We start from the raw sequence: 72,089 nt of genomic DNA on the forward strand, positions 1-72,089 counted from the left end.
TGTTAACCTTTCTCAGCTAGTGCTGGCTGACTCACAGTTTTCAAGAGGCAATGCAGAGTGAAAAATGTCAAACTTTCAGGCAAGATAATTCTCTGCAGGTATGGAGGCTATGCAAGACTTTTAAAAAATACTTGCTAAGTGTTATACCGGAAAAAGTTTATATGGAAGAACAAGTTTTCAATACTGATGATATGGACTTGTTTTACAAGGAGGTAGGTAAGAGAACCATATAACGCAAATGACATTTTGAGTGATAAAAATGTTGTGACTAGGGGTTTGCAAGAACCTAATGCTGTATTTTCCCTGGGAGCACTAGTTCAGTATTTGGTAATTCAGTTCAAATACAATGCTCACATTAAATCACAACTACTGCAGATAATGAGAATTGGCTATATTAGTCTGTTTTCTTTTGACTGTCTTTGAAGCAGATGAAGATTTCCTGGGCAAGTGAAGAAAGAGCCAAAACCAACAGAAAATTTGCTTGTGAAACAGAATAATACAGTTGATTTTTAATTATTTTCAGTAATTATGTTCTAAAAAGTCACTGTTAACAATGAATGAACTAGCACTTCTAGAGGAAATACAGTATTGGATTTTTTTCAGACTTGGTTTTTTTATTTTAATGCTTTATATAGAGAGCAGTTTTAGGTTTATAGCAGAAATGAGCAGAAGCTACAGAGATTTTCCATATACTCCTTTCCCAACAGGGGCATAACCTCGACTTTTTCCAGCATCCTCCACCAGAGTGGTACATTTGTTATAATTGATGATACAGAACATTTTCACTGCCTAAAAATCCTCTTTTCTTCAACTATTCATCCCTCCCCCTCTCAACCTCTGGTAAATAGTAATAATTTTATTGACATCTTGGTTGCTTCTAGATTTTTGCAATTTTGAATAAGGGTGCTATAAACATCCATGCACAGGTTTTTGTTGGACTTGCATTTTCAACTGCTTTTGGTGAATACCAAGGAGTACAATTGTTTGATCATATGATAAGAGTATGGTTGTTCCTTTAATATAAGAAGCCACAAAACTCTCTTCCAAAGTGGATCATAATATTTTGCATTCCTATTAATGAATGAGAAATGAATGAGAGCTTCTTTTGCCCCACATTTCTCTGGCATTTGATATTGTCATATTGTCTGGATTTTGGCCATTCTAATAAGGATACAATAGTATCTTATTGTTTTAATTTGCATTTTCCTGGTGATATATGCTGTGGAGTGTGTTTTTATATGCTTGTTTGCCATCTGTATATCTTTTTTGGTAAAATTTTCATTGAGGTCTTTGACCATTTTTTAGCTGAGTTATTTGTTTTATAATTGTTGACTTTTAACAGTTCTTTGTTTATTTTGGATAACAGTTCTTTATCCTATGTGTCTTTTGTAGACATTCTTTCCCAGCCTGTGGCTTGTCCCTTATCACTTTTATTCAGTATTGTACCAAAGTTTCCAAAAAGTGCAATGAGGCAGTAAAAGGAAATAAAAAGTATACAGATTTGAAATGAAAAAGAAAAATATCTTTATCATCAGATAATGTATGTGTGTGTGTGTATACACATACACAGAGAGAGGGATTACCAAAACAATCTACTAGAACTAACGTGTTATTTCAGCAAGGCTATAGGACATAAATGAGATGGCTGGATGGCATCACCGACTCGATGGACATGAGTTTGAGTAAACTCCGGGAGTTGGTGATGGACAGGGAAGCTTGGAGTGCTGCAATTCATGGGGTTGCAAAGAGTCAGACATGACTGAGCGACTGAACTGAACTGAACTGATAGGACATAAGGCCGATATACAAAATAAATTATATTTCTAAATACTACAGCAAATAAAGATTGAACTTGAAAAACAAAAACCATTTATAATAGCAACACAATTATGAAACATGAGACAAAAGTTTTTGAGACATGTACTCTGAGAACCGTAAAGTGTTTTCAAGCAATTTAAAGGAAACCTTAAAAAAATGGACATATGTCATGCCAAAAAATTCAATATTATTAAAATGCCAATTGATTTTTGACAAAAGTGCTAAAAGAAGTCAATGGGGAGACAATTTTTTCAATAAATTGTACTAGAAAAATTGGAGAGCCATATGTAAACAAAAAATAACAAAACTCAGCCATCCTTACTTATCATCACATACATTAAATCAAAATGTATTATAGGTCTAAATATAACAGGCAAAGTTATTGAAACTTTCGAAGAAAATATGAGAAAATTTAGTGATATTGAGTTAGCAAAGATTTCTAAAATAATATTCAAGAAACAAATTATAAAAAGAAATATTGATAATTACACTTTATCAAAATTGAAATATTTTGGTCTTCAAAATACAGCATAAATAAAATGAAAAGCAGTTTATAAGTTGGGAGAAAATATTTGCAAAAGACGTGTATCTGTGCTAGATAAAGAATTTCTTCAGTGTAATAGTAAGACAAATGACCCAACAAAGTAGGCAAAAGATTTGAATATATACTTCATAAAAATATATACACAGAGGAAATAAACATGAAGGAAGGTACTGAACATTTTTACTCATCAGAAAAATGGTAATCCAAACAAAGAGATTGTAATATACAACTAGTGAAGTGAAAGTTGCTCAGTTGTGCCCAACTCTTTGAGACCCCATGGGCTGTATAGTCCATGGAATTCTCCAGGCCAGAATACTGGAGTGGGTAGCCTTTCCCTTCTTCTGGGGGATCTTCCCAACCCAGGGATCAAACCCAGGTCTCCCACATTGCAGGTGGATTCTTCACCAGCTGAGCCACAAGGGAAGCCCAATACACGACTGTTGGAATAGCAAAAATTTCAGAACTGACCATACAAAGTGTTGATGAGGCTATAGAGCAGCTGGACCTCTCATCATGTGGTAGCGAAAATGTAAAACAGAACAAAAACTTTGGAAAACAGTTTGATAGTTTCTTAAAATTTTAAATATACACCTACTATACAACTCAGTCATTGTGCAAGAGAGGTGAAAGCACTGATCCTCACAAATACTTGCACACAAATGTCATAGCATCTTTATTTTTTGCTTGAAGTAGCATAAATGTCTATCAACACGTGAATGGGTAAACAAATATGGTATATCCATACAACAGAATACTATGTAGCAATACAAAGGGGAAACTATTGATGCAAGCAATAGTTGCAAGACCAAATTGATGCAAGACCACACTTACAAATTTCAGAATAATTTATGCTGAATGAAGAGAGGTTTTATCAAGACTATACTGTATGAGTTCTATCCAGAAGAATATATGCTGTATGATTCTATTTATATAGGACTCTAGAAATGTAAATTAATCTATAGTTACAGAAAACAGAGTTGAAATTAACTGGAAATGAGGTGAGATGAAGGACAGATTTCAAAGAAACTTTTGAGGGTGATATGTGTGTTCATTATCTTGATTGCAGTAGTGTTTATGGGTGCATTTGTTGTTTAGTTGCTAAGTCGTGTCCAACTCTTTGCAATCCCATGGACTGTAGCCCACCAGGCTCCTCTGTCCATGGGATTTCTCAGGCAAGAATTCTGGAGTGGGTTGCCATTTCCTTCTCCAGGGGGTATTCCTGGCCCAGGGATCAAACTTGTGTCTCCAGCATTGGCAGGTGGATTCTTTACTGTGGAACCATCAGGGAAGCCCCTTAGGGTATATGCACATGTCAAAACTCATTAACTTGCACTCTTTAAATATGTGCAGTTTATTGTTCCATAATACTTCAATCAAGTTATAAAATAAGAAAAGGGTGACCTTAGTTTTTCCAAAATAGGGTTTGTAGCTTTTGTTTTTTATTGTCTTTGAGGTTTATGGAGAACTTCAAGGAAGAGAAGGTGGATATATCAAGTGTTATTACAGTTTGAATATTTGTGTCCCCCCAAAATTTGTATATTGAAATCCTAATTCCCAAGGTGAGGGTGCTAGGAGGTGGGGATTGGGTGGTGATCAGGTCATAAGGACTGAGACCTCCTGATTGGCATTTGTGGCTGTATAACACCCCACAGAATGCCCTCACCACACAATGAGAATGCACTTGCCTATGACATATAAATCAGGGTCCCACAAGACGCCAAAACTGCTGACACCATTATCTTGAACTTCCCAGCCTTCAGAATTGTGAGAAATGCATACTTGTTGATAAGCCACTCACTCAGGGGTATTTGTGACAATAGCCCAAACAACCTAAGACAGAAGCACGCCCCATTACTAGAACTGAAAGACCCCTGTTTTTGAGATTTCTGGATAAAAATTATCCAAAATCTAAGATAACACTATTTTAAATGATGTAACATTTACTAGTAACTTATTAAAATCATTTTGGTGGAATTTCAGTGAAAAGGTTGTGTTGGGGGCAAATTATAGAAAGTGATCAAGTGTTGAAAAGTCCTTCAGCCATGCTGACAGTAAAGGGGACAGTTGGTGAGATAGGTTTGTTTATTCGTGGTCCATGGGGATGATGGGCTGGAAAGCCAGGAGAAAGGAAAAAGGGGAAACCTGAAAACATCAGTTTTTTGAGAGAAATGAAGGGACAGTATCAAGAGTACTTGTGTAGAAAATTAGCTCTAATTTAAAGAGAAGACTTTCTCTATTGGCTAGGAAAGAAGAGGGAAAGCATAGACATGGATGAGGGACATTTGAATGTTTTTGTGTTGGGAAGGTGAAGGATTTCCATATGAGAGCTTACGCTTTTGCTCTGTGAAAAGGAGACAAGTCATTTGTCCTGTGTGACTTGGAATGTTGGCGAAGTGTGGGGATAGGGGCATCTGAGGTTCGAATCAAATGGAAAAAGTTAAATATCAGTGTGCAGAATTAGAGAAAAAATCACTGTGTAGAGCTGATGGCTCAGATTAGGTTGCATATTATGAGTTTATATTGGGAATTGCTTCTCTAGTAGTCACATTTTTTTCACTAGTGCTCAGCCTGAGTCTGAAGGGCAAGAGTGAGATTGATCCAAGAATATTGTCTTCTCCAGGCAATTTCAGAGAAAGGACAGTGGGGCTGAGATTATTAAAAACATTGTTAAAAAGAGATGGAACATGGAGTGTAATTAGAGTGAGAAAATAAGTGAAAACAGATGAGACTAATAGAAGAAAGTGTGGGAAAATGGAAAGACTAGAGGAAATAAACCCTGAATATTCATTGGAAGGACCAATGCTGAAGCTCCAATACATTGGCCACCTGATGCAAAGAGCCGACTCACTGGAAACGACTCTGATGCTGGGAAAGACTGAGGGCAGGAGGAGAAGGGGGCAACAGGGAATGAGATGGTTGGATGGCATCACTGACTCAATGGATGTGAGTTTGAGCAAATGGGAGATGGTGAAGGACAGGGAAGCCTGGTGTGCTGGAAGTTCATGGGGCTGCAAAGAGTGAGACACGACTTAGCAACCAAACAACAGAGTCTCTCAGGAAGTCAGAGAATGAGGATAAGTGAATTTCAATGAATGGGAAAGCTGAAATATAAAAATCCAGTTTGTGGATTTTTGTGCTTCAGAGATTATCAGTGGCCACAGGGCTCAGGGACAATGTCAGTGAGTGAGCAGAGGAGAGGAAATACACACAATTCAGTTCAGTTCAGTCGCTCAGACGTGTCCAACTCTGCAACCCCATGAATCGCAGGATGTGAGGCCTCCCTGTCCATCACCAACTCCCGGAGTTTACTCAAACTCATGTCCATCAAGTCGGTGATGCCATCCAGTCATCTCATCCTCTGTTGTCCTCTTCTCCTCCTGCCCCCAATCCCTCCCAGCATCAGGGTCTTTTCCAATGAGTCAACTCGTTGCATGAGGTGGCCAAAATATTGGAGTTTCAGCTTCAGTGTCAGTCCTTCCAATGAACACCCAGGACTGATCTCCTTTAGGATGGACTGGTTGGATCTCCTTGCAGTCCAGGGGACTCTCAAGAGTCTTCTACAACACCACAGTCCAAAAGTATCAATTTTTTGGTGCTCAGCTTTCCTCACAGTCCAACTCTCACATCCATACATGACCACTGGAAAAACCATAGCCTTGACTAGACGGACCTTTGTTGGCAAAGTAATGTCTCTGCTTTTTAATATGCTATCTAGGTTGGTCTTAACTTTCCTTCCAAGCAGTAAGTGTCTGTTGATTTCATGGCTGCAATCACCATCTACAGTGATTTTGGAGACCCCAAAAATAAAGTCTGACACTGCTTCCACTGTCTCCCCATCTATTTCCCATGAGGTGATGGGACCAGATGCCATGATCTTAGTTTTCTGAATGTTGAGCTTTAAGCCAACTCTTTCACTCTCCTCTTTCACTTTCATCAAGAGGCTTTTTACTTCCGCTTCACTTTCTGCCATAAGGGTAGTGTCATCTGCATATCTGAGGTTATTGATGTTTCTCCCGGCAATCTTGATTCCAGCTGGTGCTTCTTCCAGCCCAGCGTTTCTCATGATGTACTCTCTATATAAGTTAAATAAGCAGGGTGACAATATACAGCCTTGACGTACTCCTTTTCCTATTTGGAACCAGTCTGTTGTTCCATGTCCAGTTCTAACTGTTGCTTCCTGACCTGCATACAGGTTTCTCAAGAGGCAGGTCAAGTGGTCTGGTATGCCCATCTCTTTCAGAATTTTCCACAGTTTATTGTGATCCACACAGTCAAAGGCTTTGGCATAGTCAATAAAGCAGGAATAGATGTTTTTCTGGAACTCTCTTGCTTTTTCGATGATCCAGTGGATGTTGGCAATTTGAACTCTGGTTCCTCTGCCTTTTCTAAAACCAGCTTGAACATCTGGAAGTTCACAATTCACATATTGCTGAAGCCTGGCTTGGAGAATTTTGAGCATTACTTTACTACCATGTGAAATGAGTACAATTGTGTGGTAGTTTGAGCATTCTTTGGCATTGCCTTTCTTTGGGATTGGAATGAAAACTGACCTTTTCCAATCCTGTGGTCACTGCCGAGCTTTCCAAATTTGCTGACATATTCAGTGCAGCACTTTCACAGCATCATCTTTCAGGATTCGAAATAGCTCAACTGGAATTCCATCACTTCCACTAACTTTGTTTGTAGTGATGATTTTTAAGGCCTACTTGACTTCACATTCCAGGATGTCTGACTCTAGGTGAGTGATCACACCATCGTGATTATCTGGGCAGTTAAGCTGTACATATTGTAACTTTTGTTTTGATCACATTAGTCTGATTCTTTTAAAAGCAGCTTAGTAAATTTATTAATCTTTAGCTTAAATGACTGAATTAAAATTTGCTGAAGCTAAATAACCTTACCAGAGCCTTAAATGTGGAAAGAACAGCTTGAATAATGTTTTTTTTAATTAAACTCAGAGTTTCAGTATGAGAAGAGAGACTAGAAAACAGGGGGAAGAAGGAAAGTTGAAGTAAGGGGACCCAAGAAGACTGACTGGGAAAGGTGTATTTACTAACTAGACTTATTCTTAGGATGGGGTTATTTTATTTGTATAGTAATTTATTTTTCATAAACAGAACACCATCTTCTAAAATCCAAAGCAGAACAAGAGTAGGGATGATGCTAACCCTGAATGTTTCACAGTAGCAATGACAGCCCATGTTTGGTGACTACCTTTGTGCCAGGTAACTGCTCTGTGCTAGATAATTTAAAAGTGTAAGAAATAGAAAAAATATCTGAGGTTAATGAGGGGAATAACACAGCATGCTCACAACATTTATATATATGTGTGTGTGTATATGATACAATATATATTCAAAATAAATGTATAAAATTTAATATTGATACAATATTATTTTCTAACAATGGTTACTTGGATTTTTTTTCAGTTCAGAATCCAACCAAAGATCATGCATTGTGTTTAGTTTCTTATCTCTTTAGTTTCATTTAATCTCAGACTTTTTGTCTTTAACATCATAGACTTTTCTTAGGAATCCAGGCTAGTTGCTTTGTGGAGGGTCCTGAAATTTGGATTCATCATATTTAGGGCCAGATAAAACCTTTTTTTAAGGAATGCTGCATGGATGATGTTGTGTTCTTCCTAGTGCATCATATCAGGGGGCGCATGAAACCAGTCTGTCCTGGTACTGATAATGTCTAGTTTGGTAATATAGTAGAACGGTTTCTATTAGATTACTCCAGTATAAAAGAACTTTTTCCTACTTTGAAATTAATTAGTATTCTGCAGCATAAATCTTGGGTATTATGTGAGAATTCTGTCTCCTCACACTATTTTCAGCCAATTATTTTAGCATCCATTGACTGCCCGAATCAATTATCGGGCTGTGCTGTGCTGTACTTAGTCGCTCAGTCGTGTCCGACTCTTTGCGACCCCATGGGTGCAGCCTGTCAGGCTCTTCTGTCCATGGGGACTCTCCAGGCAAGAATCCTGGAATGGGTTGCCATATCCTCCAGTGGAATCTTCCCAACCCAGGGATCGAACCCAGGTCTCCCGCACTGCCGGCGATTCTTTACCATCTGAGCCACCTTAATACTGGCCACAAAACAGTGATTTTCTAATTCTGTCCTTTTACAATTATTGGTTATCATTTTGCTGGGTTCAGCAGTAAAGAATCTGCCTGCAATGCAGGAGCCACAGGGAATGGGTTTGATCCCTGGGTCAGGAAGATCCCCTGCAGGAGGGCATGGCAACCCACTCCAGTGTCCTTGCCTGGAGAATCCCATGGACAGAGGAGCTTGGTTGGCTGCAGTCCATGGGGCCTGAAAGAGTCAGACACGACTGAGCGACTGAGCACACACGCCTGCATGCCCTGCTCTGTGCCTGGTGAGACCGATCTGCAGGTGCTACATCCCGGGACTTCACTGCCCTCGGGCCTCTTGCTGGGTTTGTCTCATTGGAAACAAAGACAAAAGACCAAAGAGAGGGAGGAGGGTGAGGCTAAGTATTTATTGTTTTGTGCAACATCAATATGGACTTGTCCAATTATCATTAAGTTTCCTGTTTCTATCAGGGTACACTTTCTGCACAGCCTTCTTTTGTCTCCAGGCTCTAGTAACAGCAATCTCTTCTCCTTTAGGTCTAGAGGTTGTAAAAAATTTTATTAATAGCTCAGGTTTTGGCACTAGCCTAGGGTCTTGCACTTTCCCTGGTGATTTCCCCACACCCTGTGCATACATTGTAAATAGCCCCTTTATTAAATGTTCCTCAAATTATCACATTTGAGAGTACCATCTGTTTCTAGCTGTGGTCCTAAGTGATACATATGCTTTGAGCCTTCATTTCTCTCCATCACAGGAATCAAAGTGAAACCAAAAGTAAAGTGAAACCGAAAGTAAAGTGAAAGTGAAGTCGCTCAGTCGTGTCTGACTCTTTGCAACCCATGGACTGTAGCCTACCATGCTCCTCCATCCATAGGATTTTCTAGGCAAGAGTACTGGAGTGGGTTGCTATTTCCTTCTCCAAGGAATCAGAAATCAGAATCAAAGGAATCACAGGAATCAGAGAGGCATCAAATGGCTCTTCAAGCTTTTATGTGATCCCTCCTTATTTTCCCTCATGGTGTTTTCCTAATAAATCCCCTGCACAGCTAATCTTGTCTTGGCATCTGCTTCTTGGAGGACCCAGACAAACACTAGCTCATTAACCTCAAGTGTTCCCCCATGCCTTAGGCCTTAGTTAAGGCTCACAGAAGAATTAAGAGGGGTGAATAACTGGGCATCAGTTTGGTATCTATCTATTGAGATGATTCTATTTTAGCATGTAAACAAAGGTGTATAAATGGTATATATGGCAAAGAGATGGTTGTGTTAGACCTGGGGTTAATACCCATGTGGACAGACACATGATAGCAGCAGGAAATGTTGAAATGGAAATAATGTTGGAAGAAGTTCTAGGTTTTATTCTTTATCATCATACTTCCTTTAATGTTGTTTTGTTTTGTGTTCCTTACTGTTGCTAAAAATAAATATACAGGGAAGGTGTGTGAGTAGCTGAACTAGAGAACTATGAGATGGTCTAGAGAAACTGTACTTGAGTTCATACTAGACTCTATTAGCAGAAAGATATAAAAGGCTTCAAAATCAGTTTTAAATCAGGAGGCTGTCACTTATATGATCTTGGATGAGTTATTTAGCTTGATGGGATTTGCTTCTTTTTTAAATAGGCAGGTAATAAATATATACTTTAAAATGCCATTTTGATGATTCACAACAACTTGTATAAAGCTCTTAACAGTGTGCCTGGAATAAACTGCAGTTATTTGGTTTATTATTCTGTTATCTAAATGTGTGGATGGGAAAAGAGCTCAATCTATTGGTAAGACACTTGGAGTCCCAGTCTCCATGGAGGGTGTCCCCACACTTCACTTAAACATTAACTCTGGGGCCCCAGAGGTGAGCAGCTAAGACTTTTCCCCTAAACTCCAAGCACCCCCATGCTTTCCTGTGTGTTTGCCCACTGAGGGCTCCGCTGTTGTAATTAATAGTGGCAAAGTCTTAATGAGCTCCGCAAGGAGATTTTTACTGACACTTACTTTTTAGATCTTGAAATAGTCTCTATTCCTTCGAGATCAATTAAAAAGTGTTTTTTTTTTCCATCTTTGCCAAGATGCCTGAGGCAACTTTCCAGCTGTATCTTTTTTTTTAATGAGTTCTCTAAGAGGCTCCTGCGCCTTGAGATTCTATAGTGAAGGAACTGAAGTTGCAGGAGTTCTCGGGGAGTAAGGGTATGAAAACTGAGGAACCCTAAAGGTGATTCCCCTGGACAGGCTGAGAGGTGCACACACCTTTTGACTTAGAATCTCTCTAGAATCATTTGCAGTCACTGAGGGAGGGAGGAAGTGAGGGAGAGTTCTTTGGAAGTCTTTAGTAAGTCACTGATAGGCAAGGCTCTTCCAATTCGTTTCATACTTGAGTACAGACTTTGGGCCTCTGTCCTACTGGTGGCGACTGGAAGACCTACAGCACTGACCAGATCTACACTGGGGAGCATAAGCACATACACTCACCCGCCCCATCCCCGGACTCAGGCTACCTCAGGGCTTCCATTAACCTGAGGACTGTGTCAAGTCATCCCCTCATGCCCAAGAATCAGCAAAGACTTAATGTATCTATGTATACATACATATATTATGCCGTATATGTATATGCTTTTGTTGTTCTTGTTCTTTAGTGTCTAAGTCATATCTGACTCTTTGCAACCCCACGAACTGTAGACTGCCAGGCTCCTCTGTCCATGGATTTCCCACGCAAGAATATCGGAGTGGGTTGCCATGTCCTTCTTCAGGCGGTCTTCCTGATCCAGGGACCGAACCTGTGTCTCCTGAATTGGCAGGCAGATTCTGTACCACAGAGCCACCATGGAAGCCCATGTATATGCTTACACATGCACAAAGCAGGTTGGACATTTGATTGAACCAATCAAGCAATTCATGATGAAAACCGTTTAATTTAAACTCATTTGTAGAAGTAAGTTTGGGTGATAAAGCAGGTAATGGAAAGGACTGATATTTTTTGCCGATGTGACCAGTTCTTCTGAGTTCTTTGATCTTGCATTTACACTGGTTTTCATACTTAACCATCCCTCAAGCATACCAATGGAGCAAGATTAGGATTAAGGTAAATAGAAGAAAAACCCAGGATAAATTCAATTTGTTATAGACAGTCCAGGCAGGAGAGACATTGACAAGATATTGCTGATGGAATTTAGTAAAGAAGATATAGACCATTATGTAAAGATGAATAATTTTCCCATTTCTCAAAATACCTCCCCCCAAAATAAGCCAGCAAACAAATAGTAGTCAAAAGAGCTTCTTGAATATGCTAGGGTTAGTTTCTTGTGTAAAAAATTAGATTAATTAAATTCAATTTATTTTAAAGAGAGAGAATTCTTAGGGTGAAGAACTACTTGCTAGAAATATAAAATTTGAAGTGTTAAGTACTCTTTTAGAGCAAGGAAGCTTTATCATACACATGTACCTTTTCTTCGTTCGCAGATACCACTGATATAGCTAATGGAGCAAAAGGTATAATCCACAAGAACAAATAGAACGGTGAAGGAGATATGAGCAAATAAGAGAAATTGTAACATTAATATATATATATATATCTATATAAGAGGTACATGGAGGAATGATAGCTAATATATCAGAGAGGAAGCAACCAAATAAGTATGCGGAAGGGGAAGCCACTAGGCAGGAAAATGTGTTACCTCTCACAGCCCCTGAGAGTCTGGAGACTTGAGGCTGGAGACAATGAAATCACTGCATATTTTATTGTATTTCTGGTTAACATCTTAATAACAGTCTCTTTGGAAGTTTAAATTTTCTATACATGTTGAATAACATTCATACTTGTACAGATCAAGGCAAATGGAAAATGATGTGAAGAAGTATTGTTTGTCTTAAAGCATGATAATGCCTTTTTCTTAGTAACTTTGGATTCATTTACTTGTGTCTATAAATATTAACTTCAGCGTAGCTCTATGCAGAATATTCTTGTACCTAAAAAATAAAGTTAGAATTACTCACAGGATTAAAGTGAATAGTTTGCACCCTGGCATAACATATAACATAGCTCACTGGGTTTTTTTAATTCATATTTTCTGGTTTGTTACTCATCTCTTTTTTTAGCTCTCATTGGGAGATTAACTTCCTCTCACCATCTCTTAAATATTGGTCTTTGGAAAACTGAAGTATAGTTGATTTATAATATTATGTTAGTTTTAGATATACAACATAGTGATCCAATATTTTTATATATTGTACTCCATTTAAAGTTTTTTTTAAAATATTGTCTGCATTTCCTGTGCTGCATAATACATGCTTCGGTTCAGTCAGTCAGTCAGTTCAGTCGCTCAGTCGTGTCCAACTCTTTGCGACTGTGGTGTTGGAGAAGACTCTTGAGAGTCCCTTGGACTGCAAGGAGATCCAACCAGTCCATCCTAAAGGAGATCAGTCCTGGGTGTTCATTGGAAGGACTGACGCGGAAGCTGAAACTCCAATACTTTGGCCACCTCATGTGAAGAGTTGACTCACTGGAAAAGACCCTGATGCTGGGAGGGGTTGGGGGCAGGAGGAGAAGGGGATGACAGAGGATGAGATGGCTGGATGGCATCACCGACTCGATGGGCATGAGTTTGAGTGGACTCCGGGAGTTGGTGATGGACAGGGAGGCCTGGCGTGCTGCGATTCATGGGGTCGCAAAGAGTCGGACACGACTGAGTGACTTAGCAGCAGCAGCAGCAACAGTGTACTGGGATTCCTTTGTCTCTACGTTCTTACCAACACTTCTCATTTGTGACCATTTTGATGATAGCCATTCTGACCAGTATAAGGTAATACCTCATTGTTTTTCTGATTTACATTTCTCTGATGATTGAGCATCTTTTCATGTGCTCATTGGCCATCTGTACATCTTGTTTGGACAAATGTCCATTCAGGTTCTCTCCCCATTTTTAAATTAGGGTTTTTTTTTTGACATTGAGTTGTATCAACCACATAAGTCAGACTCCTGGGATGCATCCAGGCTTCTCTTTTCTCCTCACCACACATCAAAAAGTCACAGTACTGATACCTATGTTTCTTTTACACGTTTCATATACATTATCTCCTGTCTATGTCTATAGCTCCCGCCTTAACTCAGGTACTCCTTACTCTCACATGATAACCCTTCAGGTACCTTTGCTTCATAGTCCCCATTCTTATTCTTTTAAATGGTACTCTACACTTAGCAAAAAGTGTAACCATATATTTAACCACATATTTAGTCATATCATTCTAATTATTTAAAATGAAGTCCAACATCTGACATGTTAGGGAAACTTGTCTGTGAGTCCCCTTTCCAATATTACTGTTTTGCTGTGCCCTCCTCACACCCTCAGGTACAGTCTGGCATGCCATATTCCTCCTACATCTTACTGAAGAGGGTTTAAGCATCTCATTTACCATGAAGCATGTCCCAACTGCCTTTCAGAATCATCTAGCACCATTGTACACTGAGTATACTCCTATCACAGTTCCTTAAATGTTTATTTGCCTGGCTAATTCTGTAGGGAGACTACAAGATCCTTGAAGATCAAGCTAATGTCTCACTAATGTTTGAATCTTCAGTGTCAAGGACAATGGCCACATACAGCAGATACTCAGTAAATATAAATTGAATGAGTGAATTATGAATGGATGACATTTAAATTACTGTGATTCATATGAGTAATCATGGATATTAAGTATTCATGTATGAGTACTATACAGAAATTAGAAACCATCTTGGCAGTATTTTATTTAATTCCCCAGTCTGGAGTAGTCAATTTCTTTTACCTTTTTAAGTTCTTCAACTAGTTTCCTAGCCATGCAAAGCTTCTAAACTTTTCTAATCACTCCTCCAGAGGTTTTAGGACAATTATTCCTTGAGCTTCTTTATTCTACCCATGCAAATGTATGTGCTATGAATCCTTGTTTAGGCAACCAAAAACTATAGGCATATTTCCTTCCGTGTCTTCTTAACAGAGAACCACATTGCTCATATGTTAACAATCTACTGGGCTGGCCCAAAAATTCATTTTATGGAAAAACTTGAATGAACATTTTAGCCAATTCAATACTTCTCTTCAGTAAAGAATTGGCTGTGTTCTTAAAACAGAGTTTTGGCTATTTCTCTCCAAAACTTTGCCCAATAAATAAATGTATATACAAATATACACACTCATACAGACACACATACAAACATTCACACACACACACACACACACACACACACATATATATATATATATATATGTAGGCGTGACACACATAAGAGACAGTAAGAATTTTCAAGAAACCCTCTATTGTTTTATTATGTGACTATAAAGACAACACCTCAGTCCAAGGCATCATTCATCAGAAGGCTCACTGAACTTCCGAGTGTATCTAAGGATGTGAATTAGACATGTGTTGCCCTTCTACCAGATGCCTCTTCAAGGTCAGCTCTACTCTGCTTTCTCTCCTTCCTTTCTCCTAACACCCTATATCACATTTCAGGTACAACCTGTAGAAGACTCAGCCTCTTAGCACAGTGCAGGAAGGTTGGTAGAAGTGTTCTTATCTATTAACACTAACTTAGAGTTATCTTAGGAGGAAAGGAGAAAGAAATGAATGCCAATTTCAAGTTAATTTCTCATTAAGAATGATGTTCTGCTTCCTCCCAGCTCCACTAAATCCATCTGGGGTAAGTCTGAGATCCAGAAACACATCACCATCGAAGTACCTGGGGAGTGTAATTTACAACGTGACCCCGGGAGTTTGTTTGTTCTTACTACTTCATGACTTTCATGTGCATGAATCCATCTGGGTATTAAGTCATCACCTGCCAGCTTCTTTTCTCCTGAACATCCATCCCCAGAGTCCAGAGAAATGGAGACAAAGAGTTAAGCAATTTTTGTTGCCCTGCTAGAGATGGCATCTGTGTTTTGTATGTCCTAGTCCCCTCCCCCTCAGGGACACTCAGGGGACAATCTGGGAGGACTCGGCAGAGATGAGCATAAAGACTGTACTGCTGGTGCTCATAGTGAGCAGAGATCCAGTCCCTGCATCCGCCTGTGTGAAAAAAGCAGGGATAGCGCCTGCAGCTGCAGACCCCCTCATTCAGAGACAGCTGAGGGGAGCCAGAGCCTCAGTTCGGATCTTCAAAATCTCTCCTGGCCTCTGTGCTGTTTCCTGTACATGTAAGCCTATCTCTGGGTTCAGACCAGTGCCACAGTGAGTAAAGGGCTTTTGGCCAAGTGTGATCATTTAGAGGAGCTGGGATCTGGAGAAAGGAAGGACTCCAGAAATCAGCACACTGAATGGGAAGTTCAGGGCCAGCTTATAGGCAGGCAGATTTCTGGGCTTAAGACAGCCTTGGGATTTGCAAAGCTGGGTCATAAGCTGCTCATCGAGACTGATCATGTCTATCATGAATTGTCAGGTAATAGGTGTATGCTTCTATGGCACATTTCAGGTTCTCCCTTTCTGTCACACTTGTCACCTTGTTAACCATGGGTGGCCATGAGGTTGGTGGAATGGTAACCCAAAAATTAAAGAAGAGTCAAAAGACTTGATTAAATTCCAGAATATACTCTGGATGTTATTCCTAAAGTAATGCATTTTATCCATCCTTTATCCATCCATCCATTCATCCATTCAACAAATGCACTGTAAAAGTGCAGTGGGCCCAGAAGTAACATCTCCTTAGAACCAGGGAAGCAGCCTTGCAAGCAGGTAGTGTAGGGCAGGAGTAGGAATATAACAGAGATCCTTGCCCTGATCATAGATCATAAACAACTTCCATGAATGCTGACCAGATCAGTGATGGCACTCTGCTCATGCCCAGAATGGAAAAATCTAGATTCTCCTGCATCGTATCAGGAAGAAAAAACTTGGTGCCAATTTCATTTGCTAAAGCTTTAAACCTGGTGATCACAGAAGGAAATATACCTCCTTGAAGTTGCATTTGTACATCTCATTCCCTGCCTTATTGGTGTATTTACTCCATGATCATTTATTGAGCAACTGCTGTGTGCAATGTACTCTGCACAAGCTTTAAAATAAGAGCGAATCAAATGATAAAGTATGAGCAAAATTTGAGAACTGAAGAAATAAGAAAGCAAAATGAGAAGGTAACTATGGGCCCTTCTTAAAAATAAAATGAGAAGTCATCATGGAGAACAATTTATTCTGTGGCTGCCATCTTGACAGTATGAGTATAAACTTTGCAATCAGAGTTAAATAAAATTCTGAAGAAATGGAAACAATACATGACACCCTGTGTTCACTGATCTGATTTACAGGAGCCTTTCTGCTTTACTGAGGATTAAAAGACGTGACGTGATGAATTTGCAAACGATTGTTGGCTGAGTCAGCACACAGTACACACCACAGACCCCGTCTTGCTGTTAATTGGCTAATCCAGACCCGCGTTTGCTTCTCAGCCCACAGGCACCGTAGCAGCTGTGATCAGCACAGGCACTGTCGCCAGGGCATGGCGGAAAATCAGACATGGGTCACAGAGTTCATTCTCCTGGGATTCCCGCTCAGCCCAAGGGTGCAGACGCTCCTCTTTGGGCTCTTCTCCCTGCTCTATGCCCTCACCCTGCTGGGGAATGGGGTCATCCTGGCGCTCATCTCACTGGACTCCAGACTGCACACCCCCATGTACTTCTTCCTCTCACACCTGGCCATCGTCGATATTTCATATGCATCAAACAATGTCCCGAAGATGCTGGTGAACCTGCTGAACAAGAAAAATACTATCTCCTTTGTCCCATGCATAATGCAGACCTTTTTATACATGGCTTTTGCACACACCGAGTGTCTCATCTTGGTGGTGATGTCCCATGATCGGTACGTGGCCATCTGCCACCCGCTACGTTACTCTGTCATCATGAGCTGGAGAGTGTGCACTGTTCAAGCTGTCACTTCCTGGGCATGTGGCTCCCTCCTGGCCCTGGTCCATGTGGGTCTCGTCCTAAGGCTGCCCTTCTGTGGGCCTCATGAAATCAACCACTTCTTCTGTGAAATCCTGTCTGTCCTCAAGCTGGCCTGTGCTGACACCAGGCTGAACCAAGCGGTCATCTTTGCTGCTTCTGTGTTGGTCTTGGTCGGGCCCCTCGGCCTAGTGCTGCTCTCCTACGCGCGCATCCTGGCCGCCATCCTGAGGATCCAGTCAGGTGAGGGCCGCGGAAAGGCCTTCTCCACCTGCTCCTCCCACCTCTGCGTGGTCGGGCTCTTCTTTGGCAGTGCCATCGTCATGTACATGGCCCCCAAGTCCCGCCAGCCTGAGGAGCAGCAGAAGATTCTTTCCCTGTTTTATAGTCTTTTCAACCCCATGCTGAACCCGCTGATCTACAGCCTGAGGAATGCAGAGGTCAAGGGTGCCCTGAGGAGAGTGCTGTGGAAGGACAGGCTAATGTGAGGGATGCCAGGGAGAGTCCTGAGGGTGGAAGGTTTGTTCTCTGTGAGACTTAGGAGAACAACAACGTACCTGCCTTCAAATCTTGTGTCTTAAATTTCTGCCATTAAGAATTTATATTGATCAGATGCTGTTCCTAACTCCTAAAGAATAAGGTCATGGAGAATACAGGCCATGAGAGAAGAATCGTGAGGTGGTAAATGCATGGCAGAGAGTCATCAATTCTCAGGGCCAGGTCCCAACATTAAGGTCGTTTCTTTTCTTTTGAGGTTTCGTTGTCTCAAATTTTGTCTTAAATTCCACTACGGTTTCCTTCTCCCTTATGGATATAAGCATATGCTTAATAATGTCATAATAAATGTGCTACAACAGCACACCTCTAACAAGACAGAATAAACACTGACCTTGATCCTATTGGGAAATGCAGTAAGAACTATAGAAAGAGCCAACTACTTGGTCTGGAACTTAAAATCTAAGGAGGACACCATGTGTTCTGAAAAATCACCTGAATCTGAGCCTAATGAATTTATTTATGTGAAAACAAAAGCTTAATTTTGAGAATTTTTTGATATAGGAGACAAAAAAATATGAAGATCTTTGTTTGCTTTCATTTAAGTTTGCACCATTTAATTAGAAAGAGTTTGTGTTTAGATTAACAGACTCTCATATAAATATGAAGATCTTTGTTTTATTTCATTTGATTTTGCACTGTTTTCTGCTTAGTTCTAAGAAAGCCCAGTTACTAACTCTTCTTCTCATTGACTATTCTGTTCATTAGTTCATTTGGGTAAGTCATTTTGTCTCTGGCCATTATCTTACTCTTCTTACCCCAGCAGTATCGGGAAACTGCCAGCCCCTGGAAATCCAGATTTGCTCTAGTTCCCTCCCCACCCAAACAGAATAATGTGAATAAAGAGATAAATATTAGCTCTAAATGTAACACTTAAAGCACTATGTAATTATTGTGTATCTTCTTTTAAAGGTGGGAAAAAACAGGTAATATTTTCATAAAAATGACTTTAAAAATATAACTAAAAAATTTATGTTCTCTGAAACGTGTATGTGAGTGCTCAGTCATGTCCCAGTCTTTGCAACCCCATGGACTGTCACCCACCAGGCTCCTCTGTTCATGGGATTCTCCAGGCAAGAACACTGGAGTGGGTTGCCATGCCCTCCTCCAGGGGATCTTCCCAACCCAGAGATTGAACCCACGTCTCTTAAGTCTCCTGCATTGGCAGGTGGGCTCTTAACCACTGGTGCCACCTGGAAAGCCCCCAAATATATACACCTTATATTAAAATTAAAACCCCAAAAAAAGAAGAGGAAGAGGAAAATATAGGATAATTTGCCTCATACAAAACATAAACCATTGGTTTGAACTAAGAATTTTTCTACAAGGACTCATTAGAAAAATCAAGGGATTGCATTCACTCTTGTGTCAGTTCAAAAATACTTGAGAAAGAATTGACCAAAAAGACCAATCTTGTATGAAGGTAACTGAGGTAGATGAATTATGAAGAAATATCCTGTAACAGGTCTGAGGAGTGGCTCTGACTAACAAAAAAAAAAAAACAACAAAACTATATTTTGTTAATAAATTGCATAAAATGCTTAAATAGATGAGAGATTACTATGAATTGTTTCAATATTTGTGTTATGAGATTTTAATAAACAAATTACATTTTGTTGTGACCCAGTATATATATTTTATCTTAACACTGACCTTAGTTTTGAAAAGGCTGAGAGCAAGAGGAAAAAAGGATACGTGTACTTGATACTTAGGATTCTTCTGGCTATTTCCTAATGTTATCCTACTCACCTTTCACCCTTATATGCTATAACGTAGATTTAAAATTTATTGGAGAATATTTGCTTTACAGTGTGGTCTTAGCGTGCAGCAAAGTGAACCAGATATACATGTGTATCCATATATCCCCTCTTTTTTGGATTTCCTTCCCAGCTAGGTCACCACGGAGCCCTGAGTACAGTTCCCTGTGCTGTGTAGTAGGTGCTCATTAGTTATCTGTTTTATACACAGTATCACTACTGTATACACGTCTGTCTCAGTCTCCCAGTTCATCCCCCCATCTCATTCCCCTCTCAGTGTCCATCTATTTGTTCTTCAGAAAAATGGCACAGATGAACCTATTTGCAAAGCAGTGACCCAGGGAGAGATAGAGACACAGACATGTAAAGAAGGTATTATTTTCCAAACTTTGGAGTGATTTAGTAACTTTCTCTACACCTCACAGCCAGTAATAGGACAGAGTTGGGAATTTAATATCCTTTAAACCCACACTGCTTATTAGTTTTCTTCCTGAAACATCACCAATTTTACCGGAACCTGGCTTAGGCTTGGCATCTGCATGACGGCAGTGTGGCAAAGAAATATACTATAAAAAGAGTAGAATGGAAATCTAAGTGATCACACAGTAAGATTACATGCTGGTAAAACTCATGATTTAAAACTGACATTGTTTTGGGGAAAGTCTCATTCAAATGAGGTTGAAGAACAGTGCATAGGAGCCTGGTTTTCATTGTTGTTGTTCAGTCGCCAAGTTGTGTCTGACACTTAACGACCCCATAGACTGCAGTACGCCAGGCTTCCCTGTCCCGCACCATCTCTCAGAGTTTGCCCAGGTTCATGTTCATTGAGTCGATAATGCCATCCATCCATCTTATCCTCTTTCACTCTCTTCTCCTGCCTTCAATTCTTCCCAGCATGGAATCTTTTCCAGTGAGTTGGCTATTTGCATCAGGTGACCAAAGTATTGGAGCTTCAGCTTTAGCATCAGAGGAAGGGTATTCAGAGTTGATTTCCTTAAAGATTTACTGGTTTGATTGCCTTGCTGTCCAATAGACTCTCAAGAGTCTTCTCCAGTACCACAATTCCAAAGCATCAATTCTTCGGTGCTCTGCCTTCTTTATGGTCCAGCTCTCACATCCATACATGACTACTGGAAAGACCATAGCCTTGAGTATATGGATCATTGTCGGCAAAGTGATGTCTTTGCTTTTTAACTGCTAGAAGAAGATGAAACTGTAAGAAGAATTCTGCATAAACTGTACACTCTATATGTAGTGACATTTGCAGAAAGATTCATGAGATATCATCTAGGATAGGAAATACATACAAAAATCATCTCTCTGTAGTCTGTAGCTTTGTTACATTCATTTCCCTACCCACAACTAAGACTTCTCACCAGCTGAATAGCTAGAATAGCTCTACTAGGAAGTTTCAAGTTCTACATGTGGAAATATAAATTCAGTGTTGTGGTAACTTGTTCACTGGTTGACATTTCAGCATTTTTAATGGCTTCCTCCTTGGATAGCTTTTTCTGTCCTTAAGATTGCCTGCCAAGAAGTGTAGTGTGGTTTGAAGAAGAATAAATAGACGAGCAAATAAACAAATGAACAGATAATTTTTTTTAAATACTAATCAGAGCTTAGGCTGGAAAAAAGAAATAGAGGAGTGAGTTTCAAATGTCCCATAGAATATCCTTTAAGAGGTAAAAGTGGTATTTTATTGCTTCCCTGGTAGCTCAGCTGGTAAAGAATTTGCCTGCAATGCAGGAAACCCTAGTTTGGTCTCTAGGTTGGGAAGATCCCCTGGAGGAGGGCATGGCAAACCACTGCAGTATTCTTGCCTTGAGAATCCCCATGGTCAGAGGAACCTGGCAGGCTACAGTCCATGGGGTCGCAAAGAGTCAGACACAATTGAGCATCTAAGCACAGAGGGAAAGCCTAGAATCATTAAGTAGGTGTATAAGGAGATGGAATAAAAATCCATATGAGAAAATATTTTCTAGAATTACAAGTTACCCAACAATGATATCTTGTTAATTGGTGTGCAGTCTTCCTGTAAATATACAAGCAGAGGCTGAGTGAATATACATGGATTGAATGGGTATTTGGAATATATTCTCTCCAATGCCTCTTTAATCTTAAAATTTTTATTATTTCACAGTAAGCTTTTTAATTTTATTTTTTACTGTGGGAGAGGTCAAATTGACTTTAAACAACCATTAGGGACTTTTAAATGGTAACTTGGAATTTTTCTATGTCCAAGTTCAAACTACCTCATTCTTTCAATTAGTGAACAAATTCATCAAAAGAAAATATTGAAGTAGGAGAGAATTGTTATATAAGCTCCATACTTGTGGTTCTCTTACTTTAATTTTCACACTGCCACTGTACTGCCACATTTCTGAATATAGGTGGATTCACATTTTAAAATATTATCTCGAACTTCAATCACAGTAGCTCAAAGACTTTCGCTTCAAACCCAGAGCAGCAACAGATAAAGTATGAAAAGAGAAAATTAAGAAGACAAAATCAGCCTGCAAGGCAAGATAAACATCTGTGTGGACCAGAAAGAAAGCATAAATGACCTGTAAGTGGTGCTGACACCATGGGTTTGCTGGCTGAGTCTGAAAGCTGTCAGGAGAGGCAATATCTTTTCTCTTAGAAACAATAGATACTGAAGTACTCCATGTGATAATGAGGAACTGGGATTAGGCTTCTTCCTTGAAAATAAGGTATGAGGAGGGCATGGAGGCACTCCCTTTGTTTGTGAATGGAGCTCAAAAATCTTTTATTCCAAAAACTGCTTCACAATACAGCCTTAGGAAAATTGCAGGGTAAGAATGTCAGAACCTCCAGGCATAACATTTCAGCCTGACATGGAATCCAGCCACCCACTCTGTCTGTGCTGGATCTCTGATATACTGAATATCACCTAGGGAAATAATCCTAAACTATTAATATAGGATCTAAGTCTGGATACGATGGCCCATAAGTTAAGCTAAAACAGTCTGTAATCTTCTAGATGAGAGAGAGAGAGAGAGAGAGAGAGAGGAAGGAATGGAGGAAGAAAAGGAAGGAGGGAAGAAGAGAGAAAGGAAGGGAGGAAGGGAGAAAGGAAGAAGCTGGTCTGAAGAATAAGCTTTGAATCTATTTTCTTGACTTGAGGAAATCAGTGCCAAGAAAAGCAGCCAAAAACATCAACTGTAATACAAACTCACTTTTGATGATATTCATTTTGTGACATAAGGAATGATCAATTTGACAAACACCTTATATTTGTATGTTTCAAATGCATAAATAGACTTTTTAAAGTCATGACAACTGTTTTAAATGACCAGGGAATTAAAAAGATTAGAAAATGACAAGTAGATTTCAAAAAGAACCAATTAAAAATCTTAGAAACAAAACTCTCATCCCTGAAATAGAACCAAAAAAAAAAAATCAACAAACAGGATGAATTCTAGACTGAGCACATTAGAAGAATTTGTGAAATAGAGGATGTGAAGTGAAAGTATTAGATACTCAGTTGTGTCCGACTCTTTGTAACCCCGTGGACTGTAGCCCACCAGGCTCCTCTGTCCATGGAATTCTCCAGGCAAGAATACTGGAGTTGGTAACCATTCCCTTCTGTAGGAGATCTTCCCAACCCAGGGACTGAACCTGGGTCTCCTGCATTGCAGGCAGATTCTTTACCTTCTGAGCCACCAGGGAAGTCCAAAATAGGCGGTACTAGTGAACAATTTACTAAAAAATGCAGCATATTATTTTTTAAGAAAATTGAATAAAAATCACATACAAGATAGACTGAAATGCAATATTCATTTATCTTATAGGAATTCCAGAAGAAAGGACAAGATGGGGCAGAACAGTAGTTGAATATATCACTCTTGATATTTTTTTTTCTTATTGATGAATGTGTGGTTTCTCAAATCAAGAGAGTACTCTGAGTATCAAACAATGGTGAAGAAAAATAAATCCATGTTTAGACATATTATACATAATTAATGCTCAGAACTTTAAGGAAAAGGAGAAAACTTACAAAAGTTTCAGAGGGAAAAATAGCTACAAAAGAATAACATTTAAAGTAATAGACTTCTCAGCAAAGCAGATGGCAGAAGAGAATTTTCAAAATGATGAGGGAAATGTCAAATTGCGTGTCAAATGAAACTTGAACAATTGAGTAATGATTTTGATGTCCTTTATTTAAGGGAAAACAACCCATGGATTGGAGGAATACAGTGCCTCATAAGCAGTGAAGCACTGTTCCCAAGGGATTTTGGACAGGAGCAAATTTTGTAAAGTGTTAGAAGAGGTCATATAGGAATAGGACTTGATTGGCCAGGAGGCTGGGGATTTATTTATAAAGCTGGCAGGTCCTATTTCCTAGGGTGAGGTAAGCCAGCTAAAGCTCAGTTGTAGGACTGTGATTAACGTATGTTAGGTCTCCTTGACAGGTGCTTCCCATAAGTACAGGCTGAATTAGGTTTATTTTGTGGTGTGTATCAGGCCACTGGGGTAGCCTACATTCTGTGGGTCTTGATACACAAATCAACTTTATCACAGAGTGTGGTAGTGAGGGGGCTTCCCTGGGGGCTCAGACAGTGAAGAATCCACCTGTAATGCAGGAGACCTGGGTTTGATCTCTGGGTCAGGAAGATCCCCCTGGAGAAGGGAATGGAAACCCACTCCAGAATTCTTGCTTGGGAAATCCCATAGACGGAGGAGCCTGGTGGGCTACAGTGCATGGGGTTGCAAAGAGTCAGACACGACTGAGTGACTAACACTTCACTTTCATAGTAGTGAGGAGGTCCAACGGGATGAACCTCATCAAAGAGGCAGAATAAGAACAGTTTTGAGGAATTCTGTTTTCTTTTGAAGGCATTAATTCATGGGGGAGGATTTTGCCTTTCATTAGAGGATTGGTTTTGTTGACCATGAGAGCAATGATAATGACAGCATCCAGCTCTCGTCTTGAATGGATAACCACCCAGTTAATGTCATCAAAAACCTTCAAGGAAAATGAGCCCAAAGAAAGTGAAATTTATAATCCTGAAATAAAATATGTTGTTCTCATTAACCTGTTAGATATGCAACAAAATCTGTCAGTGTAGCCTATGAACCTACAGAAAATATAGTCAGTGGAAATCAGGTGTTGAAATGAGGATTTCTGAAGAATAAAAAAGAAGGCAAAAACTGAAAGAAAAAGGGAAGAGAATAAAAAAATATGAAAGGGGCTCTTGCCCTTGGCTTAACTTTGAATCACCTAGGGGCTCTGGAAAACCTGTGGGCACTCACAGACTAAATAAATCAGTCTCTGGTGATGGGTCCTAAGTGTCAGTATTTTTTAAGGCTCCCCAGGTACAAGATTTGAGAACCATGACTTTAATGAAAATATATATCACATTAAAATCAGTATAAAAATGGCAAAAATCAAATGTGTTTAAAAAAAAATCTTTTAGATTTTCAAAAATCAACATCACTAGGACTCATTATTTTACCACAATACATTTAAAATTAACAAAGAGATAATACAAATATTTGGAAACCAAAAATATACTTCTGCATAATTTATGTTTTATTGACAATGTTAATGATAAAATTTCTGGCTAACAAACAAGATGTATAGCTAAAATGGTATTATAAAATGCAAATTATTTTTAAAAACCACACTTAATGATCAACTCAGGAATATACAATGACCAAGAATTAAAATAAAGAGAGGGTATAATTTAAGAGCAGACTTTATTTATAAAGTAAGGAATTATAAAGATCATTAAAATAAAAGCCTAGTTCTTTTTACAAATGCCACTAAATAGATAAGACTAATGACAAAATAGGGAAAAGTTCTGTATGTACAATAATAGTAATAAAATATAATATGACCCCAAATAAAAATTTTTAAAATGATAATATAGGGAGCAGCTTCTTTCCAATATGTGAGGGTATAATTTAGACTCTTGTTACCAATAAGCCTTTAACTGAACAGGTTTGATGAGGAAAATCTTATTTTACTACCTACAGACCTACTGCAGGTCATCTCTCTCAGGGTAAAAGATAATTGGCCTATTATTTCCTTAATTTGTTTCTGTGCACACTAAAACAGCTCTAATTTAGGAAATTATATTCTACCTACTTTATTATTTGAATATAGGAATGGTGTTATTGTTCAGTCGTGTCTGACTATTTGCCACCCCATGGACTGTAGCTTGCCATCTCTTCTGTCCATGGGATTTTCTAGACATGAATACTGGAGCGGGTTGCTATTTCCTACTCCAGGGTATCTTTCTGACCCAGGGATTGAACCCAAGTCTCCTGCATTGCAGGCAGATTCTTTACCACTGTGCCAGCTGGGTAGGCCATAGTGACTTGAGGTCAGTTAATTTCCATTTCAGAAAGAAAAGAAAATGATAATAGTTACAGACCTAGGGGAACCTTGGTCTTTCTTCCTATAACCCCCTGGGCTCAGAATCTCTGGAAACTAAAGAACAGGATTTAACAAGTCCCATTGGGATACCTTATCCTCTTTTCTGACTCCTCGACATATTCTGTATAGCTTCTGTAGGTCCTGTTACCTGGTCTCACTGTATGAATTGCATTCCTTGTGGTGATGATGGAAAAAAATATATGGGATATGTGTTCAGGTCAGGCGTGATATAACTCAAACAGTACTAGAGAGGATGCGAATAATATATGGGTCTCATGTGCCCTAAATGCTACTTAATGTATTTGGTGGGTTAAAGAAGGGGGAAATGTCAGAGTTCTTGAAACCAGAAATAAGTATAGCCTTCGAGATCCCCCTTTCCCTTGAAGAAACAGGTAGTGGTGTGCAGTGGATCTTTATCCCTCCCCTATATCAAACTCTCAGAAGTGTATTTAAGGATAGCTGAGCTAGGAGAAAACAAAATCATCTCTTTTGAGAGATATCTTGTTGCCTCTATGGAGACAGTTTCTTTTCTCAGATAATCCTTGGAAGAAAAGAATTTCAACACTGATTTACAGATGCTATTTGTTATACTTTATGGGTGTACGTTCACTTTACCCAATTCATGTTCATCTTGTCTTCTCATATTAAGGTGTGAATTTGAAGTAAGTTTGTTATATTATCTAATCTTTGTTCACTATATAATTTCATATAGATTGTAATGAAAAATCACAGTGTTAAATGTAGTTGTTATGATCTGCTAATAGCAAATTTCTTCTATTTATGGATAGTTGACTCATTGGGAAAGACCCTGATGCTGGGAGGGATTGGGGGCAGGAGGACAAGGGGACGACAGAGGATGAGATGCTGGATGGCATCACCGACTCGATGCACATGAGTTTGAGTAAACTCCGGGAGTTGGTGATGGACAGGGAGGCCTGGCGTGCTGCGATTCATGGGGTCGCAAAGAGTCTGACATGACTGAGCGACTGAACTGAATTGAACTGAATAGGAAAATTTAAAAATTATCATCTCTTTTAGAAACAACTAATATAGGTTATTACTTTGATGCATTTAGTGTTGAATTTCTTATTTAAACTGTAAGATAAATAGCTATTTGAGAGATTTCCTTACAAACCTTTCTATCACCTAGTGAAATTAAGTAGTGTCTTCATGAAATAATGGGCTAAATTGACTACAAAATGAGTTTGTTACAGAGGAGTGTCCAGAAGCTTTTGTTTTTAGCATGAACTTTCTTTTGTTGAGTCATTAAACATGAGAATTTTCATCTTTGTCCGTTCTTGTAACAGTCTTATCATTCCAAGCAGGTTGTATACACCAGCAGACAAGGGCTATCTTGTATATACTTAGCTGAAACATGTAGCAAGACATAGGATGTGTTTAGTAAATATCTGTGGATTTTATGTTTTGTGTTTTAACTACTTGCAGATAGGAGGAAGATGAGGTGCCACTCAGTTCTTCTACTTAATTTCTTGTGTGCTTTAGTATGTGACATTTTACAAATATCATTGCTAATTTAAGTGGCCCCAAGTATTTCAAGCAAGTTGAAGTGAAAATGGTTAACGCTTTTCTACACATTGAAAGCCAATGAATCCTATAGTTGGAAAAGACCTCAGCATAACACAAGGAATCCCATCTTAGTCAATCTTTGATTTAAAGCATTCACTGACATAAAGTTCAGCCCTAGTATAACAACCAGTTTTCAAGGAGGTGATTCTAATTGTTATAAAGTTACTTCTTAATAAGACAAAGTCATCATCTCCCAGTAATTTCTACTATGAATTTTGATTCTCCCTTTGAAGCAGGGTGAAAGTTTATCAACTTTTGTTTATGAAGCCTTTCAAACATTAACTTATCAGAAAATATTAATGGGGACTTATAGAGAATAACTGAATTAGGAATTTTTTTAGATTCATATTTTAGTGAAATTTGGATGGATTCTGGACTGGCGAAGTCTGTAGAGTCAGACAAGCAAGAAAACAGACAGTGGTTTAAAAGTTACAGTGGTTCAAACCTACTCTATTGTGAAATGATTTTTAAAAATTTGATAAGCCACAACAAACTAAAGATTCTGGATAAATAATAACTTTTACATTAGAGTTAAGAAGGCATAAAATATATAAAAGATTCTGTGATGATGACTCTACAGTTAGGGCTTTAGCTCTAGCCTTGGATATAGACCAATATTTTTTAAATCCTAGATTAAGACCCATCATGAAATCATTCAACCTGCATTTTTACTAATGAAATAGAATGGAATAATATAGAAAAGAAAATACCAAGTACACTGCACATAGTGGAGATTCAAAATGTATATATGTCTGTATATATATATACATATATATATTTATGCATGTATGTTCCCAGCAGATGTTTTACTGTAGGATATGGTGAAAATATTGGGAAAAACTCAAGTATAGTTAAATATAGATATATGTATGTGTATATATATAAACACACGCATATGTATAAACATGAATGTGGTGTATATGTCTGTGTATATATGTGTATGTGTGTAAACATACTTAAAGATATAGAATATAAATATCTATATAGAATATAAGAGGGGCAACAGGGGTAATGTAAGGATCATGAGACAGTGTGATGAGGATACCCATTGTGGGTGCAAAAATCGAAAGACAAAGGTCTCTACTTTAAATCTAACTGAAGTTGTAACAAACTGCTCACCATGCTTTCAAATTAATTGTGTTATGCTATCAGTAAAGATCACAAGCCCACAAGTAAGTCACTTATGAAAGGCACAAATTTGTGAGACAACCTGATAGACGAATCACTGACATGTTCCTCGTTCTTCTTCCTTCCTTCATGTATAGATGTGAAGACAGTAGTGCAAATTTACACACATGTATCAGCACACACAGGCGAACCTCTGATATAATCAGCACAGACTGAGAAAAACTCCACTGCGATGAAGGCGACTTAAGCATTAATGTATTTTGAGCTGTGATAAAAGTTGGTTTGGGAATAGAGATTTATTGACTACTATAACAGAATACTAGGACTTCCAAATACTAGCATTTAGCATACCACGGTGAAAATGTTTCCTTCTGTCTCATGTGGCATGCATAGTTTTCATTTATTAAATGACTAACAGGGCAAAAATATCATTGAAGATGTTTTATTAGGGAATAAACAGTGATTTAGCATGTTAGACATGTTAGACAAAGATTCAGCATGTTAAAACTCTCCCCTTGGACATTCCGATTTGGCAAGGTTCATTGTCTCTTTCACAGGGAAATGGAGAGAAATCAGACATCTGTCACTGAGTTCATCCTACTGGGGTTTCCCCTTGACACAAAGACTCAGATGCTCCTCTTTGGGCTCTTCTCCCTGTTCTATGTCCTCACCCTGCTGGGGAACGGGGTCATCCTGGGGCTCATCTCACAGGACTCCAGACTGCACACCCCCATGTACTTCTTCCTCTCACACCTGGCCATCGTTGACATGGCCTATGCCTGCAGCACGGTGCCCCAGATGCTGGTCAACCTCCTGAGTCCAGCCAAGCCCATCTCCTTTGCTGGCTGCATTACACAGACCTTTCTCTTCTTGAGTTTTGCCCACACCGAGTGTCTTCTCCTGGTGGTGATGTCCTATGATCGGTATGTGGCCATCTGCCACCCCCTCCGATATTCAGTCATCATGAGCTGGAGAGTCTGCATCACCCTGGCAGTGACTTCTTGGGTTTTTGGAGTCCTCCTGGCCCTAGTCCACCTGCTGTTACTCCTACCGTTACCCTTCTGTGGGCCCCAGAAAGTTAACCACTTTTTCTGTGAGATCATAGCTGTTCTCAAGCTGGCCTGTGCAGACACCCATATCAATGAGACCGTGGTTTTGGCTGGGGCAGTGTCTGTGCTGGTGGGACCATTCTCCTCAATTGTGGTATCTTATATTCATATTCTATGTGCCATCCTAAAGATCCGGTCAGGAGAAGGGCGCCAGAAAGCCTTCTCTACTTGCTCATCCCACCTCTGTGTGTTTGGGCTCTTTTATGGCACAGCCATTATCATGTATGTTGGGCCCCGATATGGGGACTCTAAGGAAGGGAAAAAGTACCTTTTGCTATTTCATAGCCTTTTCAATCCCATGCTCAACCCGCTGATCTATAGTCTGAGGAATAGAGAGGTCAAAGCTGCTCTGAAGAGAATGCTTCACAAAGAGAGAAGTTGACGAAAAACTTAAAGAATAATAAAATGACTGAGTTTAAATTCCCCTAAGAAGTCATCTCATCCAATAACTACATAGATATCAAAACATGCTTTAGGGCATTTTCTTCATCTTCTTCAAATGTTCCTAAGACTGTCATCCAAGAAAGCCCAGTCTACATTTCTGGCTCTGGTAGTGAAGCTAGTGCTGCACAAGAAAATGAAAATAGTTTCCACATAACTGCACAGTGTATATACTTTTAATGTGGTTATGTGAAATATCCTGAATAAGAGGAAATAAGTGTGTATATTTTTTGTTCTGTAATTGGAACTTACAGACAAAATATTATGGAATAAAGCAAGGTATTTGTAGAATATTTAAGATAAAGGAGTTGGGAGACATTAATAACATAGTAGTTAAACATTTTAAGTTCAGCAACTATTGTCTCTTTCAAAAATTGGTTTACACTTGAAATATTTCTTTATATTCCCATGATAGTGATGTTTTCTAAGGCATAACCAACTTAAATGAAGAAGAGTATGAGCCATGGCTTCAGGGGAAAGAGAATTAAGAATATAATTGTGATGCAATTAACAGCAACAGGAAAACACCAAATGATGTCGTGCTAGTAAATATATAGACATACCAGAGCTTTCTCAGTTAGTTTTTTCTCTACTTGTGGAGTGTGGGTGGCAATCCATGGATTGTGGAAGTGAGAGAAGAGAGCAGAATGGAAGTAACAAAGTCCTTGAAAGAACTCTGTTTTTTCCTCATTGTCTTGGTCATGGGAAATGACCAAATGACCTTGTCTCTTATGGGAAATGATCAAAATTTGGAGAAAACACCCTAGCAAATAAGAACATATTGTAATTGTGAAGATTAGTTGACTAGGGATACTGGAGCTATAACTTATCAGAAATCATTTGGTTTTAAGTTGATATTTGAGTAAGTTAAATAGCCATTTTAATCAAGCATAAAATTCTAACAATTATGAAGTGATAGAAAATAGTTAAGAAGTAATGGAAAAGGATATATAGAGAGGCTTTTTTTTTGTTTGTTTTTCACCTCTTTCCTCAAATTACATACTTAATTAAACCTTCTAAATATTTAAACTGTATATAAAGGAATTATTCAAATTTTAAAATAAGATTTTTTGTGAAAAATGTTTTTGAAGATGAAAACATGTTAACGTCTCTCTTATAAAACAGCCCTTTTTAAGGATATCTGTTATGAAGGCATTTTATCCACGGCCAAAAAAAGGTTTAAAAATACGCATGTTTTGAGTTCAGCTAGAGCTTGGTTTTTACAAAGGTCTTTCAGTTGCTAAGTGTGCAACTTACCTAAATTCTTTGAAGTTTAGTTTTAATATGTGCAAAAAGTTCACTGATACTAAGCTCACAGGTGTGTTGTGAAGAGAAAATACTATATGCAAAACGCTTATCAGAATCCATGACACATAGTAAGAGCTGAACAAATGCTATCAATATCATCTACAGCATAAGCTTAGCATATCTTTAAAGAATAAGACCTATAAGCTATAAATAAGACAGTAGCAAATTAGATTTCCCACTGTACTAGAAAGAAGCATAAATTATAAAATTTAGCCTTTTACCTGATGCAAAATAATTTATGAAGTCAATGACTCATAATGTCTTTACTTTGCAATCTTAATTCTCTAAAGAGGTAATGAATAGCTAAAAATACAGGAATAAATACAAGTCAAAATTGTTAAAATTCATTTTCACGTGTGTGTATACTCACACACACATTTGTGCTGTTAGGTCTGGAAATGAAAACATGAAAAGAATACATTCTCTACTATGACTTTATTCATTATCTAGTGGGGATAACAACTGATATATAAATGAAATTAACCTTACCACACACTAAATAAGTTACTGAGCTCTGCAGAGGGTAGAGCTAATGTAGCTCAGGAAAGTATAACTCACTTAGGGTGAGAGTGGCTAAGAAAGACTTCCAGGAGAAGATCATCTTAAAGAATGAGTGAGAGTTAACCAGAAGTATGAGGTGGCATGGCAGAAACATGTATTCTGCCTAATGAGTGGAAGGAGCAAAAGCCCAAAGGGAGTAAGCGACATGTATGGGGTGGGGCAAACGCCAAAGGTCAGGGTTTTTTTGACAGAAAAACACAAAGCAAGGATTAATGAGAAGCAAGGTTGGAGAAGAAGCAGCAGGGAAACACTCATATTCCAAGCTATTGATCCAGAAATATGTCCTGTGTGAAATGTGAAGCCATTAAAGGGTTCTAAGTATGAAAATATCAAGTAGACAGACCTTAATTTAGGCTGGTTCTAGGGCTGTATGGAGCAAGGATTTGATGTATCCAAACTGGTATCAGAGAAATCAGCTTAAAAGCTACTATTAGTCCAGGCAAGAAATGCTGGCTAGAGGATGGCCTGGAGAAATACACACAGGTTAGAGTGGTAGTGATGGACCTGAGAGATAACAAGGGAAGATGTAGTTGTTGTTCACTTGCTCAGTCGTGTCCAGCTCTCTGCAACCACGTGAACTGCAGCACACCAGACTTCCCTGTCCTTCACTATCTCCTGGAGTTTGCTCAAACTCATGTCCATTGAATTGATGATGCCATCCAACCGTCTCATGCTCTGTCACTTCCTTCTCGTGCCTTCAATCTTTCCCAGCATCAGGGTCCTTTCCATTGAGTCAGCTCTTCAGATCAGATGGCCAAAGTATGGGCGCTTCAGTTTCAGCATCAGTCCTTCCAATGAATATTCAGGGTTGATTTCCTTTGGATTGATTGGTTTGATCTCCTTGCTGTCCAAGAGACTCTCAAGAGTTTTCTCCAGCACCGTAATTCAAAAGCAATAATTCTTAGGCACTCAGCTTTCTTTATGGTCCAACTCTCACATCCAGACATGACTACTGGAAAAACCATAGCTTTGACTAGATGGACCTTTATCTGCAAAGAAGACCTTTCTCCACTTTTTAATATGCTGTCTAGGTTGGTCATAGCTCTTCTTCCAAAGAGCAAGTGTCTTTTAATTTCATGGTTGCTATGATTTTGGAGCCAAAGAAAATAAAGTCTCTCACTGTTTCCATTGTTTCCCCATGTATTGGCCTTGAAGTGATGGGACCAGACGCCATGATCTTAGTTTTCTGAATGTTGAGTTTTAAGCCAGTGTTTTTACTCTCCTCTTTCACTTTCATCAAGAGCTCTTAAGTTCCTCTTCACTTTCTGCTATAAGGGTGGTGTCATCTGCACATCTGAGGTTATTGATATTTCTCCCAGCAATCTTGATTCCAGTTTGTGCTTCATCTAGTCCAGCATTTTGCATGATGTACTCTGTATTTAAGTTAAATAAGCAAGGTGACAAAATACAACCTTGACATACTCCTTTCCCAATTTGGAACCAGTCCGTAGTTCCATGTCTGGTTCTAACTTGCTTCTTGACTAGATTTCTCAGGAGGTAGGTAGAATTATTTAAGTCCTTGCCAGAGGCAGCAAGGGTCCAGGAAAGCTGTCTTACTGCTCCTGGATCCAGACACAACAGTTCTTGAGTGCTTATCTCTCCTTGCTCAACCTTATGTGATGTTTTTATGCAGTTGCTTTGCACATTGTTCTCCAGCCAGAGATAGTAATGGGAAATGTTAGGGAAATACTCATATATTTTGAGATTTATTCTCATTGTATCCAACAGCCCCCTGTCTGCGATTTCAAGCCAGAACGGGAAACCCAGGATATACATGCATCTGACCAACAATGTTTTCTTACCTGTCTTCCTTTCCCTTCTGTTTCAATGGGACCAGAAGAACAGAGTTTCTGCCTCTCCAAAAACAGAGAATACCCTTACATCTTAGGCTGGATTCTCTCTGCCACTAGATTTTTGCAACTTTAGTGGCTCCATTATCCTGGGTTCCCCCCAAATAAAAGCTTATGTATGTAAGAAAGTGTTAGTCGCTCAATCATTTCCCACTCTGTGACCCCATGAACTGTAGCCCACCAGGCTCCTCTGTCCATGGAATTCTCCAGGCAAGAATACTGCAGTGAATAGCCATCCCCTTCTCCATGAGATCTTCCCGACCCAGGGATCAAACCCAGGCCTACCACATTGCAGACAGATTCCTTACCATCTGAGCCACCAGGCAAGCAGCAACATTTAATGATAAATAAGGAAAAAGAGTGAGACAAAAGAGTTGGGAGAGGAAGTTCAAGGGTGCTTTACTGATTGATGCCGGCATTACTTCTGGGTTTTAGAAACAACTAGTTGTCCTACCTCATGGGATTGTCTTATGAGAAGCCTTATGAAATATGTGTCTTAGAACAGTCCATCCAAGAATAGATAAGTGAATAACTTAATTGCTTGATTCTCTCATTCATAAATGTGTGTTTCACTCCACGGGGTATTAATTATCCATCTTATAGGTTTATATGCACATCATGACCACCAAGGAGTCCTGTGTGACTTTCTCCAGGGGTAAAGGAAAACCTTGGCCCAGGAAGCAAGAGGCATGCAAGGTTACATGAGGTGAGGTGCTGTTGTGTTTTACTCAGTGAAGACGACTGGGTTAGACTAGAGTTAGTCTCGTGGAGGGCTGAGATGGGATAAGTGGATGAAGATTCCAGAGAGCTCAGACTGACAGATGTGAGGAAGCGAAAGAGTGGTGTCTGCCACAACGGTCAAGTCCCAGGGAACTAAATCCTGATTTATCCATGAAACAATGAATTTAGACAGAGTCTGCTATGTTTTCTGACTTTTATATTGGCATGGACTTTTTTTTTGACTACTTTTATGACTGCTCTATTGGTGTGGACTCAAAACCTTTATTCTAGCTGTCAAAATAAGAATATGGAATGATTGAGAATGTGACTGAGGCTTGCCTGTTATAGTTTGTATGGAATGTACTTGTGTGTTTAAATATAAAGTTACAATGAAGTATAAAAACTATACTGATGAATTCATCAATTTAGAGCTTTTTGGAGGAATTTGTGCTCATTTTTCTGAATCATTAGTGAAAACACAGCGTCACAATTATCTAACAGAAAAGAAGTTCGGTAAAACTACATGATAATGTATTCACAACTCTAAGAAAAAGAAAGAAAGAAAAAAGAAGGGAGGTAAGAAAACTTTCTTATAAAACAAACTGCCTTTCAGTTAAATTTCAGTATTCATTGTCAAGCTTTCGGTTTTTAACTGTATCTCTTTCAAGTAATTAAAACTTTTTAACAACTAAGTTAAAGCTGTTTAACAACTAAGTTTTTGAAGTGTTTCAAGAGTTTGAAGTAGAAAAACAAAACCTTGAATAGAACACAAAATTTAAGCAGCTCTTTAAACATCTTCAGAACACTTTAAAATTAATTTTCCAAATTATCATCATTCATATGAAAAATATAAATAATAAATGTTAAATTTAAAAAGAGATACAATTATCTGTAATTAATATTGATGACTTTTTCAATTTTATTCTCTCTTTATGGGAAGGCCTTAAGAAAATAGGTAGTACTATTGTGTGTTCATAGGAGCCTAAAGCCTTATATCTTTCTTCAGGGAAATTTGATACAAAGAGATGAATGCTGTTAGTTTCAATCCAATAATTCCAATTTAAATAATTCATCTGAGGACATAATTATGTGAGCAAAGATGCCTTGTTGTAGCAGTACTTCTAGTAGCTAAAAGATTGGAAACATCCAAAGTTTCTACTATTAAGAGATAGATAAAATATGTACTTATATGGAACATGCATTCAAAAGAATATATTCTTAAAAATCGACCTTTATCATATATGTATTGACTTGTAATATTTTTAATAAATTCATATTAAATGAAAAAAGATCACTAATGCCATTATATAATATGCATTTTTGAGAGTAAATTCACATAAAGAAAATATTTTCCTTATCTGAATTTTTAAGTCCAAGTATGACGGGCATATGTTAACTATATAATGAAGAAATAGAAAGTTTTTGAAAGTATAGTTTTAAAAATAGAAAATCTATAATATGAAACAGTTAAATTAAGGTTTATAAACAATCTGATTATGTAGAGACAATAAAAATTATGGACTGGAAAAATTGGGGAATACAAGAATCTGATGGGTAAGTAAAAGAAACTGGAAAATGGAAATGGTGAAAATACCATGAAACAACACTTAAGTGGAGAAATTGGAATAGAAAATGTAGAATTGGCAATTCTCAGAAATAATATGCAAAATTTGTTTTATTCCTATTTTATCTTTTTCTTCATTAGTATATATTAGAATTTTTACCATATTCCCATATGTCTTTCAGACTCAGCTCCATTTTTCATTACTTTTAATGCTATTGCTTGTTAGTTTCTTATTAATCTTCATGTAAGTTCATTGGTCGGAGAAGGCAATGGCACCCCATTCCAGTACTCTTGCCTGGAAAATGCCATGGAAGGAGGAGCCTGATAGGCTGCAGCCCATGGGGTCACTAAGAGTCGGACACGACTGAGCGACTTCAATTTCACTTTTCACTTTCATGCATTGGAGAAGGAGATGGCAATCTACGCCAGTGTTCTTCCCTGGAGAATCCCAGGGACGGGGGAGCCTGGTGGGCTGCCGTCTATGGGGTCGCACAGAGTCGGACACGACTGAAGTGACTTAGCAGCAGCAGCAGCAAGTTCATTGGTCCTGCTTGCTGTTGGGGGCAGTCATCTGTTAAATCTATCTAATGATTTCTTAATTTAAGATAATACATATTGCTGTTTCAGAGCAGATATTGGATTCTTTTTGTAGACTCTAATTCTTCAGTGAAACATTATATTTTTCATTTTTGCTATCTTTGTTTCCCATTTCTTTGATATAAATTATAGTTATTTGGTAACTTTATTTGTAACTTCACTATCTGTATTATGTCTGGGGCCTCAACTGTCAACTAATGTATCTCTTGAGCATTGATCATTTCTTCTTGATTTTCAATGGTTAAATTATACACTGTAGAAGCTATCAATTATATTATACTTCTATAAAGATTATTGAGGTTTTTGTGCTTTTCCCATGAACAAACAATTACATTTGTTGGAGATCACCTTGTTTCTCTTGGGTCTTGATTTTAGGTTTGTTCAGTTCAGTCGCTCAGTCATGTCCAACTCTTTGTGACCCCATGAATCGCAGCATGTCAGGCCTCCCTGTCCATCACCAACTCCCGGAGTTTACTCAAACTCATGTCCATCGAGTTGGTGATACCATCCAGCCATCTCATCCTCTGTCGTCCCCTTCTCCTCCTGCCCCCAATCCCTCCCAGCATCAGGGTCTTTAGGTTTGTTAATATGGGTCTATTTTATTGTTACTCTTACTCCTTGGATGTCATTTTTGCACATATATAAAAATCTTTATGAAGATCTCTCCAGGTTGGCTAGGTTATAACTTCAACTTCCTCTAGACATTTTGCAGCGTCTGAAATATCTGTCCAGTTATGCTCAGCTTGTCTCACCTCTCAGTTCCTCAACAACTGTTCCCTGTTAGGCTTTAACATTCATGTGCTTTAGGATTAAGAAATACCTCACAAAAACTTTTGCACAAATTTTGGGGGCTCCTTATCTACAGATCTTTCCTTTTCCAAATACCCCCACAACTCAATTCCTAGCCCTCTTAAACTCCATATCTCCATTTTTTAATACTTCCATCCAACAAGACTGTAGCTTTCTGCTCAGATTCCATTTTTATGGTCACCGATTAGAAAATGCCTCTAGGAACTAGGCCTCTAGGAATGTGAGCTCAACTGACAAATCCTTTTTCTCAAGGATCACAGGTTATACTATTGACTCATTTGAAGCCTAAGTTCACCAACAACTATCTTGATAACTTTACCTTGCTAAAAAAACACTAAATATTATCAAATAATTTTTTGAAGAATTATCTTCAGCATGTAACACATTTTTATTAAATTCATTAATGATTAAGACAGCCTGAAGGCCCTTGGAGAGAGTTTACACAAATGCCAATCTGCTCCAGTTAATGTTTTTATTTTTATACTGAGGTCTTTATTACTAGGAAGGTAAAAACTGGGGCAATACAATCCTGAGCCATATTCCAAAAGAGATGATAATTCTTAATTGTCAAGTCATATGCCTGAAAGCCAATATTCAGCAAGTTGATTTGTGGCTATTAATCATGCACACCATATGGTAACATTTCATTGTCTGAAAAGTGAGTAATTAGCTACTTTATACTGAGTTGTGTCCCCTCAAAGTTAATATATAGAAACCATGGCCCCAGAGTGCATATAAATGTGACTTTTCAGAGATAAGATTTATGGAGGTAATTATATTAATGTGAGGTATTTATAGTGGCCCTAATTCGAAGTGACCAATGTCCTTGAAAGGAGATAGAATATAGACATAGACAGAAGGAAGACCTTATGAAGACGAAGGGAGAAGACAGTCATCTAGAAACCAGGAAGAGTGGCCTCAGAAGAAACCAAACATGTCAACGCCTTTATCTTTGCCTACAAACCCCTAGGACTGTGAGAAAATAAATTTCTATTATTTATGTGGTGGTTAGGTTTTGGAAATCCTAGAAAACTAGGCCATTAGCCCAGAGTTATAAAAGACTCGAATGTTGGCAGAGAACCTATGGACATCCTACTGTAGGCTTTAAATCATCTCTAGATTACTTATAATACCTATTTGCAAGATTGTATTTGACCTGGCTCATCCTTCTCATTGTGTATTTATAGAATAGAGTGTTTATGGAAAATAGTGAGAAGCACTTATTAAGCATCACAGCTGTCGGAGGTACTGATAACAGGCATTACTCATGAAGATATGGTGCCAAACTCTCTGACCAAAAAACTTCAGAGGAAAAGCTGAGCAATGAGATGGATACAGTGGCTCTGAAAGGCTCCAGCATCTTCCTGGGAATTCAGAGGACCATGCGCATGTGTAGGGATGTCTGCATGTCCAGGACTCGGGTATCTACAAGGAAAAAGTGAGAAGGTTCTGGACTCTCACTCTCTGCCTGACTTTAGGAGTCTGTACAAATATAAGAAGTGAAGACTAGTGTGGAGAGATGAACTGCCCGCCTGAACACTGATATTTTGCTCTCCTGGTGGTCCTTCTACTTTCCTGGTTGCTCCTCATCATTTCCCATATCTAAAAACACTGGCATTTTTCAGGGTTGATTCTTCATATCTATTTTCTATCTCCTTTCTATGGACCTCATCAGTCTCAATGGTTACAATACATTATATATGCTTGTGCTGTTGTGCTTTGCTGCTCAATTGTGTCCAATTCTTTGCGACCCCATGGACTGTATGTAGCCCGCCAGGCTCCTCTGTCCATGGGGATTCTCCAGGCAAGAATATTGGAGTGGGTTGCCGTGCCCTCCCCCAGGGGATCTTCCCAAGCCAGGGATCAAACCTAGATCTTCTGCATTGCAGATGATTTCTTTACTGTCTGAGCCACCACGGAAGCCCATTACATGTGATGCTAACCCATAAGTTGATATCTCAAACCAGGTCTCTGCCCAAAATGCAGTGGTTCAGAACAGATGTTTGCCTATTGCATGCCGGCCTGAAACAGTAGTGCCTGATGACTTTCTATCTCAAGAGAGTAAGTCCAGCATTCTTAAAGTCACAAAACATGCCCCAATTATAAGAGAATAGAGTTCAATCTTTATGACTTTCTGAGTAAAAAAAATTATTTGTAATAGAAGTTTTTGGTAGTTCATTTCATAATAACACTTTTCAGCAGACGAAGATTGTTCACTCTCCAGGGAGGATTTGGTCCTTTGAGGTGCTGTCTTAACAAACTCCATGGGGTCCACACATATCACATCATGACATTTAAATCATTCCAAAAAGGGGATATGGAGGCAGGCATGACTTGAAGATCAAGTACATAATAAGTCTAATTACTTAGAAATTGTTCTATGTGACATAATCCATAATATATGACTTAGACTTGTTAAATTTTCATACCAAGATCCCTCTGAGTAGGATTACCCCAGCCATTCTTCCTGAGTTCTTATTTCTCTGCTTAAGTAGTTACACACACACACACACACACACACACACACACAATCATGGATGGCAACCCGGGAGAGCAAAGAGGGGAGGGTCTACTCTGTAGGGAAGACAGAACGGTGAGAAGACGCTTAGTAATTTGTTCCCTGGGCTCAACAGGAATGCCTCTGGGGAATGGGCTGGTTTTAGGTGATCAGACTCTAAAACCCTCACACCTCGAAGCTCCTGAGCACCCTGAGTCCCGTCCTTCCGTCAGGACAGAGAAGGTGTCTGGGACTCCCCATCCACTGCACTCACTCCACGGAGCAGGTGACTCAGCTCCAGCCATTCCCATCTCTGTGAGTTTTCCTCTACATTCCAGCCCAAGTTGAGGAAAAGATCAGAAATAGTACCAGCCCATAGTTGCACAAATCATTATTTATATACTGGTCAATGGTTTACAGAAGAGGACAGAAGGCTGGCAGAAATCATCAGGTTTAGGAAGACAAAAATGGCACTTTTGTGAAGACCCCTTTCCTGCTCTGTACTGGGGTCTCAGAGTCACAACTGATACCCACACTGTCTAACCATAGGTTCCTCATTCCTCTGACTAGTCCCTCCCAGGTCACAGGGCTCCAGCCTTATTCTCCAGGGGTGGTGGTTCTGATCCCAGGGAAACCCTTAATCAGATCCTAGAGTGGGATTATGTGGTGCCACTGTCACTTATGTTTAGAGGGAAGTATTTGCTGCTGGAAATACGGTAAAACGTTCTGCTACGAAAACTGTTTCTCCATTTCACCTCTGTTCTGTATCTGGCATCATGTTAAGTAAAAACATTTGCTTTATAAAAACTTTAAAAATTTAAGTGTCTTCTCTCTCTCTTTCTCTAGATTACTTTCGAGAAATGGTTGTTAAAGATATTAACCTAAGTGAAAATGTGTTGTTCTTAAATTTACAAAATACACAAAGAAAAGGAAATCCGATCAGAATGTTCACTATTGTAACGAGACAATCTTCTTCTTTTGGAGTCTGTTTAAGAAATATTGCTACTCTAAGAGCCTCTAATTTGTATTCTGGAAGATTTGCTTGTATCTTTTATGTTTAGTTCTAAAACCTACCTGAAATTTATTTTCTATATTATATATGGTAAGGGTCATGTCTTAGTTTTCTTCCTCATGAATAGCCATCCTACTCAGCACTGTTTATTGAAAATATCAGTGCCACCTTTGTCTTAGATCAAGTGTGTGTGTGTGTATGTGTGTGTGTACGTATTTCTGTATTTCTGAGTTAACCAAGCTATTTCATTGGTTTATTTGTTCATCCTTGCCTCAACACCACATTGACTAATAATTGAAGTTTTATAGTTCAGTTCAGCTCAGTCACTCAGTCGTGTCCAACTCTTTGCAACCCCATGAACTGCAGCATGCCAGGCCTCCCTGTCCATCACCAACTCCTGGAGTTTACCCAAACCCATGTCCATTGAGTCAGTTGTGGCATCCAACCATCTCATCCTCTGTCATCTTCTTCTCCTCCTGCCCTCAATCTTTCCCAGCATCAGGGTCTTTCCAAATGAGTCAGCTCTTCACATGAGGTGGCCAAAGTATTGGAGTTTCAGCTTCAACATCAGTCCTTCCAATGAACACCCAGGACTGATCTCCTTTAGGATGAACTGGTTGGATCTCCTTGCAGTCCAAGGGACTCTCAAGAGTCTTCTCCAACACCACAGTTCAAAAGCATCAATTCTTCAGAGCTCAGCTTTCTTTATAGTCCAACTCTCTCATCCATACATGACTACTGGAAAAACCATAGCCTTGACTAGACAGACCTTTGTTGACAAAGTAATGTCTCTGCTTTTTAATATGCTGTCTAGATTGGTCATAACTTTCCTTCCAAGGAGTAAGCATCTTTTAATTTCATGGCTGGAATCACCATCTGCAGTGATTTTGGAGCCCAGAAAAATAAAGTCAGCCACTGTTTCCAGTAATTCCCCCTCTATTTGCCATGAAGTGATGGGACCGGATGCCATGATCTTAGTTTTCTGAATGCTGAGCTTTAAACCAACTGTTTTCACTCTCCTCCTTCACTTTCATCAAGAGGCTCTTTTGTTCTTCTTCACTTTCTACCATAAGGGTGGTGACATCTGCATATCTGAGGTTATTGATATTTCTTCCGGCAATCTTGATTCCAGCTTGTGCTTCCTCCAGCCCAGCATTTCTCATGATGTACTCTGCATATAAGTTAAATAAGCATGGTGACAATATACATGATTATGATCAATAAATTCCTTTTATTTCATTGGTTTTATTCTCAGATATTTTTGGCTCTCCTTGATCTTTGACATTTTTGCATACAAAATTTAGAATAAGATTATTGATTTCCACAAATAAAGAAAATTTCCTAGAATTCTGATTTGGATTTCATTGAAAGTATAGATGAATTTGGAGAAGTTTAGAATCTTTACAAATTTTCCAATTTTTAAACATCTATATATTTTCATTTTTTTGCATTGACTTTGAATCCAGAATTTTTATAATTACACTTAATTTCAACAGTTCATCTATAGTTTTTTCTTCATATACAATTGGTATTTTGTATTTTCCATTTTAATGTGCCCTTTATTCTTCTTTTTGCCTGTTGCTGACTAGTTATGAGTCAATGTTAACTAGAAGTGTTTTCAGTGAAGCACATTAGGTTTATTTTCTAGCTCATAAGAAAAGTTTTTATTATTTTACTATTAAATATAATTTTTCTGTAAGTTTTGGAGATATTTTTCTCAGATTAAAGATGTTTCTTCCTATTTGATATTTGCTAAGTCTTTGTAGGGAATAGATTTTGAATTTTATCTTTCTGGTGGATTTACCTTTTCATTATTATTCTGTAGTAGTTCCCGTGTGTCTATCAATGCTTTGAAGTTATCTCAGTATAGCAACTACCAGATTCTATATGGCTCAAACATGTTTTTCGATTATTTCATCTTTAACCTTGGTCTGTGTGTGAGAGAGACAGAGAGAGATGGAGATAAGGAGAGTGACAGAGAGTTTGTATGTCTGTATTTATGTTTAGGTAGTTTAGGCATGACTCTTGAAAGGATTTTGTAACTTGATTTTCTTTTTTCCTTTTATTATGATTAACTCTATCTTTTAATGAAGAAGGAAATGGCAACCCATTCCAGTATTCTTGCCTGTAAAATCCCATGGGCAGAGGACTCTGGCAGGCTACAGTCCATGGGGTCACAAAGAGTCGGACACGACTGAGCAACTTCACCTTCACCTATCTTTTAATGTCTTCCATTTATGCATAATGTTTAATTTACATACATAGATTTATTAATATCAGTTTAAATTGTGTTTTCTGTTCATTATAAAATTATTTGCTCCTTTATTTCTCCTTTTCTTCCTTCTGCCTGCTGTGGATTCATAATGCTTTTACTTTCTTTTCATTTGTCTTGTAATTTGGGGATCCATAGATTTTATGTCATACCTTTTAAAAATGATTTCCATTAATTGATAGTATCTAAATTTAATCAAGTACTCTAACAAATTTCAAGTGATTTAGAATTCAATTCTTATCAAGAATGTTAATATTAACTTTTCTATCTAATATCTCTTTCTCTGTTTACTCATTTTCAAAGATTTAATGTCTTCTTTTAAAATGCCAAAATAATCATTTTATAATCTATAGGTTATAAAACTTATCAAAATAATTTTTTCAAATTATGTGTCAATCTACCTGTAGGTTACCCTTTATTGTTATTGAGGAATATACTTTAATAGTACTCTGAGGATCTGTAGGTATGTAATACCATCTTATCTTCATATAAAGTCTTACTTTTCTCTCATTCATTCAAATGAATTCTTGAATATACATAATTTTAGAAAGACAACCTGTCCCCTTTTTGGCACATTAAAGAAAATAGCTTATTGCTTCTAGACCCTTTGCTGATGATGAGAAGTCGTGTTCAGTTGAATTGTTGTTCCTATATATATAATTATTTTTACCCTGGATAACTTTTTAGTATTTCCTCTTAGTTTTGAAAAAAGTAAACCATAAAGTCTAAGAAGGACTGCTTAGGAGACAAAAGAAATTATAACTTCTATTAAAAATCACAGGGACTTCCCTGATGGTCCAGTGGCTAAGACTCCATGCTCCCAGTGCAGGTGACCCAGATTCAAGCCCTGGTCGGGGAACAAGATCCTGCATGCTGCAACTGAGAGTTCGCATGCTGCAGTAAAGTTTGAAGATCCCATGTGCTGCAGCTAAGACCTGGTGCAGCCAAATAAATACATAAATAAATGTTTTTTTTCTAATCACAAAATTTTAGAAGCAAAAAAGATACTATAATGACCAAGAACAATGGCCATGAATCAATATAAAAATATTTTAGAGGATGCATTGAATACATTGAAAAATGCATTGAAAAAATAGGTAGAGGGGATAAATGGTAACCTGGCATCTTTCATAGAATAAATGTGCAATTGAATTATAGTTATAAAATGTCTAAAACATGATGAAAAGAGTAAAAAGAAATCTAAGGGGGTAATTAAGAGCCTTAAGATAGGTTGATTGACTACAACATTGATTGAATAGGAATTCCAGAAGGTCAATACACAGTGAAATGTAGAGAATGAAGAAAAGACAATAGTCAGAGATGATTGTTAAGAATTTACATTTTTTTGAGAATTTATTTATCCTATTCTGTTCTCTGAGTACATTTTTATCTGAAGATTATATCATCTTCAGTTATGAAAAATTGCTTGAGTGTACATTTATGTTTATGTATTGCAGTCATTAAGTATAATAAATATTTGCAGTTTAAGGACTTAGGTCTATTTTTAATTCTGGAATGTTTATGGTGAAATCTCTTCAAATACTATTTCTTCACCATTTTCTTCATACTTTTTTGCTCTGGAAACTTTATCTTTTCTAAGTACAGCCTCTAATCTATTATTCATGTCTGTAAACTCCACTTTCAAAATATTATCCCTCTGTTTGTATTCAAGTCTGAGTGGATTCTTAACGTGACCTCCCAAGACTCTATTTCCCTCCTTAATTTTAGGTCTGGAAATTATTTTCTTTATTGGTTTTTAAAAATTGTATGGCTATATTTCTTATTTCAGAGGTCCACAGTTGATCTATTTTTACACATTGATTGTGTTTTCCTGACTTCCTTATTTATTTTTCTTAACTTATTAAACATCTGAATAAGCATATCCTTTATTAATCTGTTGGAACATCTTAACCATCCTTAATTATATTAAAGTTTTATGAAGATTCTTCTATAAATTTAGTTTTATCTTGAATAAATCAAGTTCCAATCATTTACCTTGTTTTCCTCTTTAGCATGAAATGTTTTGTATGTTTTTTAGGCACACAACTGAGTGAAAGTCTTTTTGGTTTTGCCAGTATTTTTATTTTGATTTGGTCTTTCCACCTTTTCTTTCTTCCTCTCTTGTGGTTTTTGTTGTTCTTCAGGTGACTTCATGGGCCCTTCACATAGAATCAAGTCCTATACAATCGTGTCTCAGGCACTAGTGATCTAACGACAGAGCCAGTAAGCACATTGACTTCCTTAGAATCACTGTATCTAGCAGCCCAACAGCAGTGTTTTTGTTTTGTTTTTATCTCATATTATGGCCCAATCGAAGCCTGTAGTTTCAACCAACCATTTTCGTACCCCACATCCCTAAACCTGTCCTGACCACATACCAGGTGAGTTCCAGGTATGATTCTCTGATTTCATACTTGGACCATATCATGTTTCTGATTAGTTTCTGTTGTATTGAAGAATTGTCTCACTTTAAACTCTGGTTGTATATTTGGGGGGTTTCATTTTATATTTTATTTCCATGAGTTTGAAGTACGGGAGAACCTAAGAACTCATCTTCAGGATGAATATTTACTTTCTCCTTAATAAAATATAAATCAATAGTTTAAGTATACTGATAAAATTGTTCAGCATCATTAAACTTCATTTTCTGTGAGAAAATAGAGATTAGTGAAAATAGTGGTAAATGAAACAATCTGCCACTATCTTCTCATTAGCTTCAGCTAACGAATTTTAAAAAATGACAAATATCTTATTTTTTGAAAAGAAGATAGAGATCCCAATTTTTATGCTAAATCTACTAATTTTTAAAATTGGTCAATAACTAAAATTTTAAAAATATCAGTAGAAGGCAAATTATCTAATCAATATCACAGGACTTTGGGCTGATTGGATCCAGGAATTACTGATTTGTGGCCTCTGGCATAAATTCTCACTTTGTATGAGCATATCACCTTTTTTTTTTTCTGCCCCTCAGCTCTACAATTTCTGTCCCAAGTGCAGCATTTTATTTATCTGTCAAAAGAGCATGGGAAGCAATCAGACATGGACCTCAGAAGTCATCCTGCTGGGATTCCAAGTTGACCCAGAACTTGAAGTTTTCCTCTTTGGCTTCTTCTTGTTATTCTATAGCCTCACACTGATGGGGAATGGGGTCATCCTGGGGCTCATCTGCCTGGACTCCAGACTGCACACCCCCATGTACTTCTTCCTCTCAAACCTGGCCATCATTGACATATCCTATGCCTCAAGCACTGTCCCTAAGATGCTGGCCAATCTTATAATGCAGAAGAAAACCATCTCTTTTGCTCCGTGTATACTTCAGACTTTTCTGTATTTGGCATTTGCTGTCACAGAGTGTATGAGTCTGGTGGTGATGTCCTACGATCGGTATGTGGCCATCTGCCACCCCTTGTATTACTCGGTCATCATGAGCTGGAGAGTGTGCACTGTCCTGGCTGCCACGTGCTGGATTTTCAGCTTCCTCTTGGCTCTGGTCCATATTTCTCTCATTCTGAGGCTACCTTTTTGTGGACCACAAAAAATAAACCACTTTTTCTGTCAAATCATATCAGTATTCAAATTGGCCTGTGCCGACATCAAGCTCAACCAAATCGTCCTCTTTGTAGGCTCCGTGTTGGTCTTGGTCGGGCCCCTCGGCCTGGTGCTGCTCTCCTACGCGCGCATCCTGGCCGCCATCCTGAGGATCCAGTCAGGTGAGGGCCGCGGAAAGGCCTTCTCCACCTGCTCCTCCCACCTCTGCGTGGTCGGGCTCTTCTTTGGCAGTGCCATCGTCATGTACTTGGCCCCCAAGTCCAGCCATTCTCAAGAACAAAGGAAGATTCTGTCATTGTTTTACAGCCTTTTCAACCCTATGCTGAATCCCTTAATCTACAGTTTGAGGAATGCAGAGGTGAAGGGTGCCCTGAGGAGATTTCTGGAGAAGAGATCGTTGTGAGAGATGGTTTGAAGTATGGTGTGTGAGCCTGTCCTCGTGACTCTGAAACCTTGAATGTCTTTTTGAGTCCTTTAATTTAACAAACCCTATACTCTTTATCTTTGGAATTCTTATAAAATGAGAAAATAAATACCTTTACTGTTTAAGCTCTTGATAGTAGCCCTGAGTTAAACGTTACGAAATAGAAAACACAGTCTAATCCTATTCATGAATACAAATGCAAATATCTTAAAGAAAATATTAGTAAAACAAATCCATAAAAGTAAAAGTAAATTATAAAGTTTTTATCCTGAAAAGGCAATAATTGTTTAACATTCAAATAATGAAAAAAAATTGTCACATTAACAAAATATACAATAAAGAAATTGTTTGACAAAATTTAACATCAATTAATGGTAAAACTCTTTTCAACCTAAAGAAGATTTACCTCCCAAATATAAATAAAGCAATAAGAATAATAAATTAACTTATTAATGTAATCCATAATTAAAATGAAATTTTATAAAATGCTACAATAAATAATGAATTTTAAATGCTTAGAAATAAATCTAACAAAGGATATACATAACTATAAAGAGACAATTAGAAAAATTATTGAGGCAAAATGGTAACTAAATATACATCTATACGATATGAGATATATCAGGCTCTTGAATTGAGAGACATAATACGGCAAATATTTAGTCTCTCCAAATTGATGAATATATTCAGTGTAATTCTAATAAATATCCTACAATATCTCGGAAATGTGTGAGTATCTGCAGAACTTGACAAGCTGATTCTAAAATGTGAAGGGCAATGGCTAGACCAAGTACCATTAACAAGGATGAAGTACAAGGTGAGAGGATTTTACAACAAAATGTACTATAAAGTGCAAATAAGTAAAACAGTGTAGTCTTTATCCAGGGATTCACTAATAAACAAACTGAAAAAAGAAAAGTAAGGAAGCTGACTCGTGACTTTATAAACAGTTACTATATGAGTGACACGATGTGGAAGATCAGTGGGGAAAGGAAGGGCTTTGCAGGAAGTGCTTCTGGTACTATTGAGTAACCGTGTAGGTGCTCAAGCATGCTAAAAAACCATTCCTAGCGTTTACAAGTCATAAGTGTCAAAGGCAAAACTATAAAGCTTTTAAAAGTATGAAAGGGAGGGATTTTTAAACCAATGTACAAATTAGCCACCAGAGAAAACATTGATAAATTTGACTAGACTGGAATTAAAAGTATCTGTTAATCAGAAAAGAGCATAAAAAGACTGAAAAGACAAGACAGAGATTCCTATTTTACTGGATCTTCTAATTTATCAGGTCTCAAACATTATAGACTTCAAATTTCTTCCTCAAAGACAAGCATATTTCACAGTCCCACTTGTCGGAACTAGGTGAGTTTCATTCACATATCTCTGAAGTGTATCTTTTTCATGACATTTTTAAGTATCTGAAGTTTTCCTCCTTTGTATTTGTTTATAGGTTTATTCACAGTTTACAATCTCTAACATACAAAATCACTATCACTATAAGTATCCACTTTGTCTTACTCATAGCTGTGTCTGTAGTAACTAGGGCAGAATGAGGCACAGAGAAAACCCTCCATAAATCTCTGTAGACAAACTGACCAATAGGCATCCCCATGTTTTCTTCTTGAAACCAAGGAGCACTCAAATTAGGGGAGAGATGATACATTTTTATTTTATACTTTTAATTCTCATTTTTTTAACATGAGAAGACCAAGGAATAGAGAGGCTGAGTAATTTACCCAGAGTCATTGTTGAGGTAGCATATGAAAAAGTTGGTGCTGATGTTGTAGCCACGCAGTCCGGGAAACAAACTCACTCAGAAGGACAGTGCAGATAGTGGAGTGCAGTTTATTACGCCGGCGGGCCCAAGGCAGAGTCTCCTCTTAGCCACGACCCTGGGCAACCTTTGTGAAAACCTTAAGTGTACTGCTCAAGCCCACATCCCCAGATTCCTTGAACCTAGCCTGGAAAATGTTAAAGGGAGATTCTATCAGGTTACAGCCATGATTCCTAATCAGAAGGGTCAGCTGGTTATACACTGTAGCCTACACCAGTGGGTGCCACGAAGATTACAAAGGTGATTGACTACATAGGGGATTATTAGATTCTTTTTGGCGATGGGAAATCTTGGTATGGAATCTGGTGTTTATCAGTCCAGGAGGCCAGTTTGGCTGTAGGTGTCTTATCCCCATGGCTACCAGGCACATGGTTGAAAGCTCACTGAAAGTGCAAGATGGAGTTTCCATCTTTTTCAAGATGGAGTCAGCTCAGCCTATTCCTTTCCTCCCTCACTAAACATGGGCAATCTATATCCAGAGCCTGTATTCTTAACCTAATTATATATGCAAGTGTAGTTTACACCAAGGATCCAATGATTCCACACAATACATAGATATTTCTCTCCTCTGTCCCAAGGAGAAAGAGTTAGCAAAAATTACCAAAGTAGAATAAAGGTAAGACAAAAGTAGAAAGAAAATAAGATATTTATTTCCCAAAACAATCTTCAAAAATGAAAGCAGTATGAATATTTATTTAGGGGAGCAATATGGTTGATAAACTATTTTAGATGTTTTGGTGGTAGAATTTTTCTGGCATAACAATATTTAAAATTTATAAAGAAGCAAAGAGAAAGAAAGAAATAGAGGAAAACAGTAGAATGGGAAAGATTAGAGATCTCTTCAAGAAAATTAGAGATACTGAGGGAACATTTCATGCAAAGATGAGCGCAATAAAGGACAGAAATGGTGTGGACCTAAGAGAAGCAGAAAATATTAAGAAGAGATGGCAAGAGTACACAGAAAAACTATACAAAAAACATCTTCATGACTCAGATAACCATGATGGTGTGATCACTCACCTAGAGCCAGACATCCTGGAGTGTGAAGTCAAGTGGGCCTTAGGAAGCATGACCACAAACAAAGTTAGTGTAGGTGATGGAATTCCAGTTGAGGTATTTCAAACTCCAAAAGATTTTGCTGTGAAAGTGCTGCACTCAATATGCCAGCAAATTTGGAAAACTCAGCAGTGGCCACAGGACTGGAAAAGTTGGTTTTCATTCCAATCCCAAAGAAAGGCAATGCTAAAGAATGTTCAAATTACCACACAATTAAACTCCTCTCACATGCTAATAAAGTAATGCTCAAAATTCTCCAAGCCAGGCTTCAACAGTGCGTGAATCATTAACTTCCAGATGTTCAAGCTGGACTAAGAAAAGGCTGAGGAACCAGAGATCAAATTGTCAATATCCACTGGATCATCAAAAAAGCAAGAGAGTTCCAGAAAAACATCTACTTTTGCTTTATTGACTACATCAAAGCCTTTGACTGTGTGGATCACAACAAACTGTGGAAAATTCTGAAAGAGATGGGAATACCAGTCCGACCAACTTACCTCCCTCCTGAGAAATCTGTATGCAGGTCAAGAAGCAACAGTTACAACTGGACATGGAACAACAACTTGTTCCAAGTTGGGAAAGGAGTACGTCAAGGCTGTATATTGTCACTCTGCTTATTAGACTTATATGCAGAGTACATCATGAGAAACGCTGGACTGGATGAAGCACAAGCTGAAATCAAGATTGCCAGGGGAAATATCAATAACTTCAGATATGCAGATGACACTACCCTTATGGAAGAAAATGAAGAGCCTCTTGATGAAAGTAAAAGAGGGGAGTGGAAAACCTGGCTTAAAACTCAACATTCAAAAAATTAAGATCATGGCATCTGGTTCCATCACTTCATGGCAAATAAATGGAGAAACAATGGAAAGAGTGACAGACTCTTTTCTTGGGCTCCAAAATCACTGCAGATGGTGACTGCAGCCATGAAATTAAAAGACACTTGCTCCTTGAAAGAAAAGCTATGACCAACCTAGATATTATATTTAAAAGCAGAGACATTACTTGGCCAACAAAGGTCCACCTAGTCAAAGCCATCATTTTTCCAGTAGTCGTGTACGAATGTGAGAGTTGGATCATAAAGTAAGCTGAGTGCCAAAGAATCGATGCTTTTGAACTGTGGTGTTGGAGAAGACTCTTGAGAGTTCCTTGGACTGCAAGGAGATCCAACCAGTCCATCCTAAAGGAAATCAGTCCTGAAAATTCACTGGAAGAACTGATGTTGAAGCTGAAGCTCCAATACTTTGGCCACTTGATGTGAAGAACTGACTCCTTGGAAAAGACCCTGATGCTGGGAAAGACTGAAGGTAGGAGGAAAAGGGGAAGACAGAGGATGAGATGGTTGGATGGCATCACTGCCTCGATGGACATGAGTTTGAGCAAGCTCTGGGAGTTGGTGATGGACAGGAAAGCCTGGTGTGCTGCAGTCCACGGGGTTGCAAAGAGTTGGACATGACTGAGCGACTGAACTGAACTGAAAGAGAAAGTCTTTTTGTATGTCTTTCTCTTTTCATCAGGAAAGTCTTTTCCAGAACTATTTCTTCTCAGGAGATTTTTCATTGTATTCCTTTGGCCAAATTGTGTCAAATGACTATCTCTATACTAGTCGCTGAAAAAGAGGATGAAATTGAGAGCTTAATTTAGATCAGTTTCCTGTGACTCAGGGGCTTCCTTGGTGGCTCGGATGGTAAAGAAACCGCCTGCAATGCAAGAAACCAGGGTTCAATCCCTGGGTCGGGAAGTTCCCCTGGAGAAGGAATGGCAACCACCTCCAGTATTCTTCCCTGGAGAATCCCATGGACAGAGGAACCTGGTGGGCTACAGTCCATGGGGTTGCAGAGTCGGAAACAACTTAACGACTAAGCACAGGCAGGCTTGTGACTCATTGAGGCCCCTTTCTCTGATAACTTCACCATCTGGTACCTGAAGAAGATCATTGCTAGGTCAGCAAAAGGCGATAATTGCCATAGGACAGACAACTTGCAGTATCTGCTAACCAGTTTCAGTTCAGAAGCAAATTTTCTTAAATCTTGAGTAGAAAATTGAAATGTGCTAATGTTCTCATCTTTCAGTTTTAGAGATCCAGTTGATACTCTCTCAAAATAAGGCAGTATGGTTAGAGACCTAATGGCTACAATCTAAATACAATGAAGAATTATACTTATATCAAGGAGATTGCATTAAGAATTTATGCAGTTAAATGATTCTGAAGTAGATTAAGCATTTTAGTTTCATAATAGATATTTTTCCTTCTGCTACATTAAAAAATGTATACATGCATATGCATTAAAAAAGCATGAGGAACATGAATCTATTTTTATTAAAATATTTCTCATTATCTGTTTACCTTTTTCTGTTTATATTTCTAAGAGCAAAAGAAATGTAGGATTCTAGTAACCAAATGTGTGAGTGATATGGTTGTAATTCTCTGAATTGCTTAACTTATTTTCATATTGGGAAAATATTCCCTTTATACACAAAAATGTCAAATTACTCTTCTAAAACATCCTATGATTACATGGTGTTAAATTATTCATCTGTCTGTCCTATTAGCCTGGAATCTGTACATATTCATGAAGAAATCACTGAGATGCTGAGTTGTTAGTCATAATGGGTAGTTTAGGTGATCTGATAATGGAACACTTTTAGATTTTTCCTTAGAATTTTTCAGAATTGTTTTATTTTGTATTATGGAGCTTATGTCCTTTTTACAACAAAAACACTACATTTCTTTTCCCCTAAAAGTGGGTGGAGAGAGAGAAATGGTGGAGAATTTAAAGAAAGAAGGCAACATGAATGCAGCTTTCCTGTTTACTCCTGGGATGTGAGTCAGGGGAACGCAGATTTTGGTTCTCTGGATCAGTGATATCCTTTAACACCTTAACCTAAAGGGTGCCTGATACACACTTGACATTGTGCATGATAAACATGATAAACACTCGACAAGGGTTAGCACCAACACTTCAGCTTCTGAGCGAAGGGCAGCCCAGTGTGTGGTCCCATTAATCAGCTCAGTGAAGGAGAGATAATCCCTGAAGACACCCACGATTGTTAAAGGGAGAAGCAGCACCCCCACTTGAAGCCCATCCACCCACAACACATCAGCCATGACAGCAAGTTTGAATAGAAAACCTTTTATTAAGCAATATTTTCTGTCATATGATTCTAAGCAAGAAGTATGGATGGATTAAAGGCTTACAAGTGCAAGTAATAAAGGTGATGTTAACCAATTCCCCACTTTTTCCCCCTCTGCTTGAATTCTTTGTGCCAATGGCTAAGACTTTCTACACCTTCTGAACCTCCTCAGCCATCTTTACTAATATACCCATCCCTGCAGAGATTCTGTTTTCCTTCTGTCTGGACTGGTTGCTTTCTAGGCACTTCATCTGCCTTTATTATGTGCTGTACTCCTTAGTATCTTAATCTCATGGTTTTCTCTTTCCTGCCTTATTCCTTTGTTTTGGTGGAGTACACCCTACAATAGCTTCCTTCTGGTTAAAAAGGTGTGGTGTGACAGAAGTAATGGTAAAAAGAGTCATCGACACTTATAATTTATCATAATTTCTTATAACATTTATTTTTTTTCAAATACCCCATTGAAATACTACATGCTTAAAAGACTTTAAAAAAATAAGAAAGAATTCAATCCTGTATAGGGAGAATTTTTGTCTCAGAGATAGCAAAACAATAAAATGATATTTAGGTGCAGCTGTAGATATGTATTTAAATATAATCTGAAAACACTTTTATCTCTAAATTGACTTTCATTTAATAGCTGTCCATTAATGCTTGAACCAATTATGCTTTATAATATTTATTCTTACTAAAATATAAAATATTGATGAATATAAATATTAAATAAATATATGAAGTCTAAGACTTTTCAGAATAAATATTTTTGCCCTAGCCAATTCAAACATTAAAAGTAAAAAAGAAAAAAAAATGGAGACAGATGGTTATACCTTTTTGTATCCACAAAGCTACAATGACTGTCACTATATTGTCTTCATCAAAATAAATAAAATTATAATTGTGCTCAGTCATGTCCAACTTTTTGCAATGCTATGGACTGTAGCCCACCAGGCTCCTCTTGTCCATGTTATTTTTCAGGCAAGAATACTGGAGTGGGTTGCCATTTCCCTCCTCCAGGGGATCTTCCCAACCTATGGATCAAACCCATGTCTCGTCTCCTGTATTGGCAGGCAGATTCTATACCACTAGCACCACCTGGGAGGCCCTAAATTCAGAGGCTCTATCTGACTGTTGGTGAAGAAAGTTTATTTTTCTGTAATAATCTGGCTTCACTTATAAAATATAGGAAAGATAGATAGTTAAATTACTAAAATGTAAAAAAAAATTAAACACAACCTTAAAGGATGCAATCAGTATTTTTAGTAGACCAGAAGAAGGGAGTCCAATTTGGTCTGAGATAGTTGAAGAGGCTCCATGAGTGTTTTGAAGGATTAGTATTATGTTTGGAGTCAAGTGGGTAATACAAGGATAAAATTGACTTGAAACAAGGAAAAAGAATTCAAGAGTAGAAGTACTGGGGAATTTCCTGGGGCTTCCCTGGTGGCTCAGATAGTAAAGAATCTGCCTGCAATGCAGGAGACTCGGGTTCAATTCCTGGGTCAGAAAGTAGTACTCCTGGAGTAGGAGATGGCAACCCACTCTGGTATTCTTGCCTGGAGAATCCATGGACAGAGGAGCCTGGAAGTGTGAAGACCATAGGTTCACCAAGAGTCAGAAGGACTAACACTTTCACTTTCACTGGGGAGTAGTGCTTGAATGAGCAGAGTGGGCATTAGAGATTAAGGAAATAAGTAGACTGAGGCTCTACTGGACACATAAGATTACAAGAAGAAAAAAAAAACAACCCCAATTTGCCTCCTCTTAAATATGTTTTTGTCTGCTCTCTCATACATTAAATATATATCTTTAATGTTAAAGTGCTCCTTCCAACCCGGTTTAAGAACTAAGACACTAGAAAACTCAACGAAGATCAAAACCTAGAAAGTTAGAACTGTAAGGGCTTTGTAATCATCAAACTGTATCACTTAGTGCATCAGAAGGAGGACAATTGAAAGAGACAAAGAGATTAAAAGAAAAGTGCTAATTTCAACTGTATGGCCTTAATCTGCAATGAAGAAATTAAAATGTAGCTCTGAAATCTAGAGATGTTTGAAATGGAGGGCCAAATAAAGAAGATTAAGGAGAGGTATAGCTAAACTACCAAGTCAGAAATATTTGAAAGTGATAAAAGTGTAGTGATTACTTGGCAATATTTTCTACATTGGGGATGCCTGTCTCCCTGAGATGATGTCTTAACAGGGTCCATAGCACCCCTCCCATGAAAGATCAAGAAATCACAGCTTCTCCTTTATGAACAGGAGGAGTTAGAGGTAGAACTACTTTGAGTCTAATAACATAAGCATTGAGAAAAGTTAATTTATGACATGATCTTGATTTTTTTTTTTTTTTTTTAATTTTTTGAGCCGAGTCTAACATAACAGACTGACATCTGGACCTCACTCAATCTCAGGAAAACACAAATGCCAAACAATGCCCATAATAATTCCAATGGCATACTGAAAGAACTAAATGAATAAACATGGGAAATGCATTCACTGGCTCACTCACTGACGGGGAAGCAGCAGACACTTTAATTCTCTCTGGGGAGGACATGAGTAGAGCTGAAACACAGGCTTCTGTTCCCTGATCATTATTCCTGTCTTTAGGGAAGGGGTTGGGCCCAAATGATAGAAAAAGCCTTCACTTGCAGGAGCACGTCTATCATACAGTTCTGTGTCTGGGCTTCACCTCTCTATGAGGCCCCTGTGGAGGAGAATCAATCCTAACCCGCCCTCCGTGTGAAGTTTCCTCTCAACCAGAGGCCACGTTGGAAAGGACAGCACAGATTCCACACGGCAAGAGGTTTCATTAGTCATGAGAAAGCTTGGCAGGTGGAAACAGGAAAGGGGGAGTGAATGAAACCACTGCCTTCAGGTATTAGAGACTCAAAGCCTTCCCCGTGTCCTAAGCCTAACTTTAGACTGTGGTCCTGAGGGTATTTCTAGGGACCCCTACCTAGCGCCATTGGGCTTCCTTTGTGCTCAGCTGGTAAAGAATCTGCCCACAATGCAGGAGACCTGGGTTCGATCCCTGGGTTGGGACAATCCCCTGGAGAAGGGAAAGGCTCCCCACTCCAGTATTCTGGCCTGGAGAATTCCATGGACTATATAGTCCACAGGGTTGCAAAGAGTCGGACACTACTGAGTGACTTTCATTTTCACTTCACTTTAGCTAGCTCATGCTGTGGCCTTGATGCCTCTGACCTTCCAGGACTTCTGTCCATATCCCTTTCATCATCCTTCTGAGGCACCTCTTGGGTTTGTCACAACTGTGTCAGACGAGGGGTAAGATCCATGTAGGACAGGAACTGGCTAAAGGGCTACAAAGAACATCAAAGGACACATGACCCATGTGCCTCTTCTCCACAGAAAAATTCCTGAAGGCAGAGGTCAGCGGTTCGCTTACCCAGTGTCTGCTGGCATATAGATACTGTTCCTTATTTTAGCAGAGAAATGTTATGATTCTCTAACCTGCCTCTTTATATTAGATCCAGGATTTAATCTCCAACATTGACTTCCACTCCCTATAGTAAATATTTAAATTCTAAGGTGGTTTATGTGCATTAACTCATTTAACTTTTCAAATATCCTATGAGTTAAGGTTTATCCACCCCAATTTGCAGCTGCAGAAATGAAAGGACAGAGAGGAACAAAGAGATCACCAACCTAGCCTACAGGAAGCCAGGACTTGAACCCACGCAGTCAGGACCAGAGTCTGTGTCTGCTTTTTTTTGTTTTACACTAAGCTACCAATGAAACTTAAGCTGTGTTGAAGTTACTAACAGAGAGAGTAACTAATAGCTGAGTATTGGTGAAAATTGGACAAATCTGTACTTCCTCAGTGCTTTGGCTTTGACAACCCCAGGGCACACACTCTTGAGACAGTGATCTATAGAAACATTTAATTTGAGTCAGTGTGCTGTTCTAAATTATGCCCCACTTTCTTTCATAAGATTTACTTTCTCTCACATTGGTATTTTGGCATAGCAGAACTGCAACTTAACTATTAAAACCTGCATTTTCTTCTTCAATCCAGAAGTGAGGTTGCTTTAAAGGATTCTTCTATTTTTTAAATTCTATTCTAAGTTTAATTATAAAAATCAGAATATAAAAAATTAATAGAAATGAGAGTGAAGTGGTGTGTTTTCTATTTAAACTCAAAAATAACCAAAACAAGCAAGATAAATATGAAAGAACGTACATACCATAATTTTGTTGGCTCTTTAATCCCAGTGATTTATATTCTCTTGGAATTGTGGTCCCTTTAACACAATGAGTAAAAGCTAACGTTTATTTCTGGCCTCCCTGGTGACTAGTGGGTAAGAATCCACCTGCAATGCAGGAGACGCAAGTTTGACTCCTGGGTCGGGAAGATCCCCTGGAGAAGGAAACGGCAGCCCACTCCAGTATTCTTGCCTGGCAAATCCCATGGACAAGGGAGCCTGGTCAGCTACAGTCCTTGGGGTCACAAAAGAATCAGACATGACTTAACAACTAAATCACCATCACCCAACATTTATTTAGCTCCTACTGTGTACCTGTTTAATGGTATTTATTCTTATATCAGTCCCTTAGACCTTGCTGTCCGCATCTTCCAGATGAAAACAGTAAGGCTGAGAGTGACTCAGGGTCACTGGTCCCCCTGCAGAGAGGGGAGTAGTGGGCTGACCAGGGCTGCTGGTCCTGCTCTTTTCACTCTTTTTCAGGGATTTTGCTCTTTTCAGTCCCTGCTGATTTTTTCATGCTATGGAAGATCAGAGATGTATCCGTGAGATCTTTTACATCATTCTGTGCATTGAAGACTTTCCTTAAGGGACAGCAAGATGGACACTTAAAAGCATCTTCATTTCAGGAATTTGTTTCTCTATTGTATCTGTCATAGGCTTTCTCTCATAGGAAAAAAAATCTGACTTCTTGAACTGTGAGATTCAAAATGCAAAACCATACCAATATTTAAAGGGGGAAAAATCAATTTCATCTTATGCTACATTTTTCTACTTTTCTTGTCCTGACAAGTGAGTTGATCAACAGCTATTGTGTATAGACAGCCACCATGGTAGAGCTGTCGCCTCATGACTTTCCTACAGAACTGTGAGAAGCATACTTGACATCCGGTAGTTTGTCTGAATTTCACACCTGATGAAAAATGTTGTGTCATAATTCGTTCTCTTTGCCTCCTAATTTGTTGCTGCCACTTGAAAATAGGTTTTTTTCTAAGATAATAGCTTCTTTAAAATTTTCTTGCCAAAAATATTACATGTAAAACTGTAATTTCAGATTGTTTGAATTATGAACTTGGATTTGTCCAACAATCCTAATCATTTGGGAAAGGGAGGCTAATGACTTGCCTATCCCTGTGCCTGCTACCCTAGGTCCAGGTCTGGGTATAGTAGGAGCACAGATGCTCACAATACGGCTGAGTTCATGGGGCTTTCCCCTTGTTGCTCTCCTGGATCCATCTCAGGCCCACACAGGCTTCCCTGGCCCAGGTCCTGACTCAGCCTGCTCATCTTTCAAGTTCTTACTCACACTTCCCCTTCCAGAGGTCTCCTATGACTCATTCAAACACTGTCCTTGGAAAGAACTTTAGTCTTCCCAGTTTCCTGTGTATTTATTAGCCCTAATACCTAAATATGAGATTATTTCTGAAGTAATTTAAAAAATTTTGGCTATTACTTTTGTTCCTTTTTATTCAAAATGAACTTAAAAAAAATCACAAAAACTTCATCCTCTAGGCAGAGATTAAGAGCTCTGAAACCCTCCTATTCAGCTTGAATCAGTGAGAGCAATCCGCACAGTACTTGGTGTCTTCCTAAAGTGCCGTATTCCATCCTGTCATTAAATTTGTATTGTCCAGGGACTTCCCTGCCGGTCCAGTGGTTAAGACTCTCCATTTCGACTGCAGGGGGCTCAGGTTCAATTCCTAGTCAGGGAGCTAAGATACCACATCCTACAATGTTGCGTAGAGCAGTCAAAAGATTTTTAAAACTTGAATTGTCCTGGAAATTGGCAGTTTCCCATTTCATATTTGCTAATGGGACTAATTCAACTAGTATATATATATCCTCTAATTGTGCTCTGTATATGTGAATTTTAAAATAAATCAGTTAAGAAGAAGCCAAACGATTTCTATCAGCTCAAATAAGATCAATTCCATAACAGTTCAGTGACTTGCTAAGATATTTTACTGACCACAATTTGCTGCTATTTGGGGGAACTCTAGTGAAGTGAATACTCATAACTTTGGAAATTAGTGTAAACACCATATCTGTATAGGCGTAGACACAGAAGTTCACATGCAGGAGGGTAAATGTCTCTGAAATTTGCAATTTCATAGCACTCTGATCAAATGTGTCTTCTAGTGAGTTATTGGTCAATCCCAGGAATATAAATAAGAGGCATTCACAGAGGTAAACACTGGACTGTGTCATTTGAATGGTTTGCAGGGAAACTGGAGGCTTTCATCAGTCAGTCTTAGATACATGGTCCCTCTAGGAAGCAGTTTGATACTAAGTGACTTTTTCTAAGTAATTGATATAAAAATTCCTGGACTAGTTCAGTTCAGTTCAGTCACTCAGTCATATCTGACTCTTTGCAACCCCATGAATCGCAGGATGCCAGGCCTCCCTGTCCATCACCAACTCCTGGAATTTACTCAAACTCATGCCCATCAAGTCGGTGATGCCATCCAGCCATCTCATCCTCTGTCGTCCCCTTCTCCTCCTGCCCCCAACCCCTCCCAGCATCAGGGTCTTTTCCAATGAGTCAACTCTTCGCATGAGGTGGCCAAACTACTGGAGTTTCAGCTTCAGCATCAGTCCTTCCAGTGAACACCCAGGGCTGATCTCCTTTAGGATGGACTGGTTGAATCTCCTTGCAGTCCAAGGGACTCTCAAGAGTCTTCTCCAACACCACAGTTCAAAAGCATCAATTCTTTGGCGCTGTTTCCTCACATCCAACTCTCACATCCATACATGACCACTGGAAAAACCATAGCCTGGACTAGATGGACCTTTGTTGGCAAAGTAATGTCTCTGCTTTTTAATATGCTATCTAGGTTGGTCATAACTTTCTTTCCAAGGAGTTGATATAAAAATTCCCTGTAACTTCTCATTCTGAATTTACATGTATTGGTTTTATTGTTGTTTTCAGCATTTTGGTTTTTAAATCTGAATTCCCCAGAAGCTACATTACAGATAAAAGAGCATTGAAATGTACTTCTTTGCATGACAAAGGTCACTTTCTGTGCAACAACAGAACTTAGCTTTGCCTGTGCCCCTTTGCACAATTTTGTCAATATCGCAATAATTTTCAAACTGATTTATAATTTATTTCTCCTTTTATTCAATGGGAGAGCTTGATCTTTTTCCCTATTTGGGAAATTCAGGAAAAAAAATCTCTAAAGAAAAATGAGATTGAGGTTTTCAATTTCCCCTTTCCTGCCAAAAGTTAACTATATCATAATGTCATGACTATTCCTCCCATTTGAAGCTCTAAGAAAATCTATTCAAACTCGAGATTTTGGTTATACTTGGTATTAGTTGTTTTCAGCAGGAATAATGTACAACTTTAGCCTTATATTGTTATTGCTGTTGTTCAGTCACTAAGTCATGTCTGACTCTTTGTGACCCCATGGGTTATAGCACGCCAGGCTCCTCTGTGCTCACTATCTTCCAGAGTTTGCTCAAATTCATGTCCATTGTGTCGGTGATGCTATCTAACCATCTCATCCTCTGCTGCCTTCTTCTCCTTTTTCCTTCAATCTTTCTCAGCATCAGGATCTTTTCCAATGAGTAAATTCTTCACATCAGGTGGCCAAAGTGTTAGAGCTTCAGCTTCAGCATCAGTTCTTCCAAAGAATGTTCAGGGTTGATTTCCTTTAGGATGGACGGGTTTGATCCCCTTGCTGTCCAAGGACCTCTCGAGTCTTTGTCAGCACCACAGTTCAAAAGCATCCATTCTTCAGTACTCAGCCTTCTTTTTGATCCAACTCTCACATTCATACCTGACTACTGGAAAAGCCATAGTTTTGACCATACTGATCTATATTGACAAAGTGATAAATTTGCTTTTTAATATGCTGTCTAGATTTGTCATAGCTTTCCTTCCAAGGAGCAATCAATTGTCTTTTAAATTCATGGCTGCAGTCACCATCTGCAGAGATTTTGGAGCCCAAGAAGAGAAACTCTTTGTCACTGCTTCCACTTTCCCCCCTTCTACTTGCCATAAAGTGATGAGACCAGGTGCCTTGATCTTAGTTTTTTGAGTGTTGAGCTTTAAGCCAGCTTTTTCACTCTCTTCTTTTACCCTCATAAAGAGGCTTTTTAGTTTCTCTTCATGTTCTGCCTTTAGAGTGATATCATCTGCATATCTGAGCTTGTTGATATGTCTCCCAGCAATCTTGATTCCATCTTGTGAGTCATCCAGCCTGGCATTTCACCTGATGTATTCCTCATAGATGTTAAATAAGCAAGGCAACAATATATAGCCTTGGCATACTCCTTTCCCAATTTTGAACCAGTCAGTTGACCATGTAAGGTTCTAACTGTTGCTTCTCAACCCTCATACAGGTTAATCAGGAGACAGGTAAGATGGTCTGGTATTCCTATCTCTTTAAGAACTTTCCACAGTCTGTTGTGATCCAGATAGTCAAAGGCTTTAGCGTAGTCAATGAAGCAGAAGTAGATGTTTTTGTGAAATCCCCTTGATTTTTCTATGATCCAGCAAATGTTGGCAATTTGATCTCTGGTTCCTCTGACTTTTCTAAATCCAGCTTGTATATCTGGATGTTCTCAGTTCACATGTTGCTGAAGCCTAGCTTGAAGGATTTTTAGCATAACCTTGCTAGCATGTGAAATGAGTGCAGTTGTATGGTAATGGGAACATTCTCTGGCATTGCCCTTCTTTGGGATTGGAATGAAATCTGACCTCTTCCAGGCCCGTGGCCACTGCTGAATTTTCCAATTTGCTGACCTATTGAGTGCAGTATTTTAACAGTATCATCTTTTAGGATTTGAAATAGTTCAACTGGAATTCCATTACTTTGTTCGTAGTAATGCTTCTTAAGGCCCACTTTACTTCACATTCCAGGATGTCTGGCTCTAGGTTAGTGACTACACCATCATGGTTTTCCAGGTCATTAAGACCTTTTTTGTATAGTTCTTCTGTGTATTCTTGTCACCTCTTCTTAATATCTTCTGTTCTGATAAGTCTTTACTGTTTCTGTCCTTTATCTTGCCCATCCTTGAATGAAATGTTCCCTTGATATCTCTAATTTCCTTGAAGAGATCTCTAGCCATTCCCATTCTATTGTTTTCTTCTATTTTTTTGCATTGTCCATTTAAGAAGGTCTTCACATCTCTCTTTGCTATGCTCTAGAACTGTGCATTCAGTTGAGTAGATCTTTCCCTTTTCCCTTGCTTTTCACTTCTCTTCTTTTCTCGGCTATTTGTAAAGCCTCATCAGACAACCATGTTGCCTTCTTGCATTTCTTTTTCTTTGGGATGGTTTGGTTACTGCCTCCTGTACAATGTTACAAACCTCTGTCCGTAGATATTCAGGCACTCTGTCTACCAGATCTAATCCCTTGAATCTATTCATCACCTCCACTGTATAATCTTAAGGGATTTTATTTAAGTCATACCTGAATGGCCTAGTGGTTTTCCCTACCTTCTTTAATTTAAACCTGAATTTTGCAATAAGGAGCTCATGATCTGAGCCTCAATCAGCTCCAGTTCTTATTTTTGCTGACTGTATAGAGCTTCTCCATCTTAGGCTGCAAATAATATAAACAATCTGATTTTAGTATTGACTTTTTGGTGATGTCCATGTGTAGAGTCCTCTCTTGAATTTTTGGAAAAGGGTGTTTATTATGATCAGTGTGTTCTCTTGGCAAAACTCTGCTACCCTTTGACCTGCTTCATTTTGTACTCCAAGGTCAAACTTGCCTATTACTCCAGGTACCCCCTGATTTCCAACTTTTGTATTCTAACCCCCTATGATGAAAAGGACAGCTTTTTGGTGTTAGTTCTAGAAGCTCTTGTAGGTCTTTATAGAACCAGCCAACTTATATTAAATACTAGATTTTTTAAAATGAATGTCTTATTTTATCCTGTGATAATGCACAGGTTTATTAAAAACCAAACAAAACTACAGTAAGCAAACAAAACATACAAAATGTAAGACCCTCCATAATGCTACTCTAGAGTTATCAATTGAGATTTCATGTATAACTTAATCTTCCTACATTTATCTAAATAGGCAAAGACATATTGTGTATAGATATGTTAGTATTTTAAAATATAAATGGAATCATGTTACATATACATCCTTTGACTTTATGTGAAAAAATTTTCATTCCACCCTATAAAGATCTGTATTATCCTTATTAATGACTGCACAGGAGGATGAGATTGTTGGATAGCATCACCAATTCAATGGACTTCAACTTGGGCAAACTCTGGGAGATAGTGAGGGACAGAAAAGCCTGGCATGCTGCAGACCACGGGGTAGCAAAGAGTCAGACACGACTTAATGACTAAACAACAACAATGGTATTATATATTATAAAATTAGCCAAAATTTCAGTTCATCTCCAGCTTTCAAATTTTATATCAATTCTAAATTTTCAAAACTATAAACTGGATAACAGAGAATAATTCCAACTTCTTGGTCACTATGTTCCATGTACATTAGACTTTTTCCTGCTCCCATTACTCACCAGGTCCTTTCTGCCCAAGACTTCGCCTTTACTGTTCCCGGTGCAGGAAGCAGCCCACTCTGGCTGTTGTCAGGTGGCGTTTCCTCTATCACTTGGATTCCACCCACGTGTCTCCTCTTTAAGAAGACTTCTCCCAACAATCCCTGCTAAAGAAGCCTTTCCAAACCAAGTCACTTTCTATTATTTTTCCCTGTTCTTTTTCCTTCATAATGCTTTCCCATCAACACATATTTTATGTTTTTTTGTACTTTTGGTGTTTTAAGGGTGATAATTAACCACATCTCTTTGCTCCCTGTCAGGCTGTCTCTGGAAAAAATGTGAGGAAATGGAGACAGCACCAACATTCTCAGTGTAATGTTGCCATCCATCCCTTTCATGACCACTCTCTTATGTATAGACCTAGGCACCTCCCAGGACAGGCTCCCTAGAGAGAACTAACCAATGGATGCTCCAGCTGACCCTACTCCCTGTGACTGGCTCAGAATCCAACAGAACAGCAGTAGGTGGTCAGCATGGTAACAGGTGATGAGGAAGGGATTCAGGAGATATGATGGCAGTGATAGTTGCCATAACTGGGAAGATACTGCAACAACTAAAGATTCTTTTCATGGCAGATTCTCAGATTTGCCTCTGTATTATGTTACAAAGAGAAAAGAGCTGAACAAAATGTAATTTAAAAGCTGGTGTCTTCTTTAAATACATCCACAGATAATGTAAATTTATTTTCACCTTTTGAATTTCATACTTTAAAAGGCTGCAGAAACGTCATCATGCTTAACTGAATTTGAGATAATATGTGTACCTGTGTTCATTGCATCTACTCTACCAATTTTTCACTTACACTTCAATTTCAGGATCAGGTGCTGACAAAAAAGTAAAAAAGACAATAAAAATACAATTGCAAACTCTGGAGATGGGAAAGAAATGGCAGAAGATGCTTCTATGGAATATTAGTCTGCTGTTGAGAGGAGTCTTATGCCAAGTTTGAAAGACTACAAAATTGAGAGGTTATTTAATAAAGGAATTCAAATCTGAAATAAGTGGATAGAAAAGCATATGAGAAGGTAAGTGGAAAAATAAGCAACATGTAAATAACAAAGTACCATAAACACTTTATTTCTTGAACCAAGAAGACAAGCAAGATTAGGAAATGAAACTACCTCTCACTACATATGGCCTGTCAGGGTTGTCTTTCTTCTAAGCACTTTAATAATCAACAGTCACACTTTTGAAGGGAAGCCAGGATACTTGAATTTTACAAAACAGTGCATGTCTGTATTTGTATGAATACTATTACATAGAGTATATAATAATGCATGTATCATGTTATCATATATTTTATTATCTATAATATATTTTCACATCTTATTATCCATTGATGCAAGGGAAATTTGTTTCTGATTTGTATGATCACACCAAGTTTGTGTATACAGTATATCTAAAACTAAGTTATAGAAAACCCACTCAAAGTAATACATTTCCAAATGCTCACTTTGTTACACTCAGAAGGTATTTTGTGTCTTGATTTCCCTACAGCTCTGACCTTCCTGTTGAAGTCTTGGGCTTCTCTGTCTCTACCCAGGAGCATGGGAAACAACCAGACATGGGTCACAGAGGTCACCCTCCTGGGATTTCAGGTCAATTCAGCACTGGAGTTTTTCCTCTTTGGTCTTTTCTCTCTCTTCTACACCCTCACCCTTCTGGGGAATGCAGTCATCCTGGGGCTTATCTGCTTAGACTCAAGACTTCACACCCCCATGTACTTCTTCCTCTCACAGTTGGCCATCATCGACATATCCTATGCTTCCAACAATGTCCCCAAGATGCTGGCAAATCTTGTGAGTCAGAAAAGAACCATCTCCTTTGTTCCTTGCATCATGCAGACATTTTTATACCTGGCTTTTGCTGCCACAGAGTGCCTGATTTTGGTGGTGATGTCCTATGACAGGTACGTGGCCATCTGCCACCCCCTGCATTACACTTTCATCATGAGCTGGAGAGTGTGCTCTGTCCTGGCCAGCGCTTCCTGGGCATTTAGCTTTCTCTGGGATCTTGTCCACCTAGTTCTCATCCTGAGGCTGCCCTTCTGTGGGCCTCATGAAATCAACCACTTCTTCTGTGAAATCCTATCTGTCCTCAAGCTGGCTTGTGCCGATACTTGGCTGAACGAAATTATCATCGTTTCATCCTGTGTTTGCATTTTAGTCGGGCCCCTCGGCCTGGTGCTGCTCTCCTACGCGCGCATCCTGGCCGCCATCCTGAGGATCCAGTCAGGTGAGGGCCGCAGAAAGGCCTTCTCCACCTGCTCCTCCCACCTCTGCGTGGTCGGGCTCTTCTTTGGCAGTGCCATCATCTTGTACATGGCCCCCGAATCCAGCCATTCTCAGGACCAAAGGAAGATTCTGTCGTTGTTTTACAGCCTTTTCAACCCTATGCTGAATCCCTTAATCTATAGTTTGAGAAACACAGAGGTGAAGGGTGCCCTGAGAAAAATTCTAGGGAAGAAGAGGTCAGTGTGAGGGATAGTTTGGAGTGTCTTGTGTGAGCCTGTCTTCATGACTCTGGACCTTAGAATGCTCTTTTGAAACCATTAATTTAACAATTAGCACCCTGTATCTTCGAGATTCTTAAAAACTGAGAAAACAAATACTCTTATATTTAGTCATTGATAGCAAACCTGAAATAAACATCATAAATAAGAAAATTATAATCTAATCCTACTCTTTAACACAGGTGCAAATGTCTTAAAATATTAGTAAATCAAGTAATAAAAAAGATACTAAATTATGATAAAGTTTTTATCTTTAAAATGCAAAAAATGTGTAACTTTCAAAGGAAGGAAAAAATTGGCCCATTACCAAATTGAAGTATACATTGTCAGTAGATCAAAGCCAGTATTTGACAAAATTTACCATCAGTTCATGATAAAGCTCTTTACAACATAGCATAACAATAAACAGTCCTGGAAAAAGATTTATCAAGAAAACCCCAGTACCATAAACATTCACATATCAGACATTATACTTAATGGTAAAATGCTAGTATCTTTCTCCATAAAATAAAAAATAAATAAAATAAGATGTACACCATCATCACTTGTTTTTCTTATTTTCAGATTTTTATTAGAGATATTAACATGTACAGTTAAACAAAAAGAAGAGATATATATGTATGTGGGTATCTGTCATGTGAGATACCCACATGAGAAGGAATAAATAAATTATGTTGTTTTTGTTGTGTAGCTAAGTTATGTCTAACTCTTTTGTGACCTCATGACTATGGCCCTCCAGGCTCCTCTGTCCATGGGATTTCCCAGGAGAGAATACTGGAGTGGAGTGCCATTTCTTTCCCCAGAGGATCTTATTGACCCAGTGATTGAACCTGGATCTCCTGCACTGACAAGCGGATTTTTTACCACTAAGCCACCAGGGAAGCCCAAATGAATTACGATCATATGCAAATAGTGTGATGGCATTTGTAGGAAATCCAAATGAATCTTTTTGTATATTAGTGAATTTGTGAGAAATTTAAACAAGATAACTTGATATAAAATCAATATAAACATCTATTATATATTTATATAACAAATAATTGAAATGAATTTTTTCCAAAATGCTACCATTAAAAGCAGGACTTAATTTTAAAATGCTTAGGGCAAAGATGGCGGAGGAGTAGGACGGGGAGACCACTTTCTCTCCTACAAATTCATCAAAAGAATAACTGAGCGCAGAGCAATCTTCACAAAACAACTTCTGATAGCTAGCTGAGGTCATCAGGCGCCCAGAAAAGCAACCCATTGTCTTCGAAAGGAGGTAGGACAAAATATAAAAGATAAAAAGAGAGACAAAGAGCTAAGGATGGCGCTCCGTCCCAGGAAGGGAGTCTTAATAGAGGAAGTTTCCAGACACCGGGAAACCCTCGTACTGGCGGGTCTGGGAGAAGTGTTTGCATCTCGGAGGGCAACCTGACTGGGAGGGGAACAATACATAAAACTCACAGATTACACGCCTAAAAGCAACTCCCAGCAGAAAAGTACCCCAGACGCCCGCATCCGCCACCAGCAAGTGGGGGCGGAACGGAGAGGGGTGGGCGGCATTGCTTAGGGTAAGGACCGGGCCTGAGTGCTCTGAGGGCAATCGGAGGGAGCTTTTGTGAGTTACCAACTTAAATTGTGGGACAGCAAAAGAGAGAGAGAAAATTAACCGGCCCGAACACACTGCCGGCCGTTCGCAGAACAAAGAGACCCAGCAAGTCCACAGAAGAGCTCGCAGGCTGCGGACCGGCCCAGCCCTGCCCTGCCGGAGGCTGGAGGCAGGGGGGAGGGGAAAGGGGCAGGCTCGGCCCCAAGGGCCGCATCCCCTACCGCACTGCAAACAGGCCCCCAGTTTCTAGTCAAAGACCTGAGATTCTGGATGGTCGACATCCGCCGGGAGGGTCGCGGTGAGACACAGGGCGCAGGAACCCGACCGGCGCGGGCGGGGACTGGGACTGGGGATGCGGAGGGCAGAAGGCGCGCCGCACCCGGGGAGAGTGCGCCTGTCAAGCGCCTGGCTGCCTGAGCCACTCAGACGGCGTAGGCACAAAACTTTTTGTTCCGCGCAGCTTTGTGTTCCACGCTTTTGTGGAACAACCGAGGGCTGGAACCATGCGCAGCGCAAGGCACGCTCCATGTAGAGCAGCCGGGAGCCTGAGGAGCGTAGAGGGGAAAGCAGCGCCAGCCCCTCCCGGCAGCGCAAACCCCTCCCGGCAGCGCAAACCCCTCCCCGCAGCGCGACGGAACTAGCAACCTGAATAAGAGACCACCTCCGCCCGCCTGTGTCAGGGCGGAAACGAGGCTCTGAAGAGCCCGGCAAACAGAAGCCAAATAAACAGAGGGAACCGCTTCAGAAGGGACTGGTGCAACAGATTAAAATCCCTCTAGAAAACACTGACTACACCGGAAGGGGCCTGTAGATATCGAGAAGCGTAAGCTGGAACGAGGAGCTATCTGAAACTGAGCCGAACCCACACTGACCGCAACAGCTCCAGAGAAATTCCTAGATATATTTTTACTTTGTTTCTTCTCTTTTATTTTCTTTTAAAATTCCCTATTACTCCCCCATTACTCCTTAACTTTCATTTTCATAGATTTTTATGATTTTCTTAATTAGGAAAAAAAATTTTTTTTCTTGTTTTTTTTTTGTTTGTTTGTTTCTTTCCTTTTTCTCTTCTATTTTCTATTTTTCTTTTTCTCTTATTTCCTTTTAAAGTCCTCTACTACTCCTCTACTACTCCTTAATTTTCATTTTCATTACACTATAACCTTACAAAAAAAAAGAGAAGCCATATTTTTAAACCAAACTTCATATATATTTCTAAAATTTTTGTGTGTGTGTTGTGGTTTTTGTTTTTAATATAGTATTTTTAAGAGTCTAACCTCTACTCTAGATTTTTAATCTTTGTTTTTCAGTACATGATATAAATTGTGGACATTTAAGAATCCAATATTTAGTTCCCATTTTTATTCAGGAGTGTGTTGATTATTCTCTCCCAATCTTGACTCTCCTTTTTCTACCTCAGAACACCTCTATTTCCTCCTTTCCCGTTCTCTTCCCAATCCAATTCTGTGAATCTCTGTGGGTGTCTGGGCTACAGAGAACACTCTGGGAACAGACAACTGCATAGATCGGTCTCTCTCCTCTTGAGTCCCCCTTTTTCTCCTCCTGCTCATCTCTATCTCCCTCCTCCCTCTCCTCTTCTTCATGTAACTCTGTGAACCTCTCTGGGCGTCCCTCACAGGGGAGAATCTTTTGCCATTAACCTAGAAGTTTTATTAGCAGTACTGTATAGTAGGAGAAGTCTTGAGACTTACTGGAAGAATGAAACTAAAATCCAGAGGCAGGAGACTTAAGCCCAAAACCCGAGAACACCAGAAAACTCCTGACTACATGGAATTTTAAGTAATAAGAGACCGTCCAAAAGCCTCCATACCTACACTGAAACCAACCACCACCCAAGAGCCAATAAGTTCCAGAGCAAGACATACCATGCAAATTCTCCAACAACACAGGAACATAGCCCTGAATGCCAACGTACAGGCTGCCCAAGGTCACACCTAACACATAGACCCATCTCAAAACTCATCACTGGGCACTCCATTGCACTCCAGAGAGAAGAAATCAAGTTCCACGCACCAGAACACTGACGCAAGTTCCCTAACCAGGAAACCTTGACAAGCCAATCGTCCAACCCCACCCACTGGGTAAAACCTCCACAATAAAAAGGAATCACAGACCTCCAGAATACAGAAAGCCCACTCCAGACACAGCATTCTAAACAAGATGAAAAGGCAGAGAAATACACAACAGGTAAAGGAACATGAAAAATGCCCACCAAGTCAAACAAAAGAGGAGGAGATAGGGAATCTACCTGAAAAAGAATTTAGAATAATGATAATAAAAATGATCCAAAATCTTGAAAACAAAATGGAGTTACAGATAAATAGCCTGGAGACAAAGATTGAAAAGATGCAAGAAATGTTAAATAAAGAGCTAGAAGAAATAAAAAAGAGTCAATTAAAAATGAATAATGCAATAAATGAGATCAAAAACACTTTGGAGGGAACCAAGAGTAGAATAACGGAGGCAGAAGATAGGATAAGTGAGGTAGAAGATAAAATGGTGGAAATAAATGAAGCAGAGAGGAAAAAAGAAAAAAGAATCAAAAGAAATGAGGACAACCTCAGGGACCTCTGGGACAATGTGAAACACCCCAACATTCGAATCATAGGAGTCCCAGAAGAAGAAGACCAAAAGAAAGGCCATGAGAAAATACTCGAGGAGATAATAGCTGAAAACTTCCCTAAAATTGGGAAGGAAATAGCCACCCAAGTCCAAGAAACCCAGAGAGTCCCAAACAGGATAAACCCAAGGCGAAACACCCCAAGACACATATTAATCAAATTAACAAAGATCAAACACAAAGAACAAATATTAAAAGCAGCAAGGGAGAAACAACAAATAACACACAAAGGGATTCCCATAAGGATAACAGCTAGTCTATCAATAGAAATGCTCCAGGCCAGAAGGGAATGGCAGGACATACTTAAAATAATGAAAGAGAATAACCTACAACCTAGATTACTGTACCCAGCAAGGATCTCATTCAGATATGAAGGAGAATTCAAAAGCTTTACAGACAAGCAAAAGTTGAGAGAATTCAGCACCACCAAACCAGCTCTTCAACAAATGCTAAAGGATCTTTTCTAGACAGGAAATGCAGAAAGGTTGTATAAACGTGAACCCAAAACAACAAAGTAAATGGCAATGGGACCACACCGATCAATAATTACCTTAAATGTAAATGGGTTGAATGCCCCAACCAAACGACAAAGATTGGCTGAATGGATACAAAAACAAGACGCCTATATATGCTGTCTACAAGAGACCCACCTCAAAACACGAGACACATACAGACTAAAAGTGAAGGGCTGGAAAAAAATATTTCATGCAAACGGAGACCAAAAGAAAGCAGGAGTCGCAATACTCATATCAGATAAAATAGACTTTCAAATAAAGGATGTGAAAAGAGACAAAGAAGGACACTACATAATGATCAAAGGATCAATCCAAGAAGAGGATATAACAATTATAAATATATATGCACCCAACATAGGAGCACGGCAATATGTACAGCAAATGCTAACGAGTATGAAAGAGGAAATTAATAGTAACACAATAATAGTGGGAGACTTTAATACCCCACTCACAACTATGGATAGATCAACTAAACAGAAAATTAACAAGGAAACACAAACCTTAAATGACACAATGGACCAGCTAGACCTAATTCATATC

The 72,089-nt window shown here is 38.8% G+C and overlaps 4 protein-coding genes across 5 annotated transcripts; all 4 read left to right on the forward strand.

The window, feature by feature from the left end:
* The first annotated feature begins 16,918 nt into the window (after positions 1-16,918).
* On the forward strand, positions 16,919-17,851 carry LOC133072940 (olfactory receptor 2A5). The gene has a single exon (XM_061166476.1). The coding sequence runs from the start codon at positions 16,919-16,921 to the stop codon at positions 17,849-17,851; it is 933 nt and encodes a 310-aa protein (XP_061022459.1).
* An 11,503-nt stretch (positions 17,852-29,354) lies between these two features.
* LOC133072941 (olfactory receptor 2A25-like) lies at positions 29,355-30,284 on the forward strand. Its single transcript, XM_061166477.1, has one exon. It carries the CDS (start codon positions 29,355-29,357, stop codon positions 30,282-30,284), a length of 930 nt encoding a protein of 309 aa, XP_061022460.1.
* Positions 30,285-46,559: 16,275 nt separating this feature from the next.
* Positions 46,560-47,489, forward strand: LOC133072942 (olfactory receptor 2A12). The gene has a single exon (XM_061166478.1). The coding sequence runs from the start codon at positions 46,560-46,562 to the stop codon at positions 47,487-47,489; it is 930 nt and encodes a 309-aa protein (XP_061022461.1).
* Positions 47,490-65,202: 17,713 nt separating this feature from the next.
* Positions 65,203-66,773, forward strand: LOC133072943 (olfactory receptor 2A14-like). 2 transcript variants are annotated; one of them, XM_061166480.1, is made up of 3 exons: positions 65,203-65,318; positions 65,791-65,891; positions 66,033-66,773. In XM_061166480.1, the coding sequence occupies exons 2-3, from the start codon at positions 65,841-65,843 to the stop codon at positions 66,771-66,773; spliced, it is 792 nt and encodes a 263-aa protein (XP_061022463.1). In that variant the 5' UTR covers positions 65,203-65,318; positions 65,791-65,840. The 2 variants fall into 2 exon arrangements, with proteins under 2 accessions (XP_061022463.1, XP_061022462.1); XM_061166479.1 differs by having other exon boundaries at positions 65,791-66,773.
* The last annotated feature ends 5,316 nt before the right edge of the window (positions 66,774-72,089 follow it).

Source organism: Dama dama, chromosome 18 (assembly GCF_033118175.1).
Source record: "Dama dama isolate Ldn47 chromosome 18, ASM3311817v1, whole genome shotgun sequence".
NCBI lineage: Eukaryota > Metazoa > Chordata > Mammalia > Artiodactyla > Cervidae > Dama > Dama dama.

Bases quoted from the DNA above. Each gene is read 5' to 3' on its own strand.
- LOC133072940 (XM_061166476.1), top strand. From the start codon at position 16,919: ATGGCGGAAAATCAGACATGGGTCACAGAGTTCATTCTCCTGGGATTC.
- LOC133072941 (XM_061166477.1), top strand. From the start codon at position 29,355: ATGGAGAGAAATCAGACATCTGTCACTGAGTTCATCCTACTGGGGTTT.
- LOC133072942 (XM_061166478.1), top strand. From the start codon at position 46,560: ATGGGAAGCAATCAGACATGGACCTCAGAAGTCATCCTGCTGGGATTC.
- LOC133072943 (XM_061166479.1), top strand. From the start codon at position 65,841: ATGGGAAACAACCAGACATGGGTCACAGAGGTCACCCTCCTGGGATTT.